The following is a 72089-nucleotide window of genomic DNA, read 5'->3' on the forward strand; positions in this document are numbered from 1 at the left end:
TTTACAAATCTTACGACACTCTTTGAAGAGGTTAATGCTTATGTGAAAGAGGAAACGGGTGTGGATTTGGTGAATTTAGATTTTAAGATATTTATAAAACCTTTAACATGGTACCACATGAAAGTCTTTCTTGTACAAATTATTTCTGTATGTGTTGGAGGAAATATATTGTATCACTAGGTAGAAAACTGGTTAGATGGTAGAAAGCATAGGTGTAATAAATTAATTCAGTGAAACTGGGTTAATGTCACAAGCTCGGTGGTGGGTCTTTTTCTCTTTTTGATTTACATCAATGGCGTAGCTACTAGATGACCCTGTTAAAAGGGCATTAATTATGACATTCTTTAAATTCTGACGACTACACACACATATAAATTAAATTAAACAGTATCGCATTTGGATAACGTGTGTCTGTACCTATAATCATTTTTCAGCAATATTATCCATAGATAATTTGAGTGAAATAAGATATACATTCCTTCTTTCTGTTGTACTAGTTATTTTAGATCGCGCAGTTAATGTGTTGAACTGCATATTGGTAGGTGCAAAGTTACACTTATAACTCGACCAAACAATACGCTCCTTATTTTCAGTTGTGATCACGTTATAAGAGTACCAGTTTGTTAGATATATACCGCTGTGTCGTTTTAAGTTTAATTTTAAAATGTTATTTAATTTACATTGTGTGAACGTTAAAGTAAACAATAGTTATGGCAAGTTTGATTAAGTAATGGTTTATTAGTCATTTGTCGTGTAGTTCGATTGTTGTGAACTGAGATCAGGTTACTCAAGTATTCTGAATTCTTCTCATTAATGTAATCGATTATTGATGAACCATATATTATCTGGTTCAGTGTAAAAGGTTCTAGGCCTCATTTGGCCTATTGATAAATATGTGTACAAAATGTGATAAGAAGTTAGTGAAAAACAGAGATAGATATTGATGGTGAGTTCAGCCAGAAAGTGTGTATAGTGGTGACTTTTAAAATGTAATAACCGCAGGTTCTATTGTAATAACTACTATTTTAAAACAAATGGACCGTGCGTTGTATATTTATTATTAAACATTTATGACCAACAAGTCACAGTCATCTGTCACAAAACTCCTGTCCACATATTTATCCGCATACACATCTCACTTGCTCTTAGGAGACTCTAGTAGCTTTGGCGATCCTTGTTTTGTTGTTGCTAGAAAAAATGTGAGACCAAAACTATAACTTAACGTAGCAATTTTGTTTCAGATAACAGTCAAGTACTAATTCAGAGCGTCTTCTCACTCATTTTTCACACGCAATATTTACATGGAGTAGACTTTGATTTCATAGCTTTTAACATAAGGATAAAATGCGTAATACATCAGAATTTATCTCACAGAAACAAATAAACTAACAAAGAAAAAGACTGGATGGTATAAAACACAGTTTCTAATTGTCTGTCAAGAAGTTCAGGTAATTTGGTAAAAACCACTGGAATGTACATCTCACATAGTCACCAAGCGGGGTAATAGTCGAAGGAATATTTCACATATAAACACAACAAAACAGAACCTATTCAGTAGAGTCACCACGTGGGGTAATAGTCGAAGGAATATTTCACATGTAAACACAACAATACACAACCTATTCGGTAGTCATGAGGGGGATAATAGTTAAAGCAGTATTACACATAAACAAACACGTACAATCAAAGAGGAAACACTGGTCATTGAAGATAATCTTGTAGTTTAAGGATAAATCCCTCTTTAATCTCCTTTCTTCAACTCTCAGCACAGCTTTTCTTTTGATCGTAGTTTTGTTTTTTTCATTTCGTTCTGGCTTTGTAATTTATTACTTGGTGTAAAAACGTCTGTTAAAAATTGTAAAAATAATAGGTTATCCTTTTCCTTCAGAAAAATATATTATTCTAATGGTCTAGCCTTTTTTCCACAAATCTTTATTTCTGACTTCGTTATGGCAGCACTGATCCAAGGTCAGCATGTCATTGTATGATGATGAAACATAAGTGCTTGAACGAGTTTTCATTAAGAAGCTATTTTGTGTTTGTGAAAATACTTTTGTTTGAAGTGCAAAAGATATAAGATATAATTAATGATTAGTTGTCACACTTATAACGGATATGTGGCTCAATATCAGTAATAAATCTTATACTAGTAAAAATATTTCTAGGTTTAGGCCTAATAATAATTCATCAGCGTTATAGTCGTGGGCAAGCATTTCAATACAGGATGATGCATGGAGTACTGAAACAAGAAAGAAATGAAAGTATGGTGAAAATTGTGTTCAATATGGTTTCGCATGAACAGGTAATGAAGATGGACCTAATGGGTTGTGTGTTGAATATGGAACAGTATTGAGTAACAGTAGTTTGCATCCAACTAAGTTAAAACGGCATCTAGAAGCCAAACAGTTCCAATTAAAAATCCAACTTCCTAGTATTTCAAAAGAAAGTGTTTGCAATTAAATACAAGTAAAGCTACATATCATTCGTTTGTCCATCAGGACAACAGAGTTTCTCTTATTGCTTCATGTCTTGTTAATTACCGTATTGAAAAAGCAAATGAAACTCATACAATTGCTGAAAATTCGATAAAATCATGTGCAAAAGATTTGGTAGAGTGCACGATTGATGAGAAATTTCTTAAAAACATTAACTCTGTGCCCCTTTCTGACAACTCGTTTTCTCGAAAAATCAAAGATATGTCAGCAAATTACTTAACGGAGTTAATAAGGCGAGTAAAAGCGAGACCAACTTTTTCGCTTCAGGTGGATGAATCAACAGATGTCGCAGGTTATGCGATGCTGCTTGTGTTTGTTCGCTATATTCATGAAGCTAATTTTGAAAAAGACATGCTAATTGCAAACTTTTGCCTACTCAAACAACAGGCGAAGAAATATTTAAACTGATCGATATATTTATGGAAGAACATGATATTCAATGGCAGCTTTGATCAAGTATTTGCAATAATGGGGCTGCAGCTATGATTGGAAAATTTTCATGCACAGTGGCACACATAAAAAAGGAAAAACGCTGACATCCAGAGTATCCACTGCTGTCTTCATAGTCATGTACTTGCAACGAAACGAATGCCAGAAGACTTGAAAGAGGTATTGGAGATGTCCTAAAAATAGTTAATTTTATAAAATGAAGACCGTTCAATGTGAGGATATGGTACGTTTGTATAAAATTTGCAATTTCATACTGAAGTCCGATGGCTTGCTCTGTTTTACGAATTGCGTGAGGAGATAGATTTCTTTTTATTTGAATGCCATTTTGAACTTGCGTACAAATTAAGAGACAAATGCTGGGTGCAGAAAGTGGCTTACCTTTAGGATGTATTTGCTTGTCTAAATGAAATGAATGTTACAATGCATGGTACTAGGGTAACGTACTTCAAAGTTCAGAGTAAAATGGAAGTGCTTCACCGTAAGCTAAACTTTGGGGTGAATGTATACTTATGGAAGAACTTGACTGCTTCTGAAATCTCAGTTTGTTTTTTTAATTATGAATGAAATTTCCTCAAGTGAAGATACAAAAGTTTCAGTCTTGCAGCACGTATCTGATTTGTGTACAACTGTTGAGGAGTACTTTCCCTCTAATTTAAAAAAAAAATTATTGTGAATTCAAAATCCCTTTGTTGACTCTGCAAATACCAATGATTGTCTTTGAAAGAGAGAAAACAGCTTTAGAAATTTCAACTGCGTGTGCATGTTTTTCTTATAGCAATGCCATATCGGGCTATCTGCTGAGCCCACCGAGGGAAATCGAACCCTGATTTTAGCGTTGTAAATTCATAGACTTACCACTGTACTAGCGGGGGACGAAATTTCAACTCTTTACACCCTAAACTCAAAATTTCAGCAGAAAGAAATTACACAATTTTGGATACAAATGGCCATGGAATACATTGAAATAAGTAACAGAGCTTTGAAAATTTTAACGCATTTTTCAACAACATATCTTTGAGAGCAAACATTTTCACTGTATACAGCTACAAAAACCAAATTTAGAAATAGGCTAAATACTGAAGATGATCTACGCTTACAGGTAACAGCCATAACTCCAAATATTGAACTACTTTGTGAACAAAATCGAGCTAGTCGGAGCCACTAATAAATAAATAAGTACACTGTACTTTTACTGATATAACATTTGCAAGCAAAAATTTTTGAACAAGTAAGTAGAAGTAAAATATTTTCTTTAGATAGTGATATTTTTAATAAATTTATATTCTAAAAGCTAGTGACCGATTGTTTCTATTTTTAGTGTATTTTTTTTTATTAATGCTCCGAAATGTTTTTGTTTTTTTTCTGATGTGATACTCCGCAGGTCTAAACGTTTGGGAATCCCTGTCCTAAGATGTAAATATATATATATATATAAAAGCTTCTGGTACAAGCAATAACATATACAGCATACAAAATTATTACGAAAGTTTTGTTTTTACAAATATTTCAAAAAGTATAGTTTGATTTAGATGAAATTTGTACATATTAACTGTCATATTATCATACAAAAGTTGTGCATTTCTCATCATATTCCACTAACAAATAAGAAAGTTATAAGAGCTTCCTAAAATGTTATGAATTCCACAGTGCCAAATTATTAAGCAAGTCTCTGACAAATGAGTCTAGATAACAAAAATATATGTCTGGTATAGGAAAATATCTGTATATCACATATAAAATAAGAGAAAAAGAGCTTCTGGTATCCTCACCGTTACGCTAAATATACTCGCTCTTTCAGCCTTGGGGCATTATAATGTGAAGGTCAATCCCACTGTTCGTTGATAAAATAGTAGCCCAAGAGTTGGCGGTGGGTGGTGATGACTAGCTGCCTTCCCTGTAGCCTTACACTGCTAAATTATGGACGGATATCGTAAATAGCCCTCGAGTATCGAAATTCTAAAACAAACAAACTAAAGACCAAAATGTTTGTGGTATAGACAAAAACATATGTATGCAGCCTTTTGTATAAACAATTATATATATATATTATAACCATAAATGTTTAAGCCATAAACATACATATATATATATATATACACACACACACACACATTATAGTCTCTGGTATACAGAAGTTTATTCATATTACCCTCTAGTGGTATAGGGAAGAACACAGATACATATATATATATATACTAGCCACTGATGAATGTGTGTGTGTTTTAACATTCATCCCCCAGCATATGTTAACTGCAATTCGCCCGACAGTATACATGGTTTGTATCAAATACAACAGTCCTGAAACAGGACACACTTTTAAGTTCATATGAATTTTCGTTTAATAAGTTAAATGGGTCAGTAATTACCTTCTACAAAGCGTAATATTGAATTATCATCTAATGAAGTGATTACAGATTAAATAACAAAAGATGAAAGAGGCACGTTATCTTGTATTGTCTTTTATACGATAAACAGTTTTCGTTCGTTCATATGAATTTTCGTTTAATAAGTTAAATGGGTCAGTTATTACCTTCTACAATGCATAATATTGAATTATCATCTGATAAAGTGATTACAGATTAAATAACAAAAGATGAAAGAGGCACGTTACCTTGTATTGTCTTTTTATACGATTAACTGTTTTCGTTCGTCAACAGCTAGTACTGAATAGCAAAGAGTCATACCTGAGTAATAACAAACGGTCATTTTAATTTAAGTAATAACAAAGTCACCTTCTAATATTAGTAATACCAAATTTTTGTGTCTTAATATTAGTAACAACAAATTGTCGTGTCTTAATATAAGTAATAACAAACTGTCATCTCCTAATGTTAAGGTCTGTGAATAGTAAGCTTACCAAGAATTCTGTTTATTTTTCTTGGAAGTTAAGGTTTGTGAAAAAGTGTATGTAGTAGTTATGTTGATTTAATCAGCTACTGGTGATCATTCTGTTTGTGAAATATAGATATGATTTTGTTTTGCTTTTTTATTTCTGTCGCTGCGAGTGCTCGACATTGAATCATACGATTGTGCTGCTTTACATTACAGCTCACGTACTACCACGTGGTAACATGTACATCTTTCGCGCCTTCACTCACATCCTCAATGGAAATTTCCCTGCTTATCAGTAGCAACCAATGAGAAACTCGGTCGTTACTCCACTAGCGATCCCAGGCAGCAAAATGGGAACTATTGTTAAACACAAAGTGAATGAAAATCTTGAAGTTGAAGAACGTGCCGGTGAGAAAGACTTACCAAGTTTACATGAGTAGACACTCTGAAGACACGTTTTGTTTTGCTCGTTGTTGACAAAATCGGAGACTTCAGTCATTTCTGTTTTTTTTTTTTCATTTTTATGTGTACAGTTACTTTGTTTTAGTAAATATAACTGTCTTTCAAAATTTTATCACGTGCTTTATATTGATCGCTGGGCATCAGTCGTTTCGCTCCTGTACAAGTCATAATACTGAACTCGATTTTCAGCACTTTAGGGACCTGGCATGGCCGAGCGCGTAAGGCGTGCGACTCGTAATCCGAGGGTCGCGGGTTTGCGCCTGCGTCGCGCTAAACATGCTCGCCCTTCCCAGCCGTGGGGGCGTTATAATGTGACGGTCAGTCCCACTATTCGTTGGTAAAAGAGTAGCCCAAGAGTTGGCGGTGGGTGGTGATGACAAGCTGCCTTCCCTCTAGTCTTACACTGCTAAATTAGGGACGGCTAGCACAGATAGCCCTCGAGTAGCTTTGTGCGAAATTCCAAAACAAACAAACTTCAGCATTTTCAGCACTTATTCTCAAAAGAACTAAGAAGTGTTGATACCAGTTTGTTCCATTATTAATTGTATAAGAACTAAGAAGTGTTGATACCAGTTTGTTACATTATTAATTGTATAAGTACTGAGAAGTATTTATACCAGTTTGTTTCATTATTAGCTATATAAGAACTGAGAAGTATTTATACAAGTTTGTTTCATTATTAGCTGTATAAGAACTAAGAAGTATTTATACAAGTTTGTTTCATTATTAGCTGTATAAGAACTAAGAAGTATTTATACAAGTTTGTTTCATTATTAGCTGTATAAGAACTAAGAAGTATTTATACAAGTTTGTTTCATTATTAGCTGTATAAGAACTAAGAAGTATTTATACAAGTTTGTTTCATTATTAGCTGTATAAGAACTAAGAAGTATTTATACAAGTTTGTTTCATTATTAGCTGTATAAGAACTAAGAAGTATTTATACAAGTTTGTTTCATTATTAGCTGTATAAGAACTAAGAAGTATTTATACAAGTTTGTTTCATTATTAGCTGTATAAGAACTAAGAAGTATTTATACAAGTTTGTTTCATTATTAGCTGTATAAGAACTAAGAAGTATTTATACAAGTTTGTTTCATTATTAGCTGTATAAGAACTAAGAAGTATTTATACAAGTTTGTTTCATTATTAGCTGTATAAGAACTAAGAAGTATTTATATAAGTTTGTTTCATTATTAGCTGTATAAGAACTAAGAAGTATTTATACAAATTTGTTTCATTATGAGCTGTATAAGAACTGAGAAGTATTTATACCAGTTTGTTTCATTATTAGCTGTAAAGAACTAAGTGTTTATACTAGTTTGTTTCAATGTTAACAGTATGAAAACAAGAAGTGTTTATACCAGTTTGTTTCATTATTAGCAGTATAAAAAAAAAAAGTGTTTATACCAGTTTGTTTCATTATTAGCAGTATGAAAACAAGAAGTGTTTATACCAGTTTGTTTCATTATTAGCAGTATCATCGACTTCGGAAATTAGTTATTTTTGAAGAGTAACATTAAACAGGTGAGTGACTTTAAGTATTTTGTTTTAACATGTTTTTATATTTTAAATCATAAGTAAACGATTCTCTCTTATCTAATTATTAAAACGTCAGTACTAAATAATTTAACATTTTTTCTTTAAAATAAGACGTTTAATAACCATTATTCCACCTTAGAATATTTTAAGTGTCTTGAAATCGATAAATTAGAATATGACTGAAACATCCATGCACCATAGTTAATTTTAAAATGTTTCTTGATGTAATAATTTTTAAATACTTAACCAGGGGCTGCTTTTTTAAAAATAAAAACGCTTAAATAATATCTTCTCATCACAACACTATAAAAAATAAAGTAAAAAATAGTAACTGTGATCTATTTCAATACGTAAATTTTGTATCAGTTTTGATTTTTGGAAGTTTTGGAACGTTACTTTGTTACAGTTTAGAATGTACTTGTTTTTTTTTTTGTTGTTGTTGTTTTGTTGGAATTGTACGTTAGACCATATATCTAGAGTTTGTGTTATACCTGAGATAATGTAGCTAGAGTTACATTGTGATTCTTTCCACAAGATATACTTCATTTTCCCTGTCTATACAGCTTGCTCTTTCAAATGCTTACTTTTATTGATTTATATAAATGTTTCAGATCGCACTGGTATCTATAGCGTAGATTAGATCCTGAACAACTATTTAATAATTAGCACCCTTTATGGTTGTTTATTTCACAGTGACCGAGTTTTGTTTTCCTATTTATTTATTTGTCTTATGAGCAAGGAATAGATATCCTAAGGAAACTGTCATAGTATATGCAATTTCAAACTGTGACTTACAATTTTAAATTGTTTATAGTCCGAAACATACCAAAATATTCTTAAATACTGTTTTTTACGTGACCATCCTCGAATAAAAAATAATTATTTTGATTTGTATATAATACGTGTTTTTTTTATTGATACATTTTTCACCTCTTCTGATTCGTTAGTCGGCCTGACATAGCCAGATGGTTAAGGCACTCGACTCGTAATCTGAGGGTCGCGAGTTCAAATCCCGGTCGACACCAAACATGCTCGCCCTTTCAGCTGCGGATACGTTATAATGTTACCGTCAATCCCACTATTCATTGTTAAAAGAGTAGCCCAAGAGATGGCGGTGGGTGGTGATGACTAGTTGCTTTCCCTCTAGCCTTACACTGCTAAATTAGTAACGGCTAGCACAGATAGCCCTCGCGTAGCTTTGCGCAAAATTCAAAACAAACAAACAAATGAACAGTTCTTTAGTATCAATAGAGTGTGATGCCTAGGTTCTCGTGCATATCAGATCATATCATTATCGCTGTAAGTATAATAGTATCACGTGCTTCTAATTCTACAATAAATTTGTTTTTCTTCCATTCCACTTATCACATTGGTTTTCTTAGAAATTATTTCGGAAGTTGCTCCACACGTATTCCAATTTCCGGTTTTTAAGTACTTGTGTTCTGAAGATTTAATCCCTGTAAGATAGCTTACTCCTCTTTATTGCGTCTCTACAGAGAAAGTTTCCAACAGGGATATTACTAAGTTCGCCCGATAGAATGTTTATACCCAGACGTAAGTCTACTTTAGCAGATGCAATACCTCTTTGATAAAGAATAAAAATGTGGACAGACATCGCAGGGAATTAGGTAACTGTGTCATGACGCACGTGAGATACATGTAACGACCTGCAGATAGCTAAATTCTAAATCTACAAGTAATTATATTTATTTGCTATTAAGCATACAAAACTACACAGTGGCCAAGCGGATATCGCACCTCGGTTTTCTACGTTATAATCTACCAGACATACCGAAGAGTCACTTGGGGAAAGACAACAGTTAGAACTAATGCATTTATAGACATTTAAAGGTACATTAGAATGTATTTTTGTAAACTAAATTAAAATGTGTGTTTTCTTATAGCAAAATCACATCGGGCGATCTGCTGAGCCCACCGACGGCAATCGAACCCCTGATTTTAGCGTTGTAAATTCGGAGACATACCGCTGTACTTGCGTAGAGCCTAAATTAAAAGAATAGCAATTAAAGAAATTGCACTCCCTCATCCCTTTCCGGGATTTTGAAAACTCAGAAAATCCTTCTAAGATCCATAATCATTCATCACTTCTTGTAGTGTGATGATGATTCTCAGCCATAATGTACTGATGAAATTTGATACAAATTCGATCACACTTCACAAAGTTATTAACCCCAAGTTGCAAAAATACCCTATCTTCCAATTATTAAAAAAAAAACCAACAACTTCGAAGTTATCCAGAATCTTGATCTGGATTTTTATGTGATCAAATTTAAGAGGGACTGTCCCAAACTGATTTGTCAGCTTGTTTTATCTTTCTATTAGTTTTAAAGAAATACAGATACACACACACGGACCCGATTGTAATACCTTCGCCCCAGAAAGAGAAGGGTCAAGGATAACGATCTATAATTATGATATTAATAACATTATTCCTTACTTAATATCGTTAGGATATAATATTTCTAACTATCTTTCTCTAATAATTTTAATCAAAAGCATTTTTCCAAAGCTCTTTAAAATCACTTACTAATGAAAATCATGCGAATTAAACGAGTTTTGTCATAGACAAGAAACTATTAAACTCTGTAGTTAATGGCCTTAAGACACTGAGTACCAAGGGAAAAAATCGATAGATTAATCTTGGCCAGCAGTCCTTGGCATTTGACCAGAAATAACTATACAGTCTGACTCTACTAAAATAAACTGGATTAAACTTTTTTACGCGTACTTTATATTGCCCTTGACGACTTTCATGTTTGGTTTTGTTCATAGCTTCTGTAGTCAAATTTATACTTTCGTCATTGACAGTACTGCTTAAAAATTAATAAACTATCACAGATTTAAATCGTGTATTTTTATAACTTAATTAATATTTCTGTTTATAGGTTAGATTGCACATTTTAGCAGCATCTATTTCTATATATTAAAAGATTTATAGCATGTTCCACAAGAATAGTGAACATGTAACACACTGTTAACACGATGTATTATTAAATATTACTAGGTTATAGTATTTTTACAAGATTACTTAACACAGCACATTGTTAACACCGTGTATTATTAGATATGAATAAGGTTTATACTTTGACAAGAATAATTGACGCATAATACACTTTTAACATCATGTATTATTTGATACTAATAAGGCTTACAGTATGTTGCACACAATTACTTAACATACAGTACACTGTTTACGCAATGAATTGTTAAATATTAATAAGAGTGATGTCCATTCTTGACTTTCAACTCTAAGTGTGAGGATGGTTTATTCTACTATAAAATAAACATTTTTATTTTGTATCTCTCTTATATTTGTATCTGAATAATGTATGTATAATCCCCTCTGGGACAGAAGTAAGTCTTTAGACTTACAACGCTAAAATAAGAGGTTCGATTCCACTCGGTGGACACAGCAGATAGCACGATGTAGCTTTGCTATAGGAAAACACATACACACTCCTGTATTGTAAAAGACCAATTTATAACAAAGTAAAAAAAAAAATCTGTTATTGACATAGACGGACTGTCATAGTTTTTATAATTATTATCGCACTGTACTCTGTTGAAGTACGTGAATACCTTAAAGCAGTTATATAAAGTAACCATTATAAATGCAACTTCTCGAAATGTGCATAGATAAATATTTACAGAAAATCGGACTTTATCACTAGAAGGCGCTAATAAATACCTGAATGATTCGCTGTTAGTTTCGCTCACAGTATTATTGTTGAGTTCAAACAATTTGTGTTGCTTCGAGCAGTTGGTCGATGTTTAGTTCTATCTTGAACTCTTCTCGTGTACTTGTTTGTTTTTGTTTATTGTTTCCACCGTCAGACGGTTTACCTCGAGCATAAAAGTTAACTATTTGGCTTAAAACGCTTTCCTAGACCTTCCTCAGCGTTATCCGTCGGTCTGTCTGATTTCACATGTGTGTACAGTAAATTGTTAACTAGCTGAGTCAGTTTCCACGTGAAAGAAAAGTTCAATGCCACACGTGGCATGAGAACCTTTGTGACGTGAATATCGTTCGTGTGCTGTAGCTCAAAACAGTAAAAAGGATGTCTTACGTCTTCACTATGAAACCTGAATTCTTTACTAGTATTCTGTATGTTTTTGTTTTAAGTGTCTCAGTTTCTAAAGCTTCTAGTTGTACCATCAACACCTAAAGAAACATCTTATCTCTTAGTAAAATTGTTAAACGACATCTTATACAAATTAAAATGAGTTCCCTCCTTTATAAACCTTCAAACTCAACCTCTTAGTATGTTACAAACCAATCTAACCACTATCAACACTAAATATCAGTTTTCTCCAAGTCTTCATCAAGGATCAGATTAACTACAAAAATTCGCTAGCCTCGTCATTACGTTTAAATTCAGATTTATCTTTATCGACCCTAAACGTAGCTTTTCATTTATGAGTTACCTTTACCGTTATCAAAAGTAAGTCACATGTATCCAGTGATATGTTAGAAGTTAGCATTGCTCTTATACGGCCCGGCATGGCCAAGCGTGTTAAGGCGTGCGACTCGTAATCTGAAGGTCGCGCCAAACATGCTCGCCATTTCAGCTGTGGGGCGTTATAATGTGACGGTCAATCCCACTATTTGTTGGTAAAAGAGTAGCCCAAGAGTTGGCGGTGGGTGGTGATGACTAGCTGCCTTCCCTCTAGTCTTACACTGCTAAATTAGGGACGGCTAGCACAGATAGCCCTCTAATAGCTTTGTGCAAAATTCAAAAACAAAACAAACAAACAAAGCTCTTACACTTTCAAATATCGGCGCTTGAACTAATACATTAAGAATTGGATTCACCCTTATAAACACTAACTACCACCTCTTTATTGTTAAAATAAAGTATCAACCTCTCTAGTTATTCTCAAAATTCTAAACATAATCATAACACAGCATAAAAAAGTTGTTCAAAATTAGAAATACGTTTGCGGTTTTACCAATCATTTCACATACAAATATTGTTCACTAATGTTTAATTACAAGAATATGACACTGAGGTATAATATCACGAGAGTATACAAAAGTCGTTTGTATTTTATGAATTCATTCCAAGTTAGATCTCTGATTTGATATCGTTAGTTTGTACTTCGCAGGTTTCTTTCTTACCTCACCACCTTTGGTCTTTCCTACGAAGTACTTGTTTATTTTCCATACATTTATAAGACTTCTGTTTCATCATAAAAATAACCAGGTTATTTGCGCCATTTAACTGACGTAACATACAATATGAACATACAACTTTCATATTTTCATGATGTTACAAAACACGTCGATTCTAATAAGATTAGTATTACAGGTCGCGCCATCTACTAAATGATATGCATATTTGACAACATTACGCAATCTGTACAATTGCGTGAAGCTCCCGCTGATTTAGAGACAGATCAGAACTATTATGTTAACTGATTAGAAATACTTAGCAATACATCAGGACTGTTATGGTAACTAATTACTCAGTAATAGATCAGGACTATTATGTTAACTGATCAGACTCACAATTGGATAGGTTTGTGTCATTATATTGATCAATCAGACCCTAATAGATAGGATGGGACTATTATATTAACTGATCAGACTCAATAATGAATTAGGTTGTGACATTTATATTAACTAATCAGACTAACTAATGGATAGACTGGACAGGTATCACTAGGTGTCTAGAAGATTTCTAGAACGGACCCATATGTATCTTCAGAAATTTTTGACGTTTCAATTTGTCGATCATGATTTTCAATTTTTATTTTTCAAGACGCCAACTAGGAATTACGGGCACGGTCAAATAGAATCTGGGAACGTGCCTATTTCTACCCATGCCTCTGTTTCGACACCTCACTATGAAAGGAAATAAAAATTTGATCATTATCAATTTAAAAAACCGACTTCTCTATATCTGGTGATATAGAGGTATATACAGCAGTAACGCATTTACCAGAGATAAACTAGTCTTCAGTGAATCATTAAAAATAGTGTTCAGTTTACAAGTGTTTGAATCTCATCAATTACAAATATATAATTACTGCAATTTTAAAAACGCAGTGACAGAAGATGTCATTTACATAAGATACAGCTATGGCTGACCACAGTGACTGTGTCAATACTGATTGGTGCGACAAAGCCAGTACGACCTATTAGCGTACGTTAAACATCTTGGAAGTATACCGCTTATAATTGCCGTGCAGAGTAGGGTAGCAAATACCAAAGGGTGTTAATTTAGTGTTATCTATTAGGCTAAATGTTAGTTTTAGTTACGTCACACATTTTTCGTGATTTTTTGGATATTTTTATGTTTTGATAAATATTACACAATGTATATCAGTGGTGTATCTTGGCCGACGGCTGTGAATTATTGCATTATTATTGGCATTAGTTACGTATATTTATAATAATATATAATTCTGCATAAGTAATATTTCTGATAAAACATAGATACCTCTTATGATATTAAGTAATGCCTCCATCAGTATAGTTGTACGTAATTTCTCTGATGATATATATACACATATTTAATATCACCAATACTATGTTAGCATTCTTAAGTACTAACTGCAATACAAATAAAACCTATTAATTAATTATTTCTTATAATAATTACGTTTATCTTCATGTAATATTTTTTTTTAGTAAATACAATACATTATTATGTTCTTGTTTTTTTAGAGTTTCAATTTTTATTAAAATGTAGAAAATTTGTGACTTTATTCAAGAAATGGCTCCCAAAAAATGAAAAATCAGAAATCGTCAGTGTAGAATAAGGGGTGAAAATATCACAACACCTGATGACCAGTCGGTAAAAAAGTCAGATAAAAAGAACGAACCAGAACGTGGGGAATGGTAAGGAAAACTGGGCTTTATTTTCAGCTGCATAAGCTACGCTGTCGGTCTTGGAAACGTATGGTGATTTCCATACTTGTGTTATGAAAATGGTGGAGGTATGTGTCTTGTGGTTTAATCCAACATAATATACATGAAACCTTTACCTTACTAAATGTTAAATCGATGGTTCTAATGGATTATATGTTGTTGTTTGTTATTTAGGGGCATTTTTGTTTCCTTATCTCATCTGTTTAGTCTTGTGTGCTGTTCCTCTATTCTTCCTGGAAGTGGCCATTGGTCAGTATCTCAGCGTTGGTGGTATCGGGGTCTGGAATTTAGTTCCTGTCTTTAAAGGTAGCTATTATTGTTTACTTCAAGTGTCTTAGTATTTTTCACCTTTTCCGGATATATATAACTCATACTTGTGTCTCAAATATGTCAACAGTTCTTATATTATGTAATCTATACTTTCACTAGGAATTGGCTCTGCTACAATGACCATCGTTTGTCTCTATAATATCCACCACGTGGTGACAATAGCTTGGACTTTATTCTACTTCGTGTTCTCAATGACGACACAACTGCCTTGGGAATCGTGCGGTAATTATGTTAAATGTATTTCTCTGATTCTGGTCAACTGTTTTAATTACTCATTTGTTTAGGATTAACTGTTATAAGCATACAGACACTGGGGGACACTGAATTAAATTAAGAACAATTTAATTTGATAGTATTTTACATGTGGCCGAGAGTGGCCTTGTGGTTAATGTGCCCTTAGTACTTTACATATGGCCGAGAGTGGCTTTGTGGTTAATGTGCCCTTAGTACTTTACATATGGCCGAGAGTGGCCTTGTTGTTAATTTGCCTAACTGTTAAACCGGAGACTTTTGAGTCACGCAAAGTTATCATAAATCCCATTATACGCTTTTGTACCGTGTGTGTGTTATAAGAGTGACAGTCAGATCCCACTTTTAGAACAAGAATGATGTGTCGAGAATTGTCAGTAGATGATACTACTACTACTTTTCCTCGATTCTGTTATTTAAAAAAAGCCTTTTTATTACTTTGGGTGCAGTACTGAAGCAAAATACACAACATTTCGATTTAATAGCACAGTATACTATAATAATGAACATTTCAACTTGATAGAACCGGTTATTACATAATTACTAATTATGCATTACACTATACTACAGCAATGTTTTGATAACTTTGAACACAATAATTAGGTTTCTAAGCAAAGCCAATCCTGAATACTTTTCTCATATCTTCAGTTTTTCCTGACCTTTCTCCGCATGAGGTGAACAACTGCTTTTGTTTATATATATCAGGTAAGTGATTTTAATCTGTTGAAAAGACAGAAGGTAGTCGTTGTACAGAGCCCATCACATATTCTTTTACCAACGAATATATATAAATGTTATTGTTATTACATTGATATATACATGTTATTGTCATTATATTCAGATTTAAATGTTATTGTTATTATATTATTATACTAGTGTTATTATTATTACATTCATATACGATATAAACACTAGAAAATATTAATGTTAGATGTTAAAGGTTGTTGGACAGAACCAATGGCATGTTCTTTTACCAACGAATAGTGGGATTAACCGTACATTTTAATGTCCCTGACGCTGAAGACAAACACTAACAACCAGGCTGGGCAACAAATAAAACTTCCCATCTAATGAAGCTATAGTTTACGTCTTCAGTGAAAACAGTGTCATTGTTAATCAGTAACTGTCAAGCGACTTTTTTTTCGTTTATTTGCTATCAAGCTTTAATACTAGTTAATAATTCTTTAATCAAAACGTAACGAAACTAAATTAGTGTTAAATTTAAAGAAGTGAACTATTTGTAATCAGTATTAATTTATTGTATTAATGTTATTAGGTCTGGGTGACAGCAGGAACGCAAGTGTTTTTCACCTTCGGTATTGGTTTCGGTTCCGTCGTAACTCTTGGAAGCTTCAACCAGTTTAGCCACAACTTCTTCCGGTAACAAAAAAACAAAATTATTTTTTTATTTGATTATTTAACAATGATTCGCACAAAAATGTTCAATATAATAATTCTCTGTACTCTGTATTCGTTATTCTTTCAATAGATATTATTGTACACTTTGAACACATTCATTATTGTTTCTACATCTTTATTTCTAGAGACGGAAATATTCTATGTATTGTTAACCCTGCTACCAGCATATTTGCTGGTACTGTGATATTTTCCGTCCTCGGTCACATGACCTACTTGAAAGGCGACGGGACTGAAGTTGCTGACGTTGTGAAGTCCGGTGAGATAATTCAGTCTTCTGGTGCTTCAGTTGTTTATATAAACACTAAAAGTTCTGTTTCTGTACCAAATCAACGTAAAATATTTCAGAACAAACTTTATTAATATTTTCTTGAATCTTGGTTCTAAAACATTTAAAATGAAACGTTTATTGGTAAGTTACAGTGTATCAACATCTTAATATAAATTAAGTATTATCAGACAGTGACCTGCTGTGTTTTTTACAGAGTACAAACATGGTCTTTGTTCAAATATAATCTAACATAGTGTATTTTCTTCAGGTCCAGGGTTTGCTTTCCTTGTTTATCCAGAAGTTGTTCTACAGTTGCCACCTCCCCCTTTATGGTCAATTGTGTTCTTCCTCATTCTGTTAATTCAGATAATATGTTGACGTGTGTTATTTGATAGCCAGGTGAGCATATAATACGTTGATGTGTGTTATTTGATAGCCATACGGTGAGCATGTTGATGTGTGTTATTTGACATATAATATGTTGATGTGTGTTAATTGATAGCCAGGTGAGCGGGAGCATATAATACGAGCATATAGTATGTTGATTTGACAGCCGGGTGAGCATATAATATGTTGATGTGTGTTATTTGACAGCCAGGTACATATTTTATATTCTCATTTTCATTTAATGACATAAATATTCTTTTAAAAATGGGAAAATTTTCAGAGCTCAAAATACTTTTGTAGACTATATTTTTTTAATTTACGCGTTTGTGTTATTGTTTGTCTGGAGGGAGTTTTCACGTTTTAACTGTTTCAACAATTGAATATTTAATAAGTCTGTGACGTTTGCACTTAATTACTGAGTTAATGAGTTTATTAGTTTGAGAAACACTATGAGAAAAAGATTAACAAGTAACTGACAGTTTAGTGTTATTATAAATTAGACCTGTCTTTGGTATATATAAGGTTAGTACATGAAATCTGTGGAACTAGTAATGGGAGAAATAATACAGTCCATTGTTATTAAATGTGTTGACCTTCATTGTTTTACCAAACGAAACCTGCGCAGTGGCAGAGGCTTATGAAACAATACTGTTAACAGTGTCAGAAGCTAAGGAAAATTCTGATCTAAGAATCGTATGTGCATGATCATGTGACGTGCAGTTAGTGGTTAATTTCTTGTTTAGTTAACCTCAAAATGTGTGGTGTTAACCATTCTCAACAAAATACAACCTTCTGATATGTCATTATTGTCAGAGATTCTATTTCCACTTTCGCCTTATTATATGTTAGGACACAAGCCACGTGTCGCATGGCAACATCATTGTTGACACGCGTGCATGTTTTTTTCGCAGTAAATGACTATTCGGGACTCTTGCATGCTTTCTGCACGTCGTAGTAGTGCTATTCTTGCATGCTGCCTATCCTGGCAACCAGCTACTTTGCTGCTGTCTGCTCCTTTTCTCCGATACCTGTTACATACATCAGTAATAATCTTTTTATAATCTTTTACATTTGCGTAATCTGTTACTCATGGCAATAACCAACTAACTAGTTAACAGATGCTGTCGTATTTTGTAATGTACTACATTTGTTTGTCATAAATCACTAATGCATTATATGGTTGACACCTGCTACGTATGTTTGCCACATAAATGTAGTTCTAGCTTCAAATTGTTATATCCATCAACCGTTACTTGATACATGTGTTTATATGCTACAAGTGTTCCATGTGTCACCTGAGCTTACATTATTATGTTCTATTTTATATATAACAAATCAAAGAATGGGTGCGTAACCACATATTGTTTAACTGTTTATCGCTGGTTAAGTATTTTAATATGTAAGAAATTTCAACAGGGCCCGGCATGGCCAAGCGTGTTAAGGTGTTTGACTTGTAATACGAGGGTCGCGGGTTCGCATCCCCGTCGCGCCAAACATGCTCGCCCTATTAGTCGTGGGGGTGTTATAATATGACGGTCAATCCCAATTTTTGTTGGTAAAAGAGTAGCCAAAGAGTTGGTGGTGGATGGTGATGATTAGCTGCCTTCCCTCTTGTCTTTCACTACTAAATTAGGGACGGCTAGCACAGATAGCCCTCGAGTAACTTTGGGCGAAATTCAAAAACAAACAAACAAGTAATTTCAAAGTACCATTTTTCAGTGATTCATGGAGATAAACTTCTATATAAAAAAACTCAATACTTTAAACGTACTCTCACGCAAGATGAAGTATTAGGTTATCAAACTAGATAATAACACGTATGTTTGAAACTTTATTATATAAAACATTAATTCATTAAATATATAGTGTACAATTTATATAGATCTGTCTAACTATGTTATTATGTTACTTTGATCTTATGTTATGACAACATGTGTACTGATATTTTTCTGTTTTTGTTTTTCATAGTTCTACACCGTGGAAGCTCTGATAACAGGAATTGTGCACGAATTGGCGTCTGTATTGAGACCACGAAGGAAATTATTTACTATCGGTCACTGAGGTATGTTCCATAATATTAAAAATCAATAAACGAGTAAAACGAAAAACCACAGTTGTTACAGTGTGGTTGTTATAGTAAGAAGTTGGTAATAACAATTGTAACAGCATGGTTGTTATAATGAGAAGTTAACATAAGTTTCAGGGACAACAAGGGATATATTGGTCCATCTCAGCTGTCCCACCCTCTAAGCCAAACTAATACTATTAAAAACAATTAGTCATCACTTGTCATTCATATATGTATCAAGTTTCTTTTAAACTCACTCAAATTTACTAACATATCTTCATATGCACTGGAAAATAAAGTTGTCATTTTTTATATTTCCTAAATCTATATTTGTGTCACCAAGTTCTATACTTCTCACTATTAAGTTTGAAAAATGTTGATGCATCAACATTATAAATCCTTTTACAATATTAAACATTTGAATCAGATCGCCTCTAACTCTTGAGAGAGAAACTTTTAAGGATCTTAATCTCTCCTCAAATGACAACCCCTCCATCCCAGGCACCATTTTAGTTACCCTCTTCTGAATCATTTCCAACAATTTCATTGCTTTCCTAGGGTAAGAAGCCCAAGACTGAACACAATACTCCAAATGCAGTCTAACCAGTGACCTACACAATGAAATTATAACATATTTATACTTGTATTCAATATTTTTGTATATACAAATTAAAATACTATTTGCCCTACCAATATTAGCAACAGCACACTGCTTGGATTGCTTAAGAGACTGATCAGCCATTACAACAAGATCATTTTCTTTCATGACATTGTTAAAATTATTCCCATCCAAATTATTCTTATAATTCAAATTATTATCACCCACATATAATATTTTGCATTTATCATAATTAAAACCCATCTGCCATTTATTCACCCAACTCATTATGTGAGCTAAATATCTTTATAAAGTAGCAGCATCCTCTTCACAGCCAGTAACACCCAAGACCTCGGTGTCACCTGCAAACATAAGTAATTTATTGACTTTCTTTATCAATGTTATTAACGTAAGTCAAAAAGAGTAAAGGTCCTAAGACTGATCCCTGAGGTACATCTCTTGCAACATTAATCTAGTTTAACTGAACTTCATTTACACCAACCCTCTGCTTTTGAATTCAGCCACAGTTCTATACACTTACTTAACTTATCCTAAGCTCCTGCAGAGATAAGTTTCTTTACAAACCTTTTATGTGGCACTTTGTTTGTTTAGAATTAAGCACAAAGCTACACAACGGGCTATCTGTGCTCTGCCCACCACAGGCATTGAAACCCAATTTATAGTGGTGTGAGACAAGAGACACGCTGCTTTCCCACTGTGGGGAATGGCACTTTGTAAAATGCTTTTTGAAAATCCATATATATCACACCTACACCCTTACCCTTATCTACATGTGCAGTAACATTTTTAAAACATGCAAAAGATTTGTAAGGCAATATTTTTCCTTAGTAAAACTATGTTGCTATCCAATAAAATTCTAAACTTGTTAAATGACTTTGCAAAGTATCTTTTATCAGACATTCCAAATCTTTTCTCACAAATGAGGTAAGACTGACAGGCCTTTAATTACTGGGACAACTTCTATTACCTTTCTTGAGGATAGGAGTCAGATTAACCAATTTCCAATCAGTTGGTACTTGTACATTATTCAAGGGCTTAAAATCTTGTTGCAAGTGATCACATGACCTTGTTTAAAACCCTTGGTGAAGTATTATCTATTACAGGAGCCTTAGCATTCTTTAAATCTCCCATTTTTTTAACCAGCTCAGAATTAAGGCAGCCATCTTCTTTGATCTCGTTTCCATTTATGAACTGTTCAAGATGTGAAATACAGCTTAAGGTTTCATTAGTTAAAACTGAAGCAAAATCAGAATCTAATAATCTAGGCATTTCATGATCATCAGATACAAGCCTACCTTCATCATTCCTCATGGGTCCTATCTCCATCCTCACATTTTGTTTATCCATAATGTACTTTAAAACTTCTCACTGTTAATTTTTATGTTTTAAGCCAAATTTTTGTTATAGACATCTTTTTGGATATCATAATTTCGTTTTTGACCAAATTTCTTGATTTTCTATAATCTTTTACAATACCAGTCAATTTAAATTTCTTTAGTGTGTGGTACTTTTCTTTGATTCTATCTCTTATTCCCTTTGTGAACCAACCTGTTTTTTTTTTACTTCTAGATCCCATTTTGTTTCTGTAAGGAATATGTTTATCTTGAATCTTTGAAAAAATATCTTTAAACATTTTCCACTACTGAGTAGTGCCTCAAAATAACTCAGCTGTCCAATTCAGAACACATCTCTTTCAAATTTGCTTTTTTTAAAATTTGGAATCAAAATATCATTATTTCCAATTTCTAAATGCAGCTAAATATCAAACATAATACAGCAATGATCACTTGTACCTAGGTGCTTCCTAGTTTACACCCTCTTAACCATTTCTATATTAGAATTTAACAATAAATCTAAGATAGCATTATTTACAGTAGGTTCCTTGACCAATTGTTAAGAAATCCATCTTGAAAAGTTTTCAGGAACCTTTCTCCCTCATGGTTTGAGGGATTTTCATTTTCCAATCATTATATCTGTACTTAGAACTACCCTTAATTAAGATTTCATTAACAACTGAGATCTTCATCTTATTACAAAGTTTCTTCCTGATTTCATCAGTTCCATCTGGTGATTTGTAACACATTCTTACAGAAACCCAATCTCCTTGCTATTATCCTTAATATTCTCAACTTCAACAATATGTAACTCACACTTTACATATACAGCCACTCCTTCCCCTTTTTTTAATACTCTATTCCTATTAAGTAACCTATAATTATGTATTCATCTACAAACTCATCTACATTTAACCATGTTTCAGTTATTCTAAATCTTCTATTTCTACCAGTGCCCTAAAGTCTTATACTTCTTTAACTTCTAGCATTACTATAATAACAATTAAGCCTACTCTTGTAACTTGTACTGATTTCCGATGTTAAATTTTCCCGTACATCTTAGTTTTGTTTTATTTGGTTTATCTTTACCCTTCATTAAATAGTCCTAGTTTAAAACTTCCGTTACAGCTGAGTTAATCGCTTATAGACGTGTATTAAAATGCTAATTCGATTTGACAATAGATACCGCCAAAATTAATTTGAGAAATTCTCAACTTCCTCGTACATGAAAAGCACGTACGCCACTTGTTTTCAAAATATTTTTTGGAACAAGTTAAATGTACATCAAATTCTTCACATTATAGAGATATTATAAACACTACACACATACAAATATATATATGTATAGTTATCTTCCTCTTGTCAAAAGTCCACTTAGGCCTATTCAGTTACTTTAAAATTTCAGTTGACAAAACGAAGTTTCTTCTGTTACTGTCTAAATATACTTCACTTACTTTATCATTGATTTGGGCCCGGCATGGCTAAACGTGTTAAGGCGTGCGACTCGAAATCTGCGTGTCGCAGGTTCGCATCCGGGTCGCGCCAAACATGCTCGCCTTTCAGCCGTGGGGGTGTTATAATGTGACGGTCAATCCCACTATTCGTTGTTAAAAGAGTAGCACAAGAGTTGGCGGTGGGTGGTGATAACTAGCTGCCTTCCTTCTAGTTTTACACTACTAAATTAGGGACGGCTAGCACAAAGCTACTTGAGGGCAATCAAAAATCATAGCAAGAGTGTTGAAAGTGATTATTTAAGTTTGGTTGTATAACGTGGCAAACAAACAAACTTATCACGTTATACAACCAAACTTAAATAATAACTTTCAACACTCTTGCTATGAGTTTTTAAATCATTAAATATTAACTCACCAAATAAATTGAATAATAACTCTTAAACTAAACAGTTTTGTATATTCAAAAAATATTAATTACTAATTTGAAATCATTCTTTCCCCAACTTATGTGTCTACAGTGAAGTTATAATTTATAAAGCTCTGTAATAAATAATCATTTTCTTTGAAACAAACATGGATTTTTAAAGCGATAAAACAGACAATTTTTAAATACTTTATAACTTTTTATTTTCTATTTACATAGATTTTATTTTAATTTGTTTATCGATGTGAAGTTTGTGAAAATTCGGGACAAGAAAACATAAATCGAGCTCCACTGTCTCTTATTAGTGAAGAAAATCGTCTGATCATAGAAGTTCTTCTGTTGTTGTCTTGCATCTGGCTTTCTAATTCGGTTAAACACCAGTCAAAATCTTCTTGTGGATCTAAATATGTTTCAGGAGCTTACTTTTCTCAATTTTTCTATGTACTCTAGTCCTCGGAACACTCTGATTCTGATGTATATATTCATTCATAAAGAGCCAATGCCAAGTTACTTTAAGAAATCTGATAACAATTTGTGATGTAAGCTAAAAAAAAAAAAAGAGTTAAATTATAAAACTAATTATATTTAGCTCTCACAAACTGAAATGATCAAACTTCTGTATAAACCTCACCAAAACTGTTTTTATTGTGCACTTAATATTGGTGACAATGAAATCAGAAAAGCAAGTTTTATATTATATTATAGAGGAAACTAGACTCTAATACACTCACACCACGTAAAGATGAACTAGATTATAATTATGATAGTTATGATACAATACCTTTGGCCATAGGTGTATTAAACCTTACTCAAACTGCATCCAATTGCTTATGTTCAGTTTTTGTTTTTGTTTCCAGTTTACCATAAACAACAATAGATGTAACGTATATCATTTTACCCTTTTTTCTAGCACATTTGTAAATATTATGTCGTTATGATTGATAGTTAGTTTACAAGTAAAACCAACAATTAAAGTAGGTAAAATAAAAGTGAATTATTTGAAACTCCCTTCAAAATGTAGTAAATAATTTATTCGTCATATTAATTTCACACTCCAATGTACTTGATTGTATATTTTGTACAAATGGTTCTGTACTTTGAGTTTAATTAAGACGTTAGGTGATAATTAGAAAAGAAAATATTGAAATATCGGAAATAACACGATTTGTTTTGTGTATGTTTGTTATCAACATACACTTGTAATTTAGTGTTCAGTGAATATTGTTTTTACATTTTCAAACCTTATAAATAGTATGTAAATACAATTATTTTCCCTTTATTATATTAGATTACTGAACACTTCACGTTTATGAAGATCTTTGATAAATTTAATAATTTTCTGATATTGCAATTTACCCTTACACGAACAATAAATAAATCGTTTATTTACGTTTAAAAGCCGAGATGTGTAATAAAAGATGTTATGTTTTATTTACAATTCAAGAATGTAGTTCTCTAACACAAAATATGAAAGTACTAACCTCATATTTCTGAGCATACTTCTATGCATATTAATAAACAATGGAATGGTTTATTTCTAAATTAATATTTGTAGCTACTGTGTGTTTGTGTATTTCATCCTCCGTATATGTAATGCAAAGACTACCATACAGATTCCATGTACAGATAGAATTGACGGTGAGTGATTTGACTTCGTACACGTGCAGGTAATAATCACAATAAATCTAATTTTACGATGAGTCTTTAATGTAGATTTCTGGTCCAGTGTCCTCCGGAGGTTCTGCGGTAAGTCTACGAATTTATGGAGCTAAAATTCGGGTTTTGATTTCCCACGGTGAACACAGTCTGATTTTCTTCTGTCACAAACAGAAATCAGTTCCTATACTAAAAACTACCAGTAGTATAGTAGAACAATACTGCATTAAAACATAGATTGTCGAATGAACCAAGGAAGCCTTCAGAGTAAATATTATCAATAACTATCAGTAATAACAACAATATTATATAAGAACATAGATTGTCGAGTGAACCAAGGAGGCCTTCGGAGTAAATAGTATAAATAATTACTTCAATTAAAAGATCAGTTTTCAGGTTTTATTATCAATTAATAGCAGTATAATATAGAAAAATATAAATCACGAAATAATATCAAATAGATATACAATTCAATATTAATAACTTAAGAAATAAACAATGTTCAGTCAGCATCCTTTAGAATATTATATAACACACGAGTATTAAGCCCGTGTTGTCTTGTGTTATACACAACACACACAATTTAAATCTTTATCTTCTATTTATAAACAGCACACGAGTGTTATATCGGTGTTCTATACCATTATACACGATATGCAAGTATTAACACTGTTCTCTACTATTGGCCAGGTGGTTAAGGCGCTCGACTGGTAATCCGAGCGTCGCGGATTCGAATCCCCGTCGCACCAAACATGCCCTTTCAGCCGTGGGAGAGATATAAAGTGACGGTCAATCCCGTTATTTGTTGGTAAAACAGTAGCCTAAAGAGTTGGTAGTGGGTGGTTATGATTAACTGTTTTCCCTCTAGTGTTACACTGCTAAATTAGTGCGGCTAGCGCAGATAGCCCTGTTATAACTTTGCGCGAAATTCAAAACAAACAAATCAAACTATTTCGTTTGTCTCTTCACAACCAGTCTTTCCATTTACATCTTACTATGAAGTCTCTCTGTAATTCTTACCTTAAATGCTATTATACAACTTAAGTTGGAAGTGGAAACGTTATGTAATTTTATTTGAGATAAACAGATATCGATACAGATATTTGATTTGCGTTAAGAAGTGTCAGGCCTTTCGTTTGGCTTCCTAGTTATGGCTGGGGACTTAAAACGCTAGAAACCGCAAACCTGATACTGACCTTCAAAGTTAACTATAAACAAACATTTCCTTCCTGCTTGTGCCAAATTTTGTTTTATAGATATCTTGTCGTTTAACATTTTCGAAGTTTATTCTCTACATTATGTAGGAATAAATTTAATGAATCAGCATTTTGTTTAGTTGGGAAATCGCTCAGTGAGTCGTTCTTTTTTTTAAACTAACTATGCTAAAGGAAATGGTATTAATTACATCAGCTGACGAAGAACGACATTTTAGTATTAATGTATGTCTAACAGTAAGACACACCATTCTTTTTGTCCACCAGATTTTCATTTGAGGCCATGTGTTAGATGACCTGACAGGTTTTGTTATGAAGCGAAAGACGTGTTTATTTTATATATCTCTGTTAATCAAATACGATTCACATTTAGTATCGAAAGGAAGCGGCTGTGTTTTAATCTTAACCTAAAACATACATAACATTAAAAGAGGTACATGTACTTATCTTAAGTGTTTCAATTTATTTTATAACCACTATTTCAAGTTTCATAACTGTAAACACATTTGCAAGTGTTGTAGTGCTAGACTTGACTGACAATTGTTCAAATTGTAATACTCAAAGAAATCAGGACAAATCGTCGCATTTTTTATAAACAAATCACTACACGTCATTCATTATTCGCACTTGTTGATAAACTCAACAACACTGAATGAATATTTTATCTCAACACATAGCCAATATCACTTCTCAGATTACTGGTTTTGTTCTCCGTTGAAGGTTATTACACCTTAAGCGACTGCCTATTGATATTCAACATATGGAAGGTACAATCAAATCATAAGTAAATGTTTTGTTTTTGTTGTTGTTGTTATAACGGTAAGAAGTGAACACTACACCTTAAGCGTCTAACTATTGATATTTTAACATATGGAAGGTACTATCAAATCATAAGTAAATGTTTGTTTTTTGTTGTTGTTGTTATAACAGTTGGAGGTGAACATTACATCTTAGGCGACTGTCTATTGTTATTTTAAAATGAGGAAGCCACCATCGCATCGCAAGTAACTAATTTTTTCATTTAACACCAAGAGGTTTTTAAGTGACTGATGTTTATATAAATAAGGAAACTGAAGTGAGATTTGTGATGTACGTTTTATTGAGACACAAACAGAACTGACCGACAAAACGACCTTCAGGTTTTTGATATTCGAACTTTTCTTTAACAGATCTGTCATGACGTCAAGGAAATAAAACTTTCTACGGGGCAAAACTCACTTAAAGATATACAGGGTGAGCCAAAAGTAGGTGGACAGCATTTGGAATAGGTTTATGTATCGGTTATATTAATGCAATTGTATATTATAACTATGTTGCAACTATATTAGTTGTTATATAATTACAATTTTATAATTACATTTGTTTTAATTTAATCTTTTTTCTTTTTTTTAGATTGTTAATAGAACCCATAATGTCAAATACTTTAAATACAGATAAAAGAATATGGGTGTTAAAAGGTATTGGAAATCTCTTTAGGAAGGAAAACAATTTGAGCATTTGCGTTAATAAATAACATTTTATTTTCATTAATATAATTGTCTTATTACATATAGTTGTACGTATACGTGATCTCTAAATAAATGTTTTTTTACTGTCCACCTACTTTTGGCTCACCCTGTATTAGGACTACTGTATTAACTAACTTAGGAAAAGAGTGGACGTTTGAAGCACAGGACATGAACTTCACACAGCAACCGAACAACAAACAACATAAAACACCTTTCTACTCTACTGTTCATGGTTTTTACTTACTGCTTGAGGCAGCAAGTCAACAACCAACCATTCAGTAGGAAGCGCCTCTAGCATAATTTTATTAAATCAAAGGGTGAACAAAATCAACCAATAAAGTGCAGAACGAAGAAAAATTCTAATTTCTGACCAATCCTGGCTTTAATAAATGTACATAAGGATGACAATGACTCAGAAATGTTGGAATTATTTTGTTAAATATATTGTCAGTTTTAATATTATCTTTCTGAATTTCATTTCTAGGTTTTTATGCTTGAAAGTTTGTTTAAAAAAATTAGAAAACTATATAAACAAAGAAGAAATTGTGGCAGTTTAAAATATAAAAATTTTAACAAACGAAACTTAAAAATGGATCTACTTGAATAAAACGTAAATATACATAAGTGACATCTCTTGGAACGTACAATTACATAATGTATTTGATTGTACTGAATTAATGTCTCCCTAGATGAATTATTGTGTATATGTGCACATGAAAATGGTTTTAAATGAAACAATTTAGGGTGTGGGTGCACATAGAAGTTGTGTCTAATGGATTAAATGAAACAGAACATTTAAACAAATTTATTTTACTGGTCTTCTGAGGTGTATTTATTTCTTCATCGCTTCAACTATACATGTATATAACTGTATGCTTTTTCAACTATATATATATATACATATATATCTTGACAATGTATTTTGTTTTCTACAGCATTTGTTTGTGTTAAAGTTATGTCCTTGAATAAAGTATCTTCTGAAAATGAAACATCAGAAACCGTCAGTGTAGAAAATGGAGTGGAAATGATCACAATACCTGGTGAAATGAACTAGTCGGTAACAAATCCAGATAAGGAGAAAGAACCAGAACGTGGGGAATGGGAAGGAAAAATGGACTTTGTTTTAAGTTTTATAAACTACGCTGTCGGTCTTGGCAACGTATGGTGATTTCCATACTTGTGTTATGAAAATGGTGGAGGTAAGTGTCTTGTGGTTTAATCCAACATAATATACATGAAACCTTTACCTTACCAAATGTTAAATCGATGGTTCTGATAGATTATATGTTGTTGTTTGTTATTTAGGGGCATTTTTGTTTCCCTACCTCATCTGTTTAGTCTTGTGTGCTGTTCCTCTATTCTTCCTGGAAGTGGCCATTGGTCAGTACCTCAGCGTTGGTGGTATCGGGGTCTGGAATTTAGTTCCTATCTTTAAAGGTAGCTCTTGTTGTTTACTTCTAGTGCCTTAGTATTTTTCACCTTTCCCGGATAAATATAACTCATACTTGTGTCTCAAATATGCCAACAGTTCTTATATTATGTAATCTACACTTTCACTAGGAATTGGCTCTGCTTCAATGGCCATCGTTTGTCTCTATAATATCTACTACGTGGTGATAATAGCTTGGACTTTATTCTACTTCGTGTTCTCAATGACGTCACCACTGCTTTGGGAATCGTGTGGTAATTGTCAGCGATGTCGAGAAACCCACCTGTTGAAAAATTTATATGCAAAAATGTTTTCTTAACCCAAACGAGCCGTGTGGTAATTGGTGGAACACAAAATACTGTATGAAAGAGGGAACCAACATCACGAATCTTAATATTACAGCCACCGAAGCAAAATCACCTGTAACCGAATTCTGGGAGTAGGTTTAATTTCTTATTTTTCAGATGAATCTTTTATTTTCGATCAATAAATAAAAGTCGTATTTGGATCTAGTGTTCTCAAAATATTGTTTTCTATGTATATATACACATATATATATTACAAGGGAAGTACAATTAAATAACTATTTTCTATCAACATAATGTTATTATTTATTCATTTTCCACATTTGTACACTGGTTTTTAGTCCACTTAACTGTTTACCAGTAATTTATATTTTCTACTTTAATTTATGAAAAATATATTGTCGATAGTCCAAAATGTTTAACTTGTCCAGCCACAGTGGATTTTCAACATTTATTTTAAGATATACCACTATGTAAAATGATAATATAATTTATTTACTAACTTATAATATATGTGGTTTAAGTGTGTAGAACAAACAACTAATCCTTCACATTTAAGTTTCAATCTAGGAAGATCTCAGTGTAATAAAAATCTTCCCAATTCTATTGAAATAGATCCCATTAACAAACATTCATTTACTTATGTCAAAATAACTATCTTGGAAAATTATACAATGTAAATCTACTAATAAAAAGAGGAAAATATTTTGAAGAAAAAACTCCTTATTCTTATGAATTATACAATGATTTTCAAAACAAAACTGCTGAATCTTTAAATAAAATTATTTGTATTAGAATTTTAATTGTAATAAATACTTGTAATAGTTAAAAAAAAAAAAGTAAAGGTGGCTTCCTAGTGGCATAACGGTTTGTCTGAAGACTTATAATGCAAGAAACAGATATCTCAATGTGTATCTTTGTGCTTAACAATGACAAAGTTAAAGATAAAAATATAAAAAAAAATTGATTACTTTTGATAATTTGTATGAGAATGTAAGATACTTCTTTTAATAAATATGTTAACAGCTAAAATTAATAATAATAGAAGTTTTTTTATATAAATGATAGAAAATTTAAATATTTGTAAAATAATTGTTAAATTTTGAATTTAAACATATTTCTATTAAAAGTTTAATTTTAAATTTTGTTTAATATCATTTTTTAAATAAAAGAGTGGAGGTTGGAAATTTTAACTTTTAGAATTTTTAGGATGCTTTTATTTCTACGATTTTATTTTTCTACGATTATTTTGCACGTGGAGGTTGTATCTGAATATTAAGCATAACTGCCTTCTCACAGTTGGCTGCAGCCGTATGAAAGGCAGTAGGAGTTGAGATATTACGTTTGTAAGCACTCAAATTCTAACCCTTAAATGATTTTACATACCTGCTGACTAGTCTGACATCAGTGTCTGGATTTTATCTGATAAAATAATGTAATGACCACTTACATTATTTGTTGTGATTCATGGTTGAGAAATAAGATTAATAATTCAAAATAACTGTTTAATTTTAATTCTGTTATAATGTTTGTTATATATATATTTTGTGGAAGTTGGTTAAAAATACAAGTACATCATTCAAAGTCATTATACTTAAAAGGTAATTGTTCCAGGGGAAGCACACTTCCTCCAGAGGTACACATGTTTTAATTAGGGAAGTTTAGAAATAGTGTTTCAAAATTATTTTGCATGTAGTACCTGAGTCACTATTCTCACAAACTACCATTCCTTTGTTTCTCTTCCGTTTCACAATATGAGATTAGTGTGCAAAATTCTGTTCAAAACAGATGATGCTTACTGTAGCTACATCTAGGAATAGGCTTAACTAACAATGACTGTAATAATAATGGACACCTCATGTGCCAGTTTATGATGCACCATGTACCTTGTGAGAATTTTACCCAGTTAAACTTGTTATTGTTAATCTAGTAAGATAAATTTTAGGACATATATTTCTAGGTATAATTGGTTTTTAAATAACCTTCTTTGTTTCTATTATTGGCTTGAAAGGTACTTGTAATACCATAGTAGACAGTTTTATCATTTAATACTCAAAAATTAAAAATTATGAAACCCTAACTGAAATTGGCTCAATTGTACATTTCAATAATACAATATTTATTACTCTTTTGAAGTCGTCGAACATTACAGATTACTTCGGGATTACGTGACTTGGGAGGTGAGAACATGGAACTGAGTTTGTGTTTGTTACTTGCCTGGTTTGTGGTTTATTTCGTCATCTGGAAAGGTCTACTGAGAAGTGGCAAGGTAAGATTTAAACTAAAATAAAACTTGGAAAGAAAGGAAAGATTGCATAAAACAGTGTTACAGTAACCATAAGGAAACATCACCTAATGACATAAAACACCATTATAGTAATTACAAGAACAGATCACACAGTAACAAAAACATTACAGTAATCACAAGGAAAGATCATCTAATGACATAAAACACCATTACAGTAATCATAAGGAAACATCACCTAATGACATAAAACACCATTACAATAATCATAAGAAAACATCACCGTTTATTTAATCCAATAATCTTTAATGTTTCTAGCATTAATTATTTCATTTCTTTGGACTGTTTTACTTCATTATTTGTTCATTGTTCACAGATTATTAAGGTGTCAGCAGTCACTCCATACGTCATTCGAATCATTCTTCTTATTCGTTGACTGACGTTAGAGGGCGCTGGAGACGGACTACTTTTTTACATTACTCCAAAATTTGACAAACTTTTGGATCCCAAGGTTCGTTTATGTTTTTGTAATTACATTCATACACTAATGTTATTGTTATTATATTCATATATAAATGTTATTGTTATTACATTCGTATATAAATGTTATTGCTATTACATTCATATATAAATGTATTTGTTATTATATTCATATATAAGTGTTATTGTTGTTACATTGATATATAAATGTTATTGTCATTATATTCAGATTTAAATGTTGTTATTATATTAATATTCCAATGTTATCATTATTACATTCATATACGATATAAACACCAGTAAATATTAATCTTAGATGTTAAAGGTTGTTGGACAGAACCCATCGCATATTCTTTTACCAACGAATAGTGAGATTAACCGTACATTTTAATGCCCCTGACGCTGAAGACAAACACTAACAACCAGGCTGGGCAACAAATAAAACTTCCCATCTAATGTAACTGTAGTTTACGTCTTTGGTGAAAACAGTGTCATTGTTAATCAGTAACTGTCAAGCGACTTTTTTTTTTTTTCGTTTATTTGCTCTCAAGTTTTGATACCAGTTAATAATTCTTTAATCAAAACGCAACGAAACTAAATTAGTGTTAAATTTAAATTTTCTCAGAAGTGAACTCTGTGAAATCAGTATTAATTTATTATATTAATGTTATTAGGTCTGGGTGACAGCAGGAACACAAGTGTTTTTCACCTTTGGTATTGGTTTCGGTTCCGTCGTAACTCTTGGAAGCTACAACAAGTTTAGCCACAACTTCTTCCGGTAACAAAACAAAAAAACAAAATAATTTTTTTTTGATTTGATTATTTAACAATGATTCGCACAAAAATGTTCAATATAATAATTCTCTGTACTCTGTATTCGTTATTCTTTCAATAGATATTATTGTACACTTTGAACACATTCATTATTGTTTCTATATCTTTATTTCTAGAGACGGAAATATTCTATTGTTTGTTAACCCTGCTACCAGCATATTTGCTGGTACTGTGATATTTTCCGTTCTCGGTCACATGGTCTACATGAAAGGCGACGGGACTGAAGCTGCTGACGTTGTGAAGTCCGGTAAGATAATTCAGTCTTCTTGTGCTTCAGTTGTTTATATAAACACTAAAAGCTCTGTTTCTGTACTAAATCAACGTATTCAGAACAAACCTTATTAATATTTTCTTGAATCTTGGTTCTAAAACATTTAAAATGAAACGTTTATTGGTAAGTTACAGTGTATCAACATCTTAATATAAACTTAGTATTATCAGACAGTGACCTGCTGTGTTATTTTCAGAGTACAAACACGGTCTTTGTTCAAATATAATCTAACATGGTGTATTTTCTTCAGGTCCAGAGTTAGCTTTCCTTGTTATCCAGAAGTTGTTCTACAGTTGCCACCTCCCCATTTATGGTCAATTGTGTCCTTTCTCATGCTGTTAATTCTTGGAATTGACAGCCAGGGGAGCATATAATATGTTGATGTGTGTTATTTGATAGCCAGGTGAGCATATAATATTTTGATGTGTGTTATTTGATAGCCAGGTGAGCATATAATGTGTTGGTGTGTGTTAATGTACGTCAACATTGTGAAATATTCAGAGACTAAACAGTGTCTTTCGTTTTTGTTTCAAATTTATACGTTTCTGTTATCGTTTGCTTGGTGGGAGTTTTAACGTCTTGTGCGTGGCTCAACGAATGGAATCTCCTTGGAAGTGAAATAAACAATTTGAGCAGTATAAAAACGTGAGTAATGTTAACGTGCGGGTGTTATTTAGTAAGTGCGTTACATTTTACCCAATTACACATTTAAACGAAGAACAATAGATTTTCGAAAGAACCGATAGGTATGGGGAATACAATTAGCAGTTTACTGGGTTACCAATTAGTGCCTTTCTGCCATAATGGGGCTGAAATGCTAACTTCCAGGGGTAACTTTATTGAATTTATTTGTTTGGTTTTGAATTTCGCGCAAAGCTACACGAGGGCTATCTATGCTAGTCGTTCGTAACTTAGCAGTGTAAGACCAGAAGAAAGGCAGCTAGTCACCACCAGCAACTCTTGGGCTATTTACCAATGAATAGTGGAATTGACCGTTGCATAACGTCCTCAAGGTTGAAAAGGAAAGCATGTTTGATGTGACGGGGATTCGAACCAATAACCCTCGGAGTGTAAGTCCAGTGCCATAACCACCTGGCCACGCCAAGCCTCAGTTTAATTAATCCAGATGTTAGTACCTTATTTTTCTTATTCTTATTTTTCAGTTTTTTTCTTTACTATGGAAAGCAGTCAGCTACCCACAGCTGTCTACAGACAGTGAAGGGTGATATAGATGTTGGAAATCACTCTCCTAATTTTAATTTCTACTGCTGTTTTTTATTTTACTTTATTTCATTTCTTTATGTGGGATGGGTGAATGAACTGATAGACGATGTATCTCTACCGCAATGTGGGTCCTACTTCTTCAGTCGCCTCTAAAACCTAGGTTACATTTTATACCTTACGTTATAGCTTGTACCCCGAGATTCTTTCAATTAGTGCAGTGTTTTTATTTTATTTTTGTTTTGGCTTGTTTTTGGTTATAACTAAATAATATATATTTTTTTGTTGTTATTCAAAATGCATTTCTTTATAATTGGCGTGTAGATAAGGGAGCTCAATTGTAGCACCGCACGTGATAAACCAAATTTTGTGTGGCTGACATTATGAGGTCACTTATTTAGTTTTTAGGTTTACTGTACATCTATATAAATTCTAAGTATCTAACTTCTGTATACCTTTGTTTATTAAGTACATGTTTTCTTCTTCATTTCAGTTAAAAGTCTGTGGAGATCCAGAAAGATCGGATAATAAAAGGAAACTATTTTATTCAGTCATCAACAAGTAGATCTCTTAATTGAAGGCGAGCAAAATCACATGAAAGCAACTAGTAATACATTATATTCACACCCACTTTTAACAGCGATTCAACACAAATACATTCTTAACCACGAAGTAAAAAATGTACAGTGTCGCTGAAATAAACCCCGGCATGGCCAAGCGTGTTAAGGTGTGCGACTCGTAGTCTGAGGGTCGCGGATTCGCATCCCCGTTGCGCCAAACATACTTGCCCTTTCAGTCATGGGGCGTTATAATGTAATGGTCATTCCCACTATTCGTAAGTAAAAGAGTAGCCCAAGAGTTGGCGGTGGGTGGTGATGACTAGCTGCCTTCCCTGCTAAATTAGGGACGGACGGCTAGCACAGATAGCCCTCGAGTAGCTTTGTGCGAAATTCAAAAACAAACAAACAAGTCGCTGAAATTATTTATAAACTTGAAATTTAGTCATAAAACGTAACGAGAAGTCCTATAAATTTCAACTTTTATAAGGTGGCCAGAACTCCTAGAAATGTCGATTATTATACAGTGGCCAAAAGACCACTTATAAAAACTTTCTTCCATCTTTAAACAGTGGACTTTTGGGCGACGTCATAAAAGCTTTCTTCTCATTGTTGTGATTTTGGTCTTACAGACCATGGAGGGTTAGGTTCATTTAGATCACTTTCTCCACATAGGCTTTGGTTAACATAACATCACCAAATAAGCCCAATCATGAATAAAATAAAAAAAACAAACAACAAAAATTAAAAATAATTACCAAATATATGGTCAAGTTCTAAGAAAATAAGAAACTGCTTTCACTGAAAACATACAAGTACCTAAGTCAGGTTTCTCGAAAGTTGTGCAATTTTTACTAGCACTGATTTTGTTGTTTAAAATAACACAAATGAGATGAAACATTGCTTACAATAAAAGACAAACTGTAACCACATATAAAAGACATAGATCATAAGAAATACATTTGTACAATATCTACAAGCTACAACTCAAAGCATTATAGTGAATATACATTTAATATAAGAACCAACAGTTTTAGATAAGAAATGTGTAATTGGATAATATTCTATGAATAACAATAATATTTTGACACCGCACTGATAAAGTAATTTATACATTTTCACCCAATTAATGACACGTTTTTGATATTAAATTTTAAATAAAAGATTATTTGTTTGTTTTTTGGCGCAAAGCAACAAGTCTGTCTGTGAAAATAAATCGAGTTTAAACAAAACAATGGCCACAAGTCAGATAAAAGACTCAAACACAATTAAAAAGAGGCCAATAAAAGGACAAAAACACAATTGACATCATGTAGAAGGAATATTATGCTATCAAACTAGAAATCTGCCTAATTATTTTGAAGTGCTTGCATCTTTATCAATGGAGTTTGGAATGCTTCCCAAGTGAGAGTCCCAGCACCAACGGTAGATTGGAAGTCCTGGAGAGAAGCAATCCTGTTTACTTACGATTCTGTCACCTTCCACATAGTACATCAGGTAGAAATTACACATTTCATCATTGCCAGTTGGCCTGTACAGAAGTAAACAAAACAAAGTGTTCCGTGACGAACTTGGAAGTAAAAATGTATTCTCAAGATGACTGGTATGGGTAATAAAACTTTAATTAACACAAAGTACAGAACAACGTATCGATCTTCTGAGATCATTTTCAGATTCACTTGCAAACTCTCTTTGTTAACTTGAAGATGATTTAAGAAGACCGAAACGTTGTTCTGTTCTTTTTGTTAATTAAAATTGTAATACCCACAATACATAAGTGTCATCAGTTTGTTTGTTTGTTTTTTGGGAATTTCGCACAAAGCTACTCGAGGGCTATCTGTGCTAGCCGTCCCTAATTTAGCAGTGTAAGACTAGAGGGAAGGCAGCTAGTCATCACCACCCACCGCCAACTCTTGGGCTACTCTTTTACCAAAGGAATAGTGGGATTTACCGTCACATTATACGCCCCCACGGCTGGGAGGGCGAGCACGTTTAGCGCGACGCGGGCGCGAAACCGCGACCCTCAGATTACGAGTCGCACGCCTTACGCGCTAGGCCATGCCGGGCCAGTGTCATCAGAATGTAACCAGTTATTGAATTTACTTATTGTTCATTATTATATATTTCTTTTTGTTGTTGTTGGTGGTGGTATATAAAAACATCCATTTAACTTGAGAAGTATTCATCATTTTTAGTTTGAGACACAGAGGCACTCATAATCAGCATTTAAATTGTTACTGAAATGACTAATTGCAACGCGGAAGAAGACATTTTAAAAACAAAAAAAATATTCATTTGCTTGGAATGTGAAGAATCCAAAAATTACTTGCAAATTAACACATGATACTTTTTATCATTTATTTTTCAGAAGATCATTAATCTGCTTTGGCATCGAGTCCACGAGTTGACTGCAATCTTTACCAATTTTTGGATCGCGGTACCACACCTCAATTATGGCTTCAATTAGCTTATCATTCATAGTACAGTATTTTCCCCGAAGTCTTTCTATACAAATTGCCCAAAGATTTTCAATAGGATTTAAGTCTGGAGAGTTTCTAGGTCAGTCCATCACCTTTATTTGCATTGTAATAATATAATTCTTCACACGTTTCGATGTGTGGCACGGAGCCAGATCTTGCTGAAAAATGCCAGATCCATCTGGAAATCTCTTTTTTCAATTCTGGAACCACTCTTCTCTACAAAACTTCGATGTACTGTGGTCCTCCCATCATACCTTCTACGATATGTAAGCCCCCGACGCCATAGTAGATGAAAAAAGCCCCAAAACATATTCTTCAAGGGATGTTTTACGAACTGATTGATGTGAGATTCTCGAAGTTTCTCACCAGCAGATCTGCGAACATGCAGACTTCTTTGACCCTGTACAAAGAAATGAGTCTCGTCACTGAATAACACCTTCCTCCATTGTTCTTGTGTCCAGTTCTTGTATTTCAGACCCCACTGATACCGATTTTTCTTCATTGAGTTGGTAAGAAGTCGTTTTTTGATTGGTCTCCTTGCCCTTCTAACGCAATTTCGAATGACGTAATATTCCTCAAAATTTCGTCATATATCTCAAAAATAGATCGACCGTACTGCAAAACACAGCTAATAACGCCGTCTGCGTGAAAAAATGACTATTAAAGGAAATCAGCGGGTCCAGCGAGCCTACACCGGCCGCCATGTTAAAAATATTGTAAAATGACCATTTGTCTCAATTAATTTGTACAAGAGTGTAGTTCATAACTATACTAAATATTTTCCAAGTAAAACATATACTAAAAAACAAAATAAATGTCATATTTTTGTAATCACAAGGAAATCAATCATTTGTATTATATTTTTGTTTGTTTGTTGAATGTGAAATAAAAATGTTAAAATGTAAATATTTGCTTCAGAAATTTCTTACCCAACTTCAGTGTCAACATCTCTGAAATTTTTCATCGTACAACGAGTAGCCTGTTGATAAAATATTCAAATTGACTGTTAAGTATAACATGTATAAAAATCAAGAATACTATGATTTATATTAATGTATATTTATTTGCTCCAGTATTATAAGCTAATAACTAATAATTTTAAACATTTTAATTCAAGCTTTCTTTATCAGGGGCGTAGATTTTTTACACCCGATTGGGGGGGATGATTTTTGCAACCACTTATGTGGACTGTTCAATTTATAAATTGGTAATCACTGATTATGTGAACCTGAAAACTGTAAACATGCAGTCACAGAATAATCTTGTTGACACGTACGTTTCCATGTAGGTTTGTATAAGTGAGGTGTTGTGAACAGTTTTCAAAATGTTGACAGAATAAAGACATATGTGTCACAAATTAACTGCCACATGAATTTATTCCTGCACACTGCACAGTATAAAAGATGGCCATTATACTTGACAAGGTTACTAATAACTTTCATTGCATGAATTACGTTTTCAAATATTAATGAAGTTAGTAATTACCCTTGATACGTTTATATCTACTGAAAAATTGTTCATGTTGTTTGATAAAAATAATTAAAATGTCTTTGCAAACTCTTGAAAATTACACATCATTACAATTAAGCATATAATTATTCATACTTTTCATTGAAGTAAGATTCATTTAGTCCTCTAGTCTACATGTTCCCAAACATAAACCTCCTTTGTGATGATCTGTTTATTAATCCTTTCATAAGCTCTTCTATATTTATCTTGTCGACCTCATCTTTGTGAATGTGACAAACTGCCACATAGTTAAAAAGGCATTGAGACATAGTTGACCTTAACCACGTCTTCAACCGTCTTCATGCAGAAAAGCTGCGTTCACATTCGCAGCTGGATACTGGACATACAAGTAAAATTTTCATGAGAAGAAACACTTCACTAAACACCTGCTGGCTTGTTTCATGCATTTTACAATAAGCATCCTTTGCATTGCACCTTTCAGAGATACTGCTTTTGTTGTTTGTTCCTTTGAACGTGGGCAATTCAAACTCGTTGTACACAGATTTCTGGATAGAAATTTATAACCGAGTTGTCAATTTTGCCAGATGTGATCATGTTCTCAAGTGCCAGATATTGCCTCAAGTCATTGTTGTCTGCATTGAATCTAGTGGTCAGATGTTCTATGACTGTGTCCACAAATTCAAAATATTGGCTTCTGTAGTAATCTCTAGTTGTTGCAGAATGGTGTGCTGAGCTATCACCTGTGATCCTTCTGGGGGGTCTGCGAATGCGTGGTAGTTCAATAGGCACCAGATCTAGGGAAGTTACCTTTTTCTCAGCTTCATCAAATATCTTATTGTAATATTCCTGTGTTCGCAATACCCGCAGTTGCTCAACTGTCATTGCAGATGCTTCAATCATGCCAGATACTGTCGCTGATTTTGCTTGGAATGCACGGTTTAGTTCCTCTAATGCAGCTAACGGATGCTGAGCCATCAACAATCCTAAAACTGTCTTTCTTTTATCAAATCTGTCCAGCAGACCTCGTGCTTTCACTGCTACATCTGATTTTTCATTTGCTAATTCAGATAAAGAATCAACAATGTCACTGTAGTGATCATTAGCACATGTAATTGAAGATAGGTGGCACAACCAGCGTGTTGGACACAGTAGGGGGTTGTATTTAACTGGATCATTGTGGCTGTCTGACGATACAATATTTTCAAAGATTGTCTTATATTTGCCTGACCTCTGAAGCAAGACACCAAGTTGATATACCCACTGGACAGAATCTCGAACACATTCACAAGCTTCAACTGCATGATGCATTATTAAATTAGCCTTGTATGCTCCGCAGTGAAAAAACAAAGCTGACGATTGCTTCTCTTTTATTTTTGCCTGACATCGACTGTACGTACCATTCATGTTAGCGGCTCCATCATTAGTTTGTGTTCTTAATCCTGATAGTGTTAAATTGAGTCTAGTCAGTACATCAAGTATAGTCGAGGATAGTTTCACCAGTTGTATTGGACACACTGTACAAACCAAGAAATGTCTCATGGACGTCAAGGTTCTCATCTACGTATCGTACACATATTGCTTCCTGTTCGGCACCTGTAACATATTGAGTGCCATCAACCATTAATGCAAAGATTTTACTTTGCTGCACTTCGTGTGCTATGGTCCTCAGTATTTCATGACTGAACATCTCCATTATTTTATTCTGAGCCTGGGGTGATGTGAATGTGGTTTTCTTTGACAAGTAGGCCGTCAACTTAGGATCTTCCTCTTCCAGGAGCTTCATTAACTGCAGGAAGTTCCCCTCCGTATCAGTATGTCCACGAAATGCTAAACCTTGACGCAGTAAGAAACGTAAACTTCTGAACATTTTGGCTAAACTTCTTTCGTATTCTTCCTGCTGCTTCTTTTTTCCATCATGTAGCTGGACAGTCACTGGAGTTACATCAAGCGAACCTTCTGGAGATATAGCGAATCTGTGCTGAGAGGAGGGCTGATGTTCGTTGAATTTCTGTTTTGCCTTTTTCCAGTTGCACAAACTGGTGGATATGAAGGTATACTCCACTGGCCTCTCCAATTTCTCTGTAAAAAGGCCTCTATTTTCTGCCTTGGCACAATGAAAGCATATAACTTTTTGAGTCTGACTGTCGAAGTGCAGCCATGGGAACTCATCAAACCACTTGCCCTGGAAGTTGATATTTTGAGATTTTGCTTTCTGTCGAGGTATTAGTTGTGAGTCTGGATGATATGGCTTCCTACACTGTATCTGTGGAGTGTCAGATTTTTTATTACTGCACAAACTTGTTTCACAACTATCTGGTGGTTCGTAATGTGCAATAGTTGCACAAGTATTTTCAGACTCGTACTGTGATGAACATGGCATTTCCTCTGTATGGGAAATTTCTATTCTTTTGCTTGAGGTTGTTGGATTATCTGCATCTACATTGTCACTTGTAGTACAAGTAACTGGCTTGCAGAACTGTTTAATATGGGAAAGTTTCAGACGCTTGCTTGTCATAATTGGAATCTGTTTCCCAGATGACTCAACAGGCTAAAATACAGTCTTTATTGAAAAACTCTAACGTACAACTAACAAAGATAGAACAGAATGGAAGTAGGACTGAACTGTACAATGTATTTAAGTCGAACGCGCGAACCTCACAGTGACTACCGAGCTTACTGATTGCTGGGCATCGTTGGGACAATAATGTGTGCTCGTTACAACACAAGTAATTGCAAGTTTCTCGAAAAATACTTAAACAATCACAAATATATTATATTCCTGTTAAAACTCATCAAAAGGCAAACACGTTGTGATATAATATATATTAGCACGTCTATTAAATGAAAACACCTAAAAAAAAACTAGCAATACAATTCGAGTAGAGGCTTCAGGCCGTTGAAATCGCTCCTTTTGTGTTCTAATTATACAAGAAAATACAACATTTTTACTTTCTTTTTTTTTTACCATAAAGCTCCAGCACTTTATTAGAGGGCAGTGATAATCTGAAATTTCATGGATTAATGAGAGCCACAAACACAGGTCTAATGAGTCCTGTTGTAAAATCGAGGCTCAGACTAAAGGGAGCGGAGGGAGTGATGTGGGGCGCATCCGGATCGAGTGGCCCGTTAACTATACACTAAACGTACACTATAGTCAGCGTCTTCGGCAACTAAGGAGAGTAAGGTGTTCGACAATAAAACCGGCTAGACATGTATAAGAACAAATGGCGTAGGAAAACCGCACAATATACACATAAGATTGATGCAGCTGCAAGCTACAAATGGCTTGCCAGATCTAGATCATGGGAGTTTACGCTTGGAAGTAATATTTTCGAATTTAATGCTCTGTTCAATATGTTGTGATGAAACTTTTACTTAATCTCACACTACGTACAAGACATAGGTAGATTTTGAGATAGTGCTTGCAAGCTTTGCATGTATATTTAGGCCTACTGACTGATATTTACGAACTATCGCTTAGATCGAAAAGCTTAGAAGTATGCCTATATTAAAGATGTAAATTTCGGCTACTTAAAAAGCCTACATCTAGGCCTAATTATGTAATTCGATTGGTAAGAACACGAGAATCACAAGAACAAACACACAATTTGTAGGCCTGTGATGTAATAAAACAATTCAACAGACCAAACTGTAGGGAGGATGATTGAATGCACCATCCCCCCACATAAAATGAAGGGGGGATGTATACCCACCATCCCTCCGGAATCTACGCCCCTGTGCTTTACTGTATTACAAAATTTCAATACAATTTCCACAGAAAAACACGTAATGACCTTTGTTAACCCTCACCACGATATCTCCTTGCAAAATTGTCAAGTTGTTCTGAACAGGGTAGAACATCTGAAACAGGTAATATTAACATTAAGTTAATATTATTTATTTCGTATAGAATTATTTAATATCATGAAATTTAAATAGTTCTCACGTTTCCTGGTTAGTTTTAATTGCACACATTTTCAAAGATTATCGAATTGTTTCTACAAATACCTGTGGTTTCAGAAGGTCATGTTTTCCAATCAACAGCCACTGGCCATTAGGCTTAACAACATATCCTGCTACAAGCTTCCCTGCATGAGAAATATACATACATGTTTAAAAGCTAAAACTAAAAATATGTAGAAACTTTTACTAATGCACTTAAAATTCATTAAGAATTACACATCCCTCGAACAAACTTATAATATAAATAAAAGGGTTATTTGTCTTTTCAATACATATATTTACTTCACTTTCTTATATTTCAGGTTACATATATTCAAATAAGTTTCTTATTTATAATTACTTGCTTCAGTGATAAAGATGTCAAATAGCATGTGCAACAAAACATTTTTATTTGTCTCAATAAACACATACTTCTCCATGTATAACCTAAAAAAATGTCTTCTTAAAATAACTTGCATACCCCTAAACTGAATAATACAGTAGATATTGAAAGTTTTCCTTGTAAAACACTTGGAGAATTACAAAAATATATTTAACTGATGTGTGCAACATTTGTTATGTGTGTATTGTATTTAATTACTGTTTGTTATCAAATGCAATTAATAATAAAGTATGAAGCAAATATATTAATCATACTTGAAAATATAAATTCCTCAATATAGAAATAAAAATACATAAATTACCAGCACCTTTATGTATAACAAATAATAGGAATTGTTTAAAAACTGTGATGGAAAATGAAATGATTGAATGGTATAGATTAGGAGAACCAACAGAATGGAGACAATTATTACATGAGTTCCAATATCCTTAGAGAAATTCCATGAATTCATACTAATATATATAAACACCAGAATCTATTCTGCTTTATTTAATCAACTTTCTTTTCATATTGATTTACATAATTTCTATAGTTTCCAGTGACTACATATAAAAACAGAATGAAACAGTATAATATTACATTCATGTCCTATGGTGAAAAATCTGTTTAAGTGAAGTTACACACAAAGCTACACAATGGGTATCTAACCCCAGTTTATAGCGTTGTAACTCTGCAGACATGCTGTTGTGCCACTGAAGAAAAGATGGGATGAAAAGAATCCATCAATATTTAGCAAAATTCACTCTGATAGTTACTTGTATTCATATTTACCTATGTGCATGTGTTTAATTTTCTCTTGTGGTATACAGGCTTATCATATGTTTTAATATAGAAATTTTTCAAAATTTTCATTTATTTTGGTGCATGTAGTTTTAACTTTCTCTTGACCTAGTTACCTACAGTTCTTGGTCATTCACATGATGTATCACTGCTGTTTTCTTGTGGTACATATTTCTTTAAATATTTCCATACAATGTAAAGATAATTAGAAGTGTTTTCCATTGAAAGGCCAGGTGACCTTATCATGCAAGAATAACACCAAAAAAATCTCCCTTATCTAGCAGTGAAAGTGATAAAAAAAATCACATGGGTAGCACAAGAAATATGGGCAGACTAGGAATATTGTTTCCTGTATATAATGCCATGCATGCTTTTCTCAGTCTGGGACAAATTAATAATGGAGAGGGGGAGACTCTTTTCAACAAAGGAACTTTCTTTAGTCCATACAAACATTTATTGTTTTTGAGAGTCAAATATTGTTTCGTTGTGTCCAGTGTCTTAAGCGTCAATCAAAGTTAGAAAATTCAGACTCGCTCTACAATAAATTTCTGTCAGACCTCCAGTTATTCTGTAGAGAAAAGTTTTATCATTCTTGGATAATATTACAGCATATGAGAATAGTGCAGCCTCAGTTTTTTATATTTACTTTTACTTTCCCAACCAAAAATACAGACAAGAAATGTTATTCCGATTCCAATTTTTAGCATTACCAAATAGATATATAGGAGAACCGAGCAAACAACAAATTTAAGCAGACTGATAAAGTTAGTCCAATAGGAAGTACTCACTCTAAGTGAGAAGGACGTGTGAGTTGAAATACTGAAGTATTTATATATGATGCAAATAGAGGGCATTGCTGTCCTTACTATTTGTATACCACAATGCAATTTACATAGCAGCTGGAAACTAAATATGAACGTATATGTGTGTGTGTGTGTGTGTGTGAGTGTGATGTTATCAAGCTTCAAGTTTAACACTAGTATGTTAGCAAATACTTACCCAACTGGTGAGTGTGTGTCCGAAAAGCGAAAGGATGAATTTCTATTTGGTCCTGGATCATACATTCTGTTTCCACGTGCTCTAAATACATCCATTAGAAAGATTAATTTCAATATCCAAGTAAATTAGAGAGAATATAAGTAAATCTTTTTGGTATATTATAGAATGTTAACATATTCAAGCATTAATTTTATATTTTAAGTTGAAAATTCAATTAGCCATTTCTTTCAGAATACGAAGATTGATGTTCTGTGGTTATATTCCCAAAATCATCAAAATAAATTACTGCAACATAAATCATCCCTCTTAAATGCTGGGTGTTTTACTTAACAATATGAAAACAATTTCAATGGGAGCTTTGAAAACATGAGATTTATAAAAAAATATGCTAAACCTCAACTGTCAGACTGATTTCAATGACCAATAAATATATCACTTAAAAGGAACACACAACTATCTTGTACAGTCGACACAACTGTATTAAAAAGTAATTTATAAGGAAACCTTCATATTTAAGATCATTGTATCTTAAAACTAGTTGTATTAAAGAAGCAAAACTACAACAGAGATGCATTAAGTTTGAATTTTGTGCAAACTTACATGAGGGACACTTGTACTAGCCATCCCTAATTTAGCAGTAATAGTCAATACCATCCATCGTTAACTCTTTTACCAAAGCAAAGTAGGATTTATCATCACATTATAATGTCCCACGGTTAAAAGGGTGAGCATGTTTAGTGACGGGGAATCAAAACCCAGGTGCCTCAATCACTAGACCTGTTGCATTAAGATCAGAGGTATTACTGAAGAAAGTATGGATGTGTTACATGGTTTTGTTTTGAAGCCATATAATCCTGTACAATAAAATCACTTTTCTACCAGACCAGTTCTGATTTCATTTTTTCTTCTGTCTCTCTATTTTCAACAATATCAGTTCGATTATGTACATAAAATATATGTCAATCTGCAGGATACTGCTAAGATAATGTATCCTGTTCAAACTTACACAGATAAGACATTCAGTTCTCATGGTTCCTCTGATAAAATTTAGCTTTCCCTAGATTAAGAGTTTTTAAAGATATAATCACGCTATGTAACACAAATTTTGTTCCTGGATAGTATGTGTTATTTCTTAATTGCTTATGTTGTAAAAGTACAGAAAATGACCATTATTCCATTTAAACTTTGCTTTTGTGACCTGGATAATGAAATTTAGAAATTAACCTATTTTCTATGTAAAAACGGACAAATTTACATTTACATAAGGTGTGAATAAAACGACATATGAATTAAGATTTACATGTATTTACACTAAAGTTATACAAAAATGTTTAGAAGTGAGTAGATTTTTGAAATTTGATAGCAGCATTCAAAGTCCAGTATATCTTGGTGGAAGATTTTGTCTTGCTCCTCTGAGTATGTTCCCATGTTCTCCTTGAATTCATCAAGATGAGTATCAAGGATACCGACTTTCAGGGACATCCTGCAGCCCATTTCGCCATAGTTCTTCACCAGAGCCTCAACCAGTTCCACATAATATTTGGCCTTGTGATTGCCGAAGAAGCCCTGAACCATTGTGACAAAGCTGCCCCATGCTTTTTTTACTTCATACTGAGCTTTTTGACGAATTCTGTGCACTCCAGGATCTTTTTTATTTGTGGTCCATTGAAGAAACTGGCTTTAACCTTTGCTTCAGACAGCTTAGGAAGGAAGAAGTCTTGAAGGTACTTAAAGGCTGCAGGCTCCTTATCAAGAGCTGTGACAAATTGTTTCATAAGACCCAATTTTATGTGCAATGGTGGGAATAACACCTTCTGGAAATCCACTAGTGGTTCAGACTTGACATTGTGCCTCCCCACAGAAAACTCTGTGTTCCTGCTTTCTTAAAGACAAATATAACAGGGAAACTTGGTAAGGTCTCCTTGGAGCCCCACCAGGAATGCCACCATTTTGAAGTCTCCGATAACCTCCCAGTCATACTCATCATACTTCAAGACTTCTACCAAGGTCTTCATGCTCTTATATTCCTCTTTGAGGTGCACCGAATCGGCCAGGGGAAGAACGGATCCTTATTCCCGTTATGGAGCAGCACAGCTTTGAGGCTTCTACAACATTCTAGAAAATTCAAGAAAATTCTCTATCAGCTACTCAGCACTGAATCTACCTGGAATGTTCCAGAAAATGGGTAAATTTGGAAATTTCATTACCCAGGTCACAAAAGTAAAGAGAAAAATATGTCTTTTCCATTAATTTAGGCATAAGCAATTGGGAAATAACACTTTACGCCCAGGAACAAGAAAAAGTAAAAATTTTGTTACATAGTGTAATCACCTTTATAATTATCCTGTGAATTTAATAACTAAAGAAACTTAGACTACATCACCAGTTCTAAATGGAGCAAGTGACATTTTTGTATCTCAAAATGGCTGGTTAAGAAACCTGAAGATTACCTAGGAAGGTCGAAATGTTGTTCTCTCTTTATCAATAAAAATATTAATACCCATACCAGTCATTCTGAGATACATTTTTATTTCAAGTGGATTTCTTATCATCAAGAATTACTTCACCAGGTGATCATCTGTTTTTGGCAAAACTGTTACAAATGAATTATTACTGGAACTAAATTTAATAAAATTCAAGCTCAGTTAAGATTAAAATACAGACCAAAAGATATGGTATTACAAAATACACTGTCATGTAACTATTGTATCATTTTCTATGCTAATTATGATCTTGAGTTCTAGAACACTTTGTCAAGGTTCAGTGTTTGTATGTTATTTTTGTACTTACCCTCTTTATGAGCTGGAATTCGTCCATCAGTTCCAAGTTGCAGCACTCCAGCCCTTTCACTCTGTCAAATGTGATATAATAATTTACGTTACATTTCATCCTGTATAATAACTGGAACTTCACTCAATATTTATGAGCTTGTATTTGTATTGCAATAATAATGATGAAACACCCATCAAAAATAATATCATATATATTTATAAATACATTTATATTTACATAAAAAATATTTGTGTTGCTGATAAAAACATTTAAAATTTTCTATTAAATCAATAAATTGTGCTTGTAGACATCAGATAAAAACTATGACGTTTGAAGCACTAGATGAAATAAACACAAGTATTTGTAATCATTCTTTTAAAAGCCAATAAATAAACAACAAATGATCAGTTTCAGTTTGGTTGTGTGTTACAGTTAAATTACATTTTATATTGGATTACATTTAACCCTGTGGCTCATTTCTGCTAAAAAGTTAAATGCTGTAACCAGTAGGTTACAAATTATCCTACTGTAATTATCCTTTGCTGGATAATTAAAGCAGGAATGCCTTAATTTTTGAATTAAGTTTTAAATATGATAAATATTTAAGACAAATACTTGTCTTAAGTATTTAAGACTTCATAAATAACGTTCTCTCACAGTTTACGAAACTAATGTACTCTTAACTCATAAATAATCTCACTTGCAGAATTTCCTTGCTAGTCGATCGATAGCTGGCACAACAAATATTTCACCGACTAACTTACCAAGTTGATCACTGATGAATAGCTACAGTAACTCCTATTATTTAATTCATTAGCTGAACTATGAAGTTTCATTCTGGAAATCTCGTATCATTACTTCTTTCTTCTACAAAAGCTTTCATTTTCATGAAATTTCTATATGTTATGACAAACTCTTTCTAGCAAAGAAACATCAAAATTTTGAAAACAGGGTTCGCAACAGTGAATCCACCATTCAATTTGTGCTTGTTACTCTTAACACAATTGCCAAGTTGTTGTCATTTCAGTAGCCTATACAATTGCCTAAATCTAATTATTAATTAGCTATTTTGTTAAACTGTTCTTGCTGGATACTAATTACTAACTAGTTTATATCATCCACTTCAAAAAATCACAGTGTTAGCAGATTCAAGGCTCAATGGATGAGATTTAGATGTATAATTGTAGATATAAATTACTAATTATCATCTGGAAATATAAAAAACAGAAAATTGTTCTAGGATTGAAGTGGTTGATTGTATAAGTTACTAACCATGAGAACAATCGCTAGCTGGTCCCTACAACCTTATTATAAATACAGAATGTACCAAAATCGGCTTTTTACCTTCAGGTAACGTTAGTTTTGGAGCATCTCTTGCCCATGCGTAAATGATGTGAGAACCTTCAGAACATATAGGAGCACGGCGATATTGGGATCCCCGCCCAACTCCACCCATCTCACCACAGTCCCAAACAGCACGAGGAGTGTCTCGTTCTCGATATCCCACGACGGAGCATCCAAATAGTAGGATATGATGAGCAGTGTGCATGGTGGCATTGGGTTGGAACTCCACTGAAATGGTAAAGAAATTGTACGTATATCGGAAGACAAACAATTATTAATTTTGTTAACGTGATGCTTTGTTATTATTACAATATTACCTACTCTTGGTATTACTGAATTACTAATAAAAATGTTTACACCTATCACACATGTATTATTGTTACATAATTTTTCTGAATATTTCAATGTTATATGACACTGCTTTGAAGTATTTCCCCCTCATTGAATACAGTTAACATTAACATAATGGAATAGTACAACTAAGTGCATTAGTAATACTCCAACAAAATTCCAAAATGTCACGATTAAATCTTATTGGTATTACAGTTTTTCATTAGTGTTTGCTACAGCTAATTTACTGATAAAAATATCTCACAATGTTATATGTATTTTTTAAAATAAAATGGGTAATTTATATCACTATTATCATCAGGTATTCGGTATTATGTTAGTAACATTTTTTTTTTTTATTTAAGAGCACAGCTGCACAACAGCTCATCATTACGATATTCAATGCAGGGATTGAACCAAAAAAATTAGATGTATAAGCATTCAGGATTACTGCTTAACAACCAGTAGTTATGTTTTTCTTTGTTTTTTTTAACATAAAAAAAAAAAAAAGTTAAAAATAAACTTACCTATGTAGGAGCAGAAACTTCTGGGCATTTGAAATGCCGTACAAAGATAGAAGTCTTTCTAAATGTAAAGATAAATAAATATATATATTACATTAAAGCTAAAAGCCATGTAAATATGTACACTTTTTCGATGTCAAAGACTCGTAATGTTAAACATTTGGTTTCTATACCATTGGTGGGCACAGCACAGATAGCCCACTGCATGGCATTGCATTCTTCTTCTTATAATATACTGTGAGAATTATTTCCATTTGTTTAAATGAAATATAATGAGCAAGTAATTCTTTGTTAGATGAATCCAACTCAAATCCTCTGGCAACTCGAATGTTAGTTGAGTAATTTTAAAATAAGACAATTACAAGGTCAACCTGTATCAGTATTGTAACTCACCATCAAAATAAAATCGAGGTGAATGGTTTTCTTTTCTCTATACTTTCCTACATAATAAAATTTTGTTCAACTGCCAAAGAAAGCAATAATTATTTTGTTATAAACAGGATTGCCATGATTAGAAACAAAACTGATTAGTTCACCAGTCGGTTTGATAAATGTTTTTATCTGGACATCAAGTGACCATTTGGTCTTTCACTGCCCACGCACCTATAACAAAGGGAAACTTTTAAACTTTTCTCCTTTGTAAATTTTGCCCTCCAGGCAACTCAGACCATAAGTCAATCATCCGATTAGCAACAAAACCAGTCCTAACTGGAGTCTAATCTGTCTTTTTCAAGTCACGAACTTGTCCTCTCCACTTATCTTCAAAAGTGAGGACAAATAAGTCAGAGACTTATATCTTGCTGGTCTCTAACATAATCTTGTACATCTCAATACAAATCTTTCTAACCCTTTTTATCTTAAGATAAAACAACTTAGGATATCTTAACCTATCCTAATGCCACGATTCTTCTATTCCCAGAATCGTTGTAGTAATCCACTCCTTCCTCTCTTACACAGGGAGATTAAAACCAAGTGAGGATTTATATAGAGATAGTGGCCTCTTTGGACATGTAATGAATAACTCCATAAGCACACCCAAAATGTGTTTCTTAAGATAATTGTATACCAATATCCTTTTGTTCAGCTGCATTATGCAGTTGGCTCCCATCTATATCAAACGGATGGTTCCAGCCATGATTGTTCAAACACATTAAATTGCATTTACAATAATTCAGATCAACAACCAGATGTTTGACCAACTGCAACCTGATTCAAGTCATTCTATAGTACATCAACATCTTCAATACATATATTGTCACCTAAAAACTTAACTTACTAATGATGTCCCTGTTAATATCATTATTATATTAAAAAAAGAGAAAAAACAAGTCTAAAACCATGACCCCTGAGGGACATCACTATATTAATAAAAGTTTAATTATCTGTTGTTAAGCACAAAGCTACACATTATGCTCTTTATAATCTGTCCACTACAGTTACGCACGAGCTGATGAGTGACTGGGAACGAAAGTCCAGTTTTGTTAGATGAAGCTCGGCATGGCTAGGTAGGTGGTTAAGGCGCTTAAAGTGCATGAGGGTGGCGGGTTTGAATCCACAACACACCAAACATGCTCGCTCTTTCAGCCGTGGGAATGTTATAAAGTTACAGTCAATCCCACTATTCGTTGGTACAACAGTAGCCCAATAGTTGGCGGTGAGTGGTGATGACTAGCTGCCTTCCCTCTAATCTTACATTGCAAAATTAGGGATGGCTAGTGCATATAGCCCTCATGTAGTTTTGCATGAAATTCAAAACAAACAAACTTGTTAGACTATATGAACATAAAATTAGTCACAACCCTTCCCTGTACAAACATGCTCTGGTCAGTCTAGAATTAGTTTCTTTATTAACACTCCTATAAATGAAACAGGCTTGCATGTCCTTCATCAAAACTTTTCTTCAATAAATACCTTGTTTGATGTTTCATCCAACACCCACGTGTTGGAGCCATTATTTAACATAATTCGTTGTGAAGAGACTGCGCTTGACCTAGTGGCGCTGGATGCACAATAGGCATCAAATCCAGAATTTCAGCATTAAATGCCTCTCTTCGCCCCCAGCTTATCTTGAAGCCAGGGAAGATTCCGCAGAACTGAGCATTGGATCATTTTTTTTCCGAAATATTTATTAAACACGTTTCTTTACTGCTCTTCAGGTGTCGCTGAGACTATTTTCGTCAAGGACGGGAAATGGGAGTGATTTAGATTGACTCGTGCCGTTTTACCAAGGACACCATACGTCAGCAATAGGTTTCGAAATTCACACACGTAAAGAGGTTTCTTTGCCATTATTACTGCTCTTATTAGTAGACTGACGATTGTTTTTGTTTTGTTGTTTTTTTTTGCGCAAAGCTACGCAAGGGTTATCTGTTTTAACCATCCCAAATTTAGCAGCTGGTCATCGCCACCCATCGCCAACTATTAGGCTACTCTTTTATCAATGAATAATGGGAATAACCGTCACGTTTTTACGCTCCCAAGACTGAATTGGCGAGCATGTTTGATGCGACAGGGATTCAAACCCGTGGACCTCAGATTATCAGTCAAACGTCCTGACCACTTGGCCATGCCGGTACCTAGACTGAAGAAACAGCTTCATTAAAATTATAATTTATTATATAAACGTATAAGGTATATTTAGTGAGTGTGTATATATATATTAGATATTTACATATTTTAAAGTTAATAAATTATTTCCGGACTTACGACAAAACAGCTTCGTAAACCTTAAATCGTCACTAGCATATTTCAACAGTGGTGTAACTTGAGACACATGTGACACTGAGTGCAGTAAATATCAACACACAAAGAACAACGACCCAACTACAAAATTATATGGACACTTCGACTAGTAATCCAAGGGTCGCGGGTTTGAATCCTCGTCACACCAAACATGCTCGCCCTTTAAGCCCTGGGGTGTTGTATAGTGACGGTCAATGCCACTATTCGTTGGTAAAAGAGCTGCACAAGAGTTGGCGGTGGGTGGTGATGACTAGCTGCCTTCCCTCTCGTCTTACTCTGCTAAAATTATGGACAGCTAGCACAGATAGCCCTCGAGTAGCTTTGCGCGAAATTAAAAAACACACCAAAAAAACAAACTTCTAACTGCAGTGAGCTTACTGCTGGTGCGCACTAAAAAACAAACTTCCAAGTACAGTGAGCTTACTGCTGGTGCGCACCAAAAAAACAAACTTTCAAGTGCAGTGAGCTTACTGCTGGTGCACACCAAAAAAACAAACTTCTAAGTGCAATGAACTTACTGCTGGTGCGCACCAAAAAAACAAACTTCTGAGTGCAGTGAGCTTACTGCTGGTGCGCACCAAAAAAACAAACTTCCAAGTACAGTGAGCTTACTGCTGGTGCACACCAAGAAAACAAACTTCTGAGTGCAGTGAGCTTACTGCTGGTGCGCACCAAAAAAACAAACTTCCAAGTACAGTGAGCTTACTGCTGGTGCACACCAAGAAAATAAACTTCTGAGTGCAGTGAGCTTACTGCTAGTGCACACCAAAAATACAAACTTCTTAGTGCAGTGAGCTTACTCATCAAAATACAATAGGTGAATATATCGTTCGTTGGGTTTACGACGCTAAAATCTATAGTTCGAATTTCCGCCGTGGACACAAGCATGTTTCCATCCCTTCAGAAGTTTTCTTGTAACTTCAGAAGTGCCACTCAACTGGCCTTTTCCTCTCTAAAACTCTTTATATTTTAATATTGGGTGGAAGCAAAATGTATTTGTGCCCCTTTCAGAAAATATTGGTGGAGCCATCACCACTCATGTTTCTACTGGTTCAAAACAGAAATGGTCGGGAAAATGTAAATGTTCAAAAGAAAGAAAATATTCAAATAATTTGAAGGATTGAGAAATGAAGTACTTTCTAAATAATTACTTCCATTTTTATTATTTATATCACACCTAAAAATATTATATCCATCTTTCATTAGCTTGCTTTGGTCGGCAAACGTTTTTTTCTTTCTCTCTATAAGATATATTTACATAATAGCATCTTCTCGCTGTTAGGCACGGCATGGCCAGGTGTTTAAGGCACTCGACTCCTAATTCGAGGATCGCGGGTTCGAATCCCCGTCACACCAAATATGCTCACCCTTTTAGTCGTAGGGGTTTATAATGTGCGGTCACTCCCACTTTTCGTTGGTAAAAGAATAGCCCAAGATTTGGTGGTGGGTACCCTCCCTCTAGTCTTACACTGCTAAATTAGGGACGGGTAGCGCAGATAGCTCTTGTGTAGGTTTGCCCGAAAATCAAAACAAATTTTCTCTGTTTACGTTCTGCCATTATTTATACCTGATAATACGCGTTGTATATAATATATTAGAATTATACCACTCATATATCAAAATATATATTGATTTATTTGTTGGATATCATTAAAGTTAGCCAACAAATAAATCAACATATATTTGTTAATTTTTAAGGTTTGTGTATGTAGCTTGTTTAGATGAAATACTAATTCTAATTACTGATAACAAGTTCAAACAGGTTTTCAGAAAGAATATTTTCACCATCCATTCTTATGTCTTAGATTTAGTCATTCTGTTAAGATCAAGAAAAGCAAATATGTTTTTAAACACAAAACTTAAAAACAAAACAGATGCTACGTTTGTTACATTCATGCTTTCTTCCTTTAATAAAGTTTAAAAAGTTCTTTATAAACATGACTGCAATAAATGATTGTATAATATGCTGAATGTACCATATTACAGCCTTGTATTATGTCTTATTCGTAAAAGATTTAAAGATATTCAAATGACGTGTTTTTTTTTTTTTTTGTACGGGTAAAACAACTGGAAAAACAGATATTGGAATATAGCAACAGAACTTGGAATCATATATTAGATACTGACTAAATTCGTAATGTAACAGACTTCATCTTAAGAAAATACTTTCCTACCATATGGTAGTATACGTACAAAACTTCAAGCTATGTACTTAAACAGAATACTTACCACTTTAGGCTGAACATCAGGCATTAGTAACGGAAGCTTTATTTCAGCAGAAACGGGATGTAACATACACTTTAGGCTTAACCACAAAATCCAAAATATTGTGACTGAATAGAGCTTCCTTAGTCGTGATGAGAAACCCATTTTAACTACTGGTCCTGCACGTCGTCGATATGATATAAGAAGTCGCTGCTGAAACGTGGGATGAAATTATATCGATTTTTGTGCGAGTATTACGTTTCTAAGTGTGTTGCTAAGCTACCACACACCTCAAGTTCTACGTGCTTGTCCCAAAGTGTCCCCCCGGTCCGAGGTGAACAGCGAAAAAACAAATTACACAAGTAATAACAGACTGTTTCTGTGATTGAACAGAAGCACAGAGCAAGCTTAAACAACCCGAGCTCACGAACAACTTGTTTGTGACGTTACAAGGTTCCTGAAAGAAAGTTCACCGGTTAATAAAAATTAAACACTGACCATTGAGCGCTCAGAAATCTAGGTTAACGTAACGTTCAAGATAATTTACACATACGAATATTATAGTAATATTATGCTTCTAAAAATAGCATTATGTGATTGAATCTTAACTTCCGTTCTGCGAAGATGTGTTTCTTCTTTTCCTGTTCCTCTGTTATCAAACTTCCTTCATTTTCTATATTAAATTCTCTCATTTTACTTATCATATTACATTGTGTACACTTTTGCAGAAGTGACATCACCTTACCACGAGTGGTTTCTTTCATCGTTTCGTTTCTTTTACATATTATACATATAAGTTCGTGTAGGTAACATTGGACGCCAATGAACTGTCATGAAAACAAAACAAAAAAACAGAGTTATATTTATATTTGGAAACAACAAAGGAATATAACATTTTTTTAACATTTGTATTTTCCTATGCACATAAAGTTGTTCAAAAGACACTATATCAGTGAAGGTCCACAGTTGTACAGGTGTAAGTATGAACGCGAATTAACGCTAAAAACGATTTTTCGATAACAGTGGTGGCCTTAGCACAGACAGCTCATGCGCTAAACAACAAACGAGAAAAAACCAAAATGCCGAAGAATCGTTAGAAAAAAGCGAAAAAACACTGCTTTCTATCTCAAAATACAAAATGTGTGTAACATTTATACACACATGCAAATATAACTTAAAGGCCCAGCAGAGCCAGGTGGTTGAGGCAGTCGACTCGTAATCCGAAGGGGGGCGTATTCGAATGCACGTCATCAAATAGGGTCGCTCTTTCAGCCATAGGGACATTTTAATGTAAAGGTCAAAAGTAGCCCAAGAGCTCGCAGTGGGTGGTGATAACTAGCTGTCATTCTATAGACCAGGGGTGTGCAACATTTTTCGTCGGTGGGCCATATAACCAACTTCATCAATCAAGCGGGGCCACTTAAAAAAAACAAGCTTATTCGTGTACATGCACAATAAATTAAAAAAAAATCTCAAAATGCAAGCAATAATATTTTATATTTTTGCATGAGTGATCATTTTAGTGCGACACTTGAAATTTAGAGTCCTTGCAGAGCTTGTCAATATCAGCTTTGACAGAAGTGGTTGCCACTCTTAACTGACTGGTCAAATGTTCATCAGTCAGCTGACTTCTACATTTGGTTTTGATGAGCTTCATTTTGGAGAAAAATTGCTCACAGCAGTAGGTGCTACCAAAAAGGGAGGCAATTCTTTGTGCATGACGGGACAAATTGGGAAACTTTTCACGTACACAGAGTTTGTAAAAGTCTAGCAAACTGTTTTCAGAGAATTTCCTTTTAGTGTCCATGTCAGCCTGCAGTTCAATGAGTTCCATTTGGCAATCATCAGGACTGTCTTCCACTGCCAAATCAAAAGGTTGAGCGAACAATTTCAATCTAATTTCAGTTTGTCTGAAATCTGGAAATCTGTTTGCAAACTCATCACGCAGCTTTTGTACACTGGTTCCATATTTGGTGCAATCCAGATTAGGAAATTCCAGTTTCCTGGTTGCAAGACATGTAAAATGGGTCAATATGGCTCTTCTCAACTGAACCTGGAAAAGTTCCAATTTCTTCTCAAAAGCACAAATATGCTCAAACAACTTATTCACAAGTTGACTTTTCCCTTGTAGTTTTAAGTTTAAATCAGACAAATGCTGTGTAATGTCTGTGAGGAATGCTAAGTCATTCAGCCAGTTCTCATTGCTCAAGAAGTCCACATTCTGACGTTTGCTCTCCATGAAGAACTTAATCTCCTCTCGCAGATTCCAGAATCTCTTCAAAGTAGCAGCTCTACTAAGCCAACGTACAGCAGAGAAGTACAAAACATCTGAATACTCACTGTCCAGCTCATCTAAAAAGTTTTAAATTGTCGATGATTTAATCCTCGTGTTCGAATATAATTTACGCATTGGACGACATTTTTCATGACTTCTGCAAAATCCAGAACTTTGGTGCACAAGCTCTCTTGGTGAATAATGCAATGGCTTACAACTACGTCTTGTGCTCCAATTGCAGTTAGAAATTTCTTGGTGAATCCATTTGTCCTACCTGTCATGGAAGGAGCACCATCTGTTGTAACACCACATAATTTATAAGGATTCAGTTCAAACTTTTCTACAACCTTAAGCACTTGTTCACAAATATCCTGTCCTGTGGTTGTGGAGGAAAGGCTTGCCATATCTAAAACTCTTCGAAAACATCAAAGCCTGCAGTAACAGCTCTGATGAAAATGACAAGTTGGGATGTGTCATTGATATCAGTGCTTTCATCCAAAGCCAGACTGAAAGCTTCACACGAATTCAATCTCTCTTTCAAAGTTTCTTTGATGTCCTCTGAAAGATCTTTTGTCCTGCGTGAGACAGTAAAGCGGGAAAGGCTAGTTTGCTCCACCAAATATTTTTTCTCTGGACATGCATATTCTGTGAATATTGTTAAACAATTTTAATAAATTCTCCATCACTGAAAGGCTTTCCCTTTTCTGCCATACATTCACAAAGCTTAAAACTCAGTTTTGTCACCAGTTCTGAATTTTTCTTGAAAGTGGTAAAACACCTTGTTGCTTTTCAATGGATGTTTTTAAATGTTCAATTTTGTCCTTTCGTGCCTGACTATCAATTTCATCAAACTGGGAGGAGTGCTTAGTTGCGTAATGTCGCTTAATATTGTACTCTTTCATGACTGCAATTGTAGTTTGACAGACGAGGCAGACAACACCTTGATTATGTGGGACAACAAGATATTTTGTGCACCATTCACTGTTGAATAACCTTCCCTCATCATCAATTTTTCGTTTCTTAACTGCTGACATTTTACTAGCCCTGAAATCAAAACAAAAATTATTCTCACGAAAATAGCAAAGTAGAAAAAAACATAGAATTTATTTACACATGGAACCTCTTATGGACAGAAACACATGTTTCTAAATTGGCATCCCGATCATAGCCTTCCGGTACTTAAATTAATTGAGAATAGCAAAATACAGTGTGACCTCGCCTATTCGCGGCCCCGCATATTCGCGGGTTATGCGCGAACTGCGTTTTGTAGGTCACAGAGACTGAAAGGGCTTTTCGAGGAGATTTCTGTTGTATTTACTCAATCAAGCCGTTTTATCAATTGTCGTCTTCACCAAACAAGATTGGACTGCTATTGGCTGACTGCCTCAGCTTCCCCAACAACGCAAACGGCAAAGCACAGCCCGGTAACGCACGGTACAATTTAGTGAAATACATAGCAGTATGCAATATTGCTACATTATTACTGCATCAATGAGTATAAGTATCATTAGTGTTTGGGAAGCATTTCATATAGTATATAATCGCATACATATACGTTTTAAAACTGCATCCAATATTCGCGGTTTTCGCTATTCGCGGGAGGGTAAAGAACGTAACCCCGCGAATAACGAGGTCACACTGTACATAGAATCAGATGCATCTGAAAGCAAAAATTTTAATAAATTCAGTAAAGTCACAACAATATGCTAAATAATAATCAATTTACCTTCAATCTCTTGTAGTAACTGTAAAAGGTAATAAAATTTTCACCAATAATGAATGACGGACAGCAGAGGTTAGGGAAAATTGTCGCCAGCGGGCGAAGGCGAGGTTCAGGACATGACGTTGAGTCGTAGACAATAGTGCTAGTGCACGTCACCTATTCATGCCCTAAGGAGGCCGACCAATCGAATTCGGCCTGCTCCTCTCTAGCAAAGATAATTTTAGAAGTTTGTCGAGTCGAAGCCTGGGAATCCCGTAGGATCGATGCTTTTAAAAATATTCCATTTGCGTTGGATTACAGATCAGGCCACATGGTTAGATTACAACAACTAGGGCCACACTAAATGGCTTGGCGGGCCGGGTTGTGGCCCGCGGGCCGCCTGTTGCACACCCCTGCAGTATAGACTGTTAAATAGCAAAGAGCTCTCGTGTAGCTTCATGCGAAATTAAATTTAAGACACGAAAAAACAACTTTAAAACAAACTTGTACGTAACGCGAACCAACAATATATATTTGATACTTACATGTTTTGTCTACAACTCGACAACAATCTGAATATTACGCCCGAAAATAATATTTCACTTAATACGTTCAACAATAAATTCGCTTAGCAACTAACTACATGTAGAACACTTGACAACAGAATTCTATAAAATATCCTTACTCAACTTTTAAGCTGACTTTCTCTCGCGCAGTGAACTAAAATAAGATTTGAAAAAATATCTCTTTAGCTGAATAAAGTATTCGGAAAAAGAAGAAAAACTTTTAATACTAGTGATAAAGCATAGCTTATACATAAGTCCCGAGAAAACAACTCCACCGGTTCATCAAGCTTACCGGGTTCGTTAGGGACTCGTAGCGAAGGAGACCAAGCGACATTCTCGAGGAGAAATTTTCATTTAGCCTCGAATTTCGACATGATACAAATACCTGTGTGTAAAGGGAAATCACAACCTAAACATCTATGGAATCTACTAACTTTCCTTCTTCATCCCGCACCAGGTAAAATGTTTAAATGATAAAGCCCTTCATTGCTCTGGTGAGTGTCAAAAATGGTATCATTTAAGATGTAAGAACTTAACTGAACAGGATTTGGAATATTTTAATGAAATTGGGAAAAGTTATGAATGTGATTTTTGTATGAGAAAAAGAAAGTTAAGCCTAAATAGTGAATCTCCATTAAGAAGGACTGTGTCCATTTCGTTAGAGGGGGAGACAGTGAATCTTGTTGAGAATAGTGAGCTTGATTTAAATATGGGGGAGGCAGATATGAAGTGGCTTAAGACAAAAGTTACTGAAATTTTGTCAAGACTTGATGACTTTCACTTAATTAAAGTAAAGGTCGAAGAATTAGTGACTTCCTTTCAATTTTATTCAGAGAAGGTAGAAACTATGAGTGAGGATATCACAACTTTGAGAGCTGAAGTTAAGGAGTGTAAACAGGAAAATAAAACATTAAAGCATGAAAATGAAGAATTGTGGAAGGAGATGGCAAGTTTTCGGAGGAAGATGTGTGACGCGGAACAATATTCTTATAACTATAATGTTTTGATTGGAGGTATTTCAGAGAAGCCTAATGATAATTTGCAAGAAGTTGTTGAGAAGATTACAACTACTTTTGGGGTTGACTGTGCTCCTACAGATATTGACACTGTTCATCGTATAGGAAAGAAAACAACTGAAAATAAGAGTCCGAGACAGATTGTTGTTAAGTTTTGTCGTAAGCAAATTAAATTTGATCTGCTTAAACTTAAGAAAACTAAATTTCGCTCTCTTAATACTAATGATATTAAGGTCTGTAATGAATCTTATCCAGTTTATGTTAACGAACATCTCTCCCCATATTATCGTGATATTTTCATGCAAGCAAAACGAAAACAGAAAGATCTTGGCTATAAATTTCTTTGGGTATCGAATGGTAATATTCTTATTAGGAAATCAGAAACTACTCAGCCCATTGTTTTACGCTGCTTGATTGATCTTAATAATTTATAAATACTGCAATGGCTGATGATTTTGATGATATTGTTGGTGTTACACCAACTTTGTCTTCTCTTTCTGATTTACCAATTGTTTTTTATGTTGGTCATTTAAATTTAATACATGTTAACATTCGAAGTCTTACTCAAAATTTTGACCAATTTATTGTTTTTTTACAATCAAGCGTTGTTAAATTTCATATAATAGCTTTTTCTGAAACTTGGTTTGTTGAGGATGGATTTGTTTCCTTTTCGATTCCAGGTTACTCCTTTTATTCTTCATCTTCTGGTCTAAATAAGGCTAGTGGAGTGGCAGTTTTTGTTAAATTTGAGATACTGACTATGATAAAAGAAGTACAGTACATTATGTCTGATGCTTTAATTTTATTTTGTATGATTCAAAATAAGAAATTTAATCTCTTTGTTGTTTATCGATCTCCTAGATTGCCTGTATTGAAATTTATTGATGAGCTTTCATTAGAATTGAATTTATACAAATATGATATTAATATACTTGTTGGTGATTTTAATATAGATGTTTTGGCATTTGATGATGTTTGTTATAAGAATGCATATTTCAAGTTTTTGTCTGAGAACAATCTTCGTATTATTATTTCTTCTTCTACACGGATAACCAATGTTACTAATTCTTGTATTGATCATTTTTTAATTAGTGGAAATACTGTTAAAATTGTTATTCTTATATTGTTGAGAGTTTTTGACCGATCATTTTCCAATTGTTTTATGTATAGACATTTTATCGGATCTAGAACATGTCTCAAATGTTCAAAAGATTAAGTTTAATGATTTGAGTTCTTGTTTGAATTTTTCAGATTGGTCCTGTGTTATGAATTGTTCTGATGTTAATGTTGCTTATGATAATTTTGCTGAAGTGTTAACTGATTGTATTCAAAGTTGTACTATTACTGTTTCTGTGTCACGAAAGTTTAGAAAAATTAAGCCATGGATTACCAGTGAATTGGTTTTGTTAATGATTAAAAGAGATAAGTTAAAAAAGAAAGTACATTAATTTCCTGATGATATTTATCTAAAGATTAGATTTAAGTGTTTAAGGAATTATGTTGTTAGTTTGACCCGTAAGACTAAATGGACTTATTATCATAACCTGTTTAAGAATGCTAAAACTATTAAACAGAATTGGAATATTGTTAACTCTATTATTGATGTTAAAAAAAAGAAGAAGAAATTTTGTAATTTTGGTACTGCTGATTTATCTGATTTGAATTATTTTTTTGTTAATGTTGCTAAATCTACTTGCTCCGATCCTAAATTTTGTTCTCAGGGCATGCCTCCTGCTCCTTCTTCTTCTTGTTACCTATATCCTGTTACTGTATCTGAAACTATGAATAATATTTTCTCCTTATCAAATTCAGCTTCTAATGGTGTAGATGGTGTTTCGGTTAAGATTTTGAAAGCTAATGCTAATCTTTTTGCACCAATTTTGACTTTTTTAATTAATTTATCTTTTACTCAAGGGAAGTTTCCTAATGCTTTAAAGTTATCATTGGTCATTCCTATTTATAAATCTGGTAATATTTTTGATTTTACGAATTATAGACCTATTTCCTTATTAATACATTTCTCTACACTATTTGAAAAATCTATGAAGATTAGAATTTTATCATTTCTTGATAGACATTCAGTTTTGTCTCCTTCTCAATTTGGCTTTCGGCCTGGGCTTGGAACGGAGGTTGCTGTTGCTAAACTTGTGGGAAGTATTACAGAAGCTTTGGATTCTGATCTTCATCCAATTGCTGTTTTTCTTGACTTAGCCAAAGCTTTTGATTCTGTTACTCATAAAATTTTGTTAAATAAATTATCTTATTATGGTTTTAGAGGCATTGTTTTTGATTGGTTTTTTTCTTACTTTCACAATAGAAAGCAATCGGTTTGTATCCATAATAATTATAGTGATTGGCTTACAATTAATGTTGGAGTACCACAAGGTTCTGTTCTGGGCCCTTTATTATTTCTCATTTATATAAATGATATTCTTTACCAACAGTTTTTGGAGATATCCAAGCCTATGCCGATGATATTGCTGTTGTTTATAGTAAGCCAAATCTAATTAATGAAGCCATTATTTCTAGTGATCTTAATAAAATTAAAATTGGCTTTTCTGTAATGGCTTATCCTTAAATATATCTAAATCTTTTCTTCTTCAGTTTAACCTTTATGGTGTCATTCCAGCTTTTCCTTCTATTTTTTATCATTCCAGTGATTGTTATACTTACCCTAATTGTAAGTGTCCCAAATTGACTCAAGTTTCCTCTGTTAAATATTTAGGAATTATTTTAGATCGAAAATTAAATTGGCAATTTCATATTAATTCTTTAGTTAATAAATTAAAATATAGTTCTATGCTAATTTTTGAACTTAGTCATTGTGCTCCTTATCATATTTTATTAAGTGTATATTATGCTCTCTTTCAATCTTTCTTACAATATTGTATTTCAATTTGGGGTGGCACATATAAGATTTTTTTTAATTCCTATTCACAAGTTGCAAAAAAGTGTTTTCTCTCTTATTTTTACCCATAGGCTTGATACCGATTTCAGTAAATTTAACTCCCCTCTTTCATATGATAAACTTTATTTATATTTTTTAGCTTTATCTACAATGCATGTTTCTTTTAATAGGCCTTTTAAAGTCACTTCATATTTTACACGACTTCAATCTTTTTTTCCAATTAATGTACCCACACCACGTAAAACAGTTACACTTCATCAATATCTTTATTTGGCACCTCGTATTCATAATTTTATTCCTTATAGTATAAGATCTTCTATTAATCGTGTTAATCAAAAGAAATACTTAAAACAATGGATCTTAAATACTGATGATAATATTCTGGGAACTTTATTTTGATTTTGTAAGTTTTGATTTTACTTTATTATGTGTTTAACCATCACAGGACGAGTTAACTCTTTGTTGATGGTTTTATATTGTTATTTGATTTTTTGTGTCTAATTTATTGCTTAATAAATTTATTATTATTATTATTATTATTTATACTGAGTGGCTGTATAGGCCCGAATGGGTTAATGTTGTCTATGTGAATATGATGATAAATGCGAGTAAAGTAGAAAAAGTGAAGGCAAAGGCACGAACGTTGTGTTAACCTGTTATTACAGTAAAAAGTAAGTAAGTCGGGAAGGGCAGATGACTCAAGGTGCCCTAGTTGGGATTTACAGATCCATCGCCTCAAATTTTAGGTGGAGAAAGTGCCCCGAGAAAACCTACTTTCACTAGTTAGGACCGAGTGAAGCCTCTTCCAGTAATTTCTTTTTCCTTCCCATTTAAAGTAGAGTTTGGGTAGTAACACGCAGAATAATCGGGTGATTGACCAATGAAAGTAGGTTTTCCAAAGGCACTCCCCCATCACACACACAACCAGTTTCTAGGAATATTTCCCTTCAAGTCAGACCCCTTGTTTATTTTAATCTATATGTATATCTATTCAAACTTCTCACTTTTAATTTTAATTCCATTTATTCTAGTTTATTTTTATTTTATTATTTAATTATTTTTAACATCTGCCGTAACATTTTTCATCTTGGAATACGATCGCAATAAAATCAATTTTAGGATTCGATTGTGGAAGTCATACAAAACGAATGCACCAATGAAAACAATTTCACAATAAAAGGAGATGTGACAATTTAAATACCGTCTCCCGATGGTGCAGCGGTAATTTGGCAGTGATAATAAATAGTTTTACTTGCAATACATTTGTAAGGTATTGTATCAAGTCAAAATATCACACACTCACTTTGATTTCCTCTCATCGTAATTTGTGGATAATATTTTGGATTTCATTTGTTTTTGAAAGAAAACATTTAATCAACTACGATCAATTGTAAAGTCTTTAAATAAATAAATTGTATTTCCTTTGAAGTTCATAATATCAATATTACAGTACTCTTTTGGCCTTCATTGTTAGGGGGGTAATAGCCAGATGAAGCTTTGGATCAAAAGAAATATCACATAGGTTCGAGTATTTCCTCATATTTCCAGATTCCAATTCTTTAAAAATTGCCGTCAATGCTTTTGCTCAACATTTTAATATTATCTGTTATACCATTTTTAGGTCGTTTACCCCAACCATTTTTGAACTCTTCAGTGATACCAGTACCATTAATATTAACAATTGTTGACACGGTGTCATATCCTTTGTCATGAAATATTACTTTACAGTCTTCAGTCTGTTTATCAGCATGTTGAATACAGCATAAAAAATTTCATCTTTTCTTTTTTACATCTCGCTCCATTAAACACATGCTGGACTCTCCTTAATTCAGCTGTAAATCCTTATTTGTGTAAAAACATTTTTTTTCCTTTTTCTCTATTTCACCCAAAGAAAAAAACAATTACATTCACAGACACAGTTTGCTAAGTCCTTTGAACATAATGGCTTTCTTTATTATTTGTAATACAAAGAACTATTTTGAATAATAATCACAATTTTATCAAGAGTCTTTGAAATAGCTGTCAACAATTTCGATCCATTGACTTGGAGCAGCCAAAAATCTACTAAAGCTAAAGATATGCTAAATTGTTGTCTTATTGGTCAATGACTTTTCTCAAGAAAGAAAACAAGAAAAGAGAATTTTTTTTACTGCAGATACGTGCGTGTGTTTTTTATAGCAAAGCCACATCGGGCTATCTGCCTCGTGCACTGAGGAGAGTCGAACCCCTTGATTTTTACACTGTAAATCCGTAGACATGCCGCTACATGCCATGAAGACAAATTGTTATTGTATTGGGAGTGCACTTGCACCTGTTTAAGTGCTATGTGACGTTATCAAAATATGGTTAACTTCCACGGTTCTTTTATTTGTGACATAGCTGTATGCGTTTCGGGTATTTAACTTTTTTTCTTTAATAACACATTTTAAGTTTGAATAAACCATGAGTGATAAAAGATCAAAGAGTCCTTCTTCGTTTGTTTGTTTGTTTTGAAATTCGCACAAAGCTACTCGAGGGCTATCTGTGCTAGCCGTTCCTAATTTAGTAGTGTAAGACTAGAGGGAAGGCAGCTAATCATCACCACCCACCGCCAACTCTTGAGCTACTCTTTTACCAACGAAAAGTGGGATTGATCGTCACATTATAACACTCCCACGGCTGGGAGGGCGAGCATGTTTAGCGCGACTCGGATGCGAACCCGCGATCCTCAGATTCCGAGCGCATGCCTTATCGCGCTCGGCCATGCCAGGCCGAGTCCTTCTTCATCTTGCTTTTAGTTTAGAAAGTTTTAGGTAATATTACATGGAACAAAATACAAAAACGTAAGGCGTGCGACTCGTAATCCGAGGGTCGCGGGTTTGCGCCTGCGTCGCGCTAAACATGCTCGCCCTCCCAGCCGTGGGGGCGTATAATGTTAGGTCAATCCCACTATTCGTTGGTAAAAGAGAAGCCCAAGAGTTGGCGGTGGGTGGTGATGACTAGCTGCCTTCCCTCTAATCTTACACTGCTAAATTAGGGACGGCTAGCACAGATAGCCCTCGAGTAGCTTTGTGCGAAATTCCAAAACAAACAATGGCATGAACTGCAGTGCCAGAGCAACCAGACAGAATCCACTATTATTTGAGGCAGTATTGCACATCATTGAAATCGGGTTTCAAATTTTCATTTACGCCTTCCCGTAATTTGTTACGACAATTCCAGATGTACACATTTCTTGGACAGTGGGTCCACAAGAATATGACGATTATTCTCGTAGGAACTTTCACTGAACCATCCTAAAGCTTCGTAAAACATTATGGTATTTGTATTATAGCAGTTAACGTGTTTGTGCTTTGAATTCCAGGATATGCACTTTGGAGACATAACTACTTTGTAATGAATGATAGTCAAGTTTTATACTTTGGTCAGACAAGGGCACGTCAAGAGATAATAGGTGTTACTGTTCATTTTTATGATGTCAGACTATTTCTATTTTACTCATAATTTTTGGTTGAACCTTCACTCTATCCCATGACATTTCGAAAGTGTGGTGAAGCAACAGTGAGTAACATGACGTCACTTCCAACCGATCCCAATATCAATTGGCACAACGTTCTTGGATAATGTTACATCCATCAGGAGAATGGAACCATGACGTTACTTTCACTGTTCATCCTAAACGGTAGCCTGCTATGGGTGCATCTGTCTTGTTTAGTTCTTGTTGGCATCCAACAATAGAATCCTCTAATGGGTGCAGCCACCTGGATGAACCCATTGGTGGTGACACAAGCATCTTCGATGTTATATAACGAGTTTCCTTATAAAGGATTACCCTCAAATTCAACCAGATTAAATACACAGCGAATCAAATAACAAACCTATGACAATTATTTTTTATCATCATTGATTGATGATTTGTCTCTACATTCGTAATTAATACTCAACAAACAACCAGCCTTCTTCAAACACAAATGATTAGAAACTAAAGCCACTGTAGGTCAGACCCCAAACTTTGTGGATGAAATGATGTTTCAGTTGGCTGTTGTTTAACACTTAACTTCGGTAACCTTACACGGCATCTATAATGTTAAAGGCATCTGATTACCATTTTCTTACTTCTAGTTTGGGTAACCTTACAGAATGTCTCTGTAGTTTCTAGGTAGCTGTTGCATGGTATACTTGTTACTGTCTGATATATTTTCAGGCTGTTTCAAAGTAACATCCCATTTACGTGATTTTTGCTTCGTTTTGTTTGAATAAGTTATTTACTTTATTCATGGTCCTTCTCTCTCATCTCATTTCATTGATTTGTTGTTTTTTCTTTACACTAGTTTTTATTTTTACACTTTAATTATTTCATACATTTTACATCTTTGCAAACTTTTATTTCTTTACGTCCCTGTTCATATGCTGAGAAACATGTAGAAAACTTTAGTGATTGTCCAGAACTACCACGACACATTATGTTTGTTTGATTTTTACTTTTCTTGTTCCACTCAGTGTTTCTGTTGTTGTTGTTTTTTGAACCATTAGCTGGCAGAGTTAGCATTTTATAGACTTAAAAAAACAAACAAACACCAAATCTCAAGAGATATTTTATTTTTAATAAATATTTTCTAACGATGTTCGAATATTTACAAGAAACGTAATTTTAATAAAACGATTGTGATAATACAACAGATGTGACAAGTGAAGTCTGGGAAGACACTGGCTGACGTAGATGTTCATGGTAGACTTTGGTTTCTCAAAGTTAAAAGGTTCTTTATTTTTCTTCTTTCGGTTTACGGATGGCAAACTTGCAAATGTATGTTGTAGGATTCAGATTTAGTTCCCTTTGGTTCCCCGCTCTATTGGACAACTTTTTACACTAGTGTGTGCATATTACCGGCAGCTTATTAAACTCATGTGAGCCTCATTTTTAGCAACTAATATAGTTTAACTCGAGATTACAGTGTCTATAAACATTATACAAACCATATAGTGAGAAATGTTATCCTATATATCAAGCTCCATCTACAGGAAGTGAAACAGGGTTCATAACGCAAAAATGATCATAAAAACCTCAAGACTCACACTTTGTATCTATCGCTCATGGACCTAACGAGTTTCCGTAAGAATTTTTGTGAATATCCATTCACATCGTGCGAAATAATTACATGGACACACGAGACAGTAATATTGTACCTATAAAGATATAGGAAGTTATAAAGTACGTTTCATTAACTGAAACAATTTCTGAGACTCACAACACTGTGACATCTGTCTCCTGACGCATTGTTTGATGATCGCTCGTCTTTACAATTTCCGTGCAATATAATATCCAGTACTAAAGGTACATTGTATCTAGTACACGTGGACAACTTCCAAGCGCCATTTTCAAAAGTTCGATTACACATATTTTATGGAACAGAGTGGATACCCTTTAATTTTCAAGCTTTTGATATATGTAACTATAGAACGGATATGTTGTCGAAACATCTTATACACACGTGAGTTATAACATTTTACCAAATGGAAACCGTTCTGTATACGTTGCGTATTGTTACCTGAGGTATATTCACTCTTGTGCAAATTAATTAAAACAAGACGGAAAATTACGATTTTTTTCAATTTTTTTGCGTTTTATTTCTGAGAATCCAAAAATTACAAATTAATACATTATATGACCGCCTTTATTTTTCAGAAGATCATTAATCCGCTTTGGCATCGAGTCCACGAGTTGACTGCAATATTTGGATCGCGGTACCACACCTGAATAAGATTATCTTTCGTAGTACAGTCTTTTCCGCGAAGTCTTTCTTTACAAATCGCCCAAAGATTTTCAATATGATTTAAGTCCGGAGAGTTTCCAGGCCAGTCCAGCACCTTTATTCACGTTATAGTCATTATAGTCATAAAATTCTTCACAAGTTTCGATGTGTGGCACGGAGCCAGATTTTGCTGAAAAATGCCAGATCCATCTGGAAATCTCTTTTTCAATTCTGGAACGACTCTTCTCTGCAAAACTTCGATGTACTATGGTCCTCGCATCATACCTTCTACGATATATAAGCCTCCGACGCCATAGTAGCTGATAAAGTCCCAAAACATCTTCTTCAAGGGATGTTTTACGAACTGGTTGATGTGAGATTTTCGAAGTTTCTCACCAGGAGATTTGCGAACATGCAGACATCTTTGACCCTGTACAAAGAAATGAGTCTCGTCACTGAATAACACCTTCCTCCATTGTTCTTGTGTCCATTTCTTGTATTTCAGACCCCACTGATACCGATTTTTCTTCATTGAGTTGGTAAGAAGTCGTTTTTCGACTGGTCTCCTTGCCCTTCTAACGCAATTTCGAATGACGTAATATTCCTCAAAATGTCATATATCCCAAAAATAGATCGAGTGTACTGCAAAACACAGCTAATGACGCCGTCTGTGTGAAACGATGACAATTAAAGAAAATCAGCGGGTCCAGCGAGCCTACACCGGCCGCCATATTGAAAATATTGTAAAACGACCATTTGTTTCAATTAATTTGCACAAGGGTGTACATGGCTTTTGTGCTAACCTATGTGTTCGTATACTTGTAACTTCACGGTTTGTATATTGAACATCACCTCATATACAGTGCACAAACGTCTCTATATGTGTGTAGCAAAATTATGTACATAAAGTATAAACCCTTGTGTACGTCCATATTCATTAATAAACGTCGAAAAAGGGTAATTCCAAATTTATTATGGAGTAAAATTATTTTTACTCCCTTGTTACCAGTTTTCAAATCAATAGAGTAGAAGGAAAACAGACAACTCTCATGCTGCTCGGACTGATTAATGGGTTTCGATAGTCATCGAGTGGGTGAAAGGTGTTGTTGATTTGTTACCCCCTCCTGTGATAACCATTTCTAAATTAGGGTTAGCTATGCCTGAACTTTGGGATCCCCGACCCAGCTGTTTTGCCTTTGTGTCACAAAACGTTATTATCTTGTTACGATTCAACTTTTTAGTGAGTATGAATCATCTACATTATTTGTGTTTTTTAGGAAACATGATACTTCGCATCGTCCGTACATTTTAAGACTGATAGGAAAAGATTCTTCAACAGAAAGCGAACTTAACAACAGAGACTTTCATCAATATACAGGTAAACACAGCAGAGACAAATACCGTGTATAATGTCACAATAATTTCTACTAGATGAATAATGGATAATTAAACTTTCTAAGGACAATTACGGTCCGGCATGGCCAGAGGTGTTAAGGCGTGCGACTCGTAATTCGAGGGTCGCGGGTTCGAATCCCGGTCGCACCAAACATGCTCGCCGTTTTAGCTAATATTAGCGTAATATTATGTGACGATCAATTCCACTATTCGTTGGTAAAAGAGTAACTCAAGAGTTGGCGATGGGTAGTGATAACTAGCTGCCTTTCCTTCAGCCTTACACTGCTAAATTAGGAACGGCTAGCGCAGGTAGCCTTCGTGTAACTTAGCGCGAAATTAAAAAAAGACAAGACGGACAATTACTCAAATTTTCCTGTAAATATTTATTAATTAAAATTCAAATGTTATACTTAAATTAACATATTTGTTCGTAAAATACGAAAAATGTTGCACAATAATTGGTTGTTAAAAGTGAATGATACAGTTATATATCATTCAAGTGAGTTCAAGATGTTTGTCTGTCATCAAATTCTTATTATAATAAATCTCAATAGTATCATTTAAACATTTAATGAGAAAAATAATTTATTGTGAGTATTTAATGCGCGAAAAGAAGTTAATAAAACAGTGTTTCTCCAAGTTAACTGTTGTTCAGCTCGTGATGTCATCTTTAATTGACTGCAAAAGGTAAACGTAATGTAGATGTCTGAAACGTTACTGCACTTTTAGCATCGTATCATTTGTTTGAAGTTAATTATAATGCTACAAAGGACCTATTTCTGCATTAATTACCATTGGTATCTGAACCCGATTTCTAGCGTTGTAAATCCGCAGTCATACCACTGGAGCGCTGTGAAGTATCGAAATCTGGTTTATACTGTCCTAAATTTCCATATTATTACTGAACCATCAGTGAGACTTTGTTTCTAGTGACAATCATCAGTGAGACTGTGTTTCTAGTGACAATCATCAGCGAGACTGTGTTTCTAGTGACAATAATCAGTGAGACTGTGTTTCTAGTGACAACAATCAGTGAGACTGTGTTTCTAGTGATAACAATCACATGAAACTGTGTTTCTAGTCACAACCATCAGTGAGACTATGTTTCTAGTGAAAACCATCAGGGAGACTGTGTTTCTAGCAATAACCATAAGTAAGACTGTGTTTCTAGTGACAACCATCAGTGAGACTGTGTTTCTAGTGATAACAATCATAAGAAACTGTGTTTCTAGTTACAACCATCAGTGAGACTATGTTTCTAGTGAAAACCATCAGGGAGACTGTGTTTCTAGCAATAACCATAAGTAAGACTGTGTTTCTAGTCACAACCATCAGTGAGACTATGTTTCTAGTGAAAACCATCAGGGAGACTGTGTTTCTAGTGACAATCATCAGTGAGACTGGGTTTCTAGTGACAATAATCAGTGAGACTGTGTTTCTAGTGATAACAATCACATGAAACTGTGTTTCTAGTCACAACCATCAGTGAGACTATGTTTCTAGTGAAAACCATCAGGGAGACTGTGTTTCTAGCAATAACCATAAGTAAGACTGTGTTT

At 33.9% G+C, this 72089-nt stretch overlaps 2 protein-coding genes and 1 long non-coding RNA gene across 3 annotated transcripts; 1 reads left to right on the top strand and 2 right to left on the bottom strand.

The window, feature by feature from the left end:
- Positions 1-4794: 4794 nt before the first annotated feature.
- On the bottom strand, positions 4795-11823 carry LOC143243167 (uncharacterized). The gene is made up of 3 exons (XR_013024107.1): positions 11491-11823; positions 5557-5629; positions 4795-4901 (listed from the first exon to the last, which is right to left on the bottom strand). It is a non-coding gene; the product is annotated as an uncharacterized LOC143243167 (long non-coding RNA).
- Positions 11824-14644: 2821 nt separating this feature from the next.
- Positions 14645-19580, top strand: LOC143243324 (sodium- and chloride-dependent GABA transporter 2-like). Its single transcript, XM_076487166.1, has 6 exons — positions 14645-14982; positions 15106-15228; positions 16532-16635; positions 16800-16930; positions 17211-17341; positions 19298-19580. Exons 2-3 carry the CDS (start codon positions 15123-15125, stop codon positions 16618-16620), a joined length of 195 nt encoding a protein of 64 aa, XP_076343281.1. The 5' UTR covers positions 14645-14982; positions 15106-15122; the 3' UTR covers positions 16621-16635; positions 16800-16930; positions 17211-17341; positions 19298-19580.
- A 16201-nt stretch (positions 19581-35781) lies between these two features.
- On the bottom strand, positions 35782-55425 carry LOC143243273 (peptidylglycine alpha-hydroxylating monooxygenase-like). The gene is made up of 8 exons (XM_076487125.1): positions 54964-55425; positions 49996-50053; positions 49122-49366; positions 47813-47873; positions 45023-45103; positions 42907-42986; positions 38358-38407; positions 35782-36479 (listed from the first exon to the last, which is right to left on the bottom strand). Exons 1-8 carry the CDS (start codon positions 55102-55104, stop codon positions 36302-36304), a joined length of 894 nt encoding a protein of 297 aa, XP_076343240.1. The 5' UTR covers positions 55105-55425; the 3' UTR covers positions 35782-36301.
- Positions 55426-72089: the final 16664 nt, after the last annotated feature.

This window comes from Tachypleus tridentatus, unplaced genomic scaffold, assembly GCF_004210375.1.
Source record: "Tachypleus tridentatus isolate NWPU-2018 unplaced genomic scaffold, ASM421037v1 Hic_cluster_2, whole genome shotgun sequence".
In the NCBI taxonomy this organism is placed as follows: Eukaryota; Metazoa; Arthropoda; class Merostomata; order Xiphosura; family Limulidae; genus Tachypleus; species Tachypleus tridentatus.

Coding starts and splice junctions, on each gene's coding strand:
- LOC143243324 (XM_076487166.1), top strand. CDS start 15,123: ATGACCATCGTTTGTCTCTATAATATCCACCACGTGGTGACAATAGCT. Junction 15,229..16,531: donor ACTGCCTTGGGAATCGTGCG/GTAATTATGTTA, acceptor TAATGTTATTAG/GTCTGGGTGACAGCAGGAAC.
- LOC143243273 (XM_076487125.1), bottom strand. CDS start 55,104: ATGGGTTTCTCATCACGACTAAGGAAGCTCTATTCAGTCACAATATTT. Junction 50,054..54,963: donor CTGATGTTCAGCCTAAAGTG/GTAAGTATTCTG, acceptor CTTTACATTTAG/AAAGACTTCTATCTTTGTAC. Junction 38,408..42,906: donor ATGACCTTCTGAAACCACAG/GTATTTGTAGAA, acceptor TTTTATCAACAG/GCTACTCGTTGTACGATGAA.